The sequence below is a fragment of the Cryptomeria japonica genome, chromosome 4, assembly GCF_030272615.1.
Source record: "Cryptomeria japonica chromosome 4, Sugi_1.0, whole genome shotgun sequence".
Taxonomy (NCBI): Eukaryota; Viridiplantae; Streptophyta; class Pinopsida; order Cupressales; family Cupressaceae; genus Cryptomeria; species Cryptomeria japonica.
The window spans coordinates 542,715,396-542,787,484 of NC_081408.1; positions in this window are offsets into that span (position 1 = coordinate 542,715,396).

Consider the following 72,089-nt stretch of genomic DNA (forward strand, 5'->3'; position numbering starts at 1 on the left):
TATCTTCCGGTACCGGTGGGATGGAAACCTATTGGATTTTGTCTATTGGTGGTCCAGCCAACACAAAAAACCCATAAGATCTAGCTATTAGATGTGTTAGGGAATACTTGCCTCACAACTGTCCTATTGTCTAGTAGCCCTACCGGTTGAGTTCTCCAAACACAACTTAACAAAATTCAAATGGACAAGACAAACTAAAGGTATATTCAGATACCCTTTATCTAGTTACACAATTCCACAAAATCTTAGACTCTAAATACAAGTTGAAAGGTATGTACCCTTACTGTCCTTCCAGACCTAATTAAGCCAATTAGGCGTAATTTACAAAGAAAGTACCCCTTGTATTAGTCCCCCGACTAAACCAACACTTATGAAAGGTGGGGTAAGGTGTAAAACCACAAAATCCAAGGTTTCAAGACTTGATCCCATCTTCTTTATCTTCTGCAAGTGATTTCCACTTCTCCAGTTCCGACGGTCACATAGAGATGCCCACCTAGGGTCAATTCAATCTCTTTGGGCTTGAAGCCTCCTTGAAAAATAACACCAAAATATTATAATACAATGGTCCTTCTAACATTTTCTCCATAGGTTGTTAGGTCTTTCGGTGAAAATGTCAGATTAAGGGAATCTTTACAGTGAAACCCTAGGTGCTGGCAGGGTTTGTGACCAGTCTGGTTAGATTTGGATGGATCCCTACAACCTGATTGTTACAAAACCTCAAAATTAATTCAAATGAAAGGTAAGAGACTTCCCCAACTCATCCAATTAGTTACAAACATCCACCAATTTGTACTGGCCAGAAATGAACTTCAAAAACATAAAATTTTAGAAAACTCCAAGTATATTGTATTGCTCCAAACTCCAAAACATCATCAATTTTAATCAACTTCAACAGATACACCAACAACAACCTAGAATCGATCCAAGTGGGTATAACATAGCTTCCCTAACGGTTTCCAACCACTTTTCAAACTTTGGAACCATTGGAGGATTAGCTATCCCTTTTTACAACATTTTGCAATGACAACAAAAGTTGTCAACTTGCACTTTTTAAATTTGGCAACTCCAAGGTGTATTTGACCTATTCTAAGGATTGGCCTGATGTTTCTTAGACCAATATTTATTTTCTTGACTTATGCCTAGACTGTACTACTGACCCACATGGTCATTTATCCATGGTGGCTTATAAAATGCAACCATGACAATGCCTTACATCAATTGGGTCTTATTGACTCACAAAACTATCAACCTATTACAGATGATCATTTCCACCTCATGGGTGATATTAGGCTCTTTTAGACTTCATTTGTGTCTTCCTTTGTGTCTTTGGGTGCTCCTGCACCACCATGCTACAAAATTTGATAAGTGGGAGTACCTAGAAGAGGAAGTAAAATATGTTAAATTGGGCTAGGAAATTTGAAAAGTGGAGATGCTTAGAGAAGAATGTGGAGTCTCTCAAAATGAATCATTAGAATATCTTGAAAAACATGAAGGAAATTATTTTTTATAGTAAAGATTCAGTTAAAATACTACTACTACTCTTTAGGTTTTCTAGGTTGAGTTGGAGAAAAGGAAAATCATAAAATAGGTGGAAGTGTCTATTTCTTAAGCTAATCCTATCATTTTTGGCCTTCCTAATTGAATCCACAATACAAAAAGGAAGCCAAAGGTAAATATATCACTCAACCTAAAATTTATCTACTCGGATATGATGAGAAGAGTGGTATTCCTAAGGAGACTTTATTTGAGGAGAAATTGTAGTTCCTCAACCATGACTAGCAAGCCATTAATAATTATGAAAAAAATTCACATCAAATGCTATTAATATTGTAGTAGTTGTGTACTTACAAATTACTAATATGAATAACATGGTTGAGATAAATCCTAATGGATATAGTATTTATATCACCCAACAAATAAAAAATAATTAAACTCAAAATTTTGTCATGTAGCAATTAGTTGATAGAAAATGAAAAAGGATATGAACAACACCTAGATTTGACTAAGGTGTCTTACAAAATCTAAATTATCACTCTAACAATATTAGACTACAAACCAAGTTGAAATGCTCTCCACCTAAAATAAATACTTATCACACTACACCAAATTAAAACTAGAAATAAGCTACAACATTTAAACACTAATGTGATTCATGGATAAAATCGCTTCAAAGGGATAAGAGAGTTTTATCCTTCAAATTATTGCATACAAAATTTTCATCATTGGGTAAGAAGATGAATACAAATTTTCAAGCTTTAAGAAAAGGGCTTGATTTCAATAACAATAGGTGAACATCCGAAATTATTTTATATTTAATTATTTCCATAAATTTCTCTTGTTAGACCATAGGAAATAAAGAAATGGGATCCCAGTTAATTTAATTAGAAAAAATGGGACATGACAAATATCAACCTCAACAACACCCTATCATTGGTTTTTGTAAACTAGAGTTTTGGTTGTTCTTTATATATTTTTATGTATATATGGTTATGTTGTTGGGGGTGGTTGATTTTGTTGACAAGATATCCTCTTCCTCTCCTTTCCATTTATAAGTGAGACAGCTTGCAATTCTAAACTTGATAATTAGAGCTAGATGAACTCTACCTCCTCATAGAGTCATTATGGTGTCAATGTCATGTGATCAACTTAGTCTTCCACTTAAATAGTCATGTTTGTGCATTGGTTGTAAGCGCTATGGCTATTGTCGTGTTGCATCATGACAAACCTTAGAATGTATCAATAAAATTTTGACACATAAATGTTACAATTGAAATGCAAATAAATCATTAATATATTTAATTCTATCAATGTCGAGTGGAACCTTGAGCCATTATAAAAATTCTAAAACTTAAAAAATAAAATACCAATTGAGAAGTGAAGGGAATTTGATCACAAATTTTGGATAAAATTTCATCTAATTTCTCCTCTTTAATTATCATGTAATCATGGATAGGAAAACAGATCTAATATGTCCAAAGAATATACATCTGAAAATGACTTGTCTCGACATGATATTGGATAAAACAAATGACTTGTAAATAAACATAATAAACACCTACCGATATGAATGCACAAGAATCCAAAACTCATAAGATATTTTTCTCAAACAAAGATAAGCCCAAAACATCTTTAATGAATCTTTTTTAAAATACAAAGATGATTCTAAAAAAACAAAATAGAAATATCAATACAAAACAATATGGAAATCAACTAGCTAAATATTATAAAAAATGAGAATATTATATTCTAAAATACCAACTAATCAGATACAAAGCCTAATGAAAAGGCTTAACCTTATCAGTTACCCGGTTCTACAAAGAAGTGAAATCAAACTTTCATCTAATTTAGTATCTTGGACAGAATTTCACTCAAGAGACTCTACCAAACATTAGAAAAAAACTTCTAGAAATCTCAATACAAAACATTATAGAATTCAACCAAACAAATGTTATAATTAACGAGAATATTATATTCTAATAGACTAACTAATCAGATATAATTTGTAATGAAGCTAATACGAAAAAGATAAACACCTTATCACCTACCCAATTCTTCATAGAAACAAAAATAAACCAAAAAAAAAGCCCATTAGTTTGTTTATCTATTTTATTTTTTTTGATAGAGTTTCACACCAAGAGATTCCATCTAGCCTTTTGTCTTACAGTCTTTTGTTTGTTTGACTGATTTTGATTTCCTTTGTTGGTTCATATGAATCCAATGAAAGCCATCAGCATATGACTTGAAATGGAGCATGGCAAATGGAAGGTTTCTATCTGTGAAGTTAATTTCCTACCAATCTGTACTCTTATGATGGATCCACATCACTTAGATAATAACACATCATAGCCAAAGCTAAGAGACAAACATGTACCATAAAAGCATTCAGAAAGAAGAATCCTCCAAGCAGGAGACAGCTCTAAAAAGGTGATAGGAAGCATTGTGTACCATCCACAGTGGTTATAAATCCAAGGGATAAAAGCTTGTCACAACTAAACTGTAGTTCAGGTCTTTGAAATGGATTGCTTGGCTTAAAGTTGAAGAGCAAATCCAGGACATGGGTCCCCATGTTCTTACCAAACAAAACACATAAACAAAACTTCTTCTCTAATAAAGGAAGCCATGGATATGTCAGTTTAAAACTTGCAGGCAAGATCAAACCATTGAATACTGATGCTTCACCATCAACCCTAAAAGTTAAAAAGACAAAAATAATTGCTTCACTATCTGCCCAGCCCCCAAGGCAAATGGCATAGATATTGAAAATCTATGCTCTGAAATGCAACGTCTCTTTCACCATGCACATGGCGTATGTAGGTTTTTGGTTTTTAGTTTGATCTCTCTCTCATCTCAATCAGTCAGATGTGTGTAGAACTATTTGCTCAATAATTTGATCTGATACTTTTAATACTATTTCATATATGGACATGACGGCATAAGAATTTTAGATGTGGGTTTTTGTATTTCAATTTAGGTTTTCTTATAAGATCTGCGATGATGGAAGTTTCATAAGGATTTTGAATGTGGGTTTTTGTATTTCAATTTGGATTTTCCTATCAGATCTATGATAATAGACCTTTAATAGATCTTTGATAAGGATTTTGAATATTTCAATTTGGATTTTCTTATCAGATTTGTGACAATGGAGCTTTGATAGATTCAAAATAGCCTTGACTTTAATAAGATTGAAAACTATGCTTGTTATCATAATCATAGTCTTAAAGTTCTTGTGTAGTATTTGACATATCATAATCATAGCCTTAAAGTTCTTGTGTAGTATTTGACTTATGTTATTATTTGTAGCTTTGAATTGGAGGCTTTTTAGTCTTGAGAAATATGTTAACCTTAAATGAGGCAACATCTTAGATTTGATTATAGTCAGATGTTATTAGACCAAATATGTTTAAAGATATGCCAAGAAAAATGTAAAATGTTTGGGTATTCATAAATAGAAATGTAGATGTTGATATAATGTTCTTTGTGATGAGATTTATTATATTTTTATATGAATATCATATGGGTTCTTGATGGATCTAAAATGATCTAGGATTTCCTCTTTTTATATAATGTTTTAGTATTGAAATTTGCATATTTCCTATTTAAGTTGGTATGAATTGATTAGTTAAAGGTTAGTTGGCTTGGGCTCATAATTAATTTTGAATTTGGATTTTGTGTGTCAAGGTTGCTTTTGTGTGGTCTTAAGTAGTCTTTAATCAAGTTCTAGGATCAAAATTGTACGTGTGACTCAAGATTCAAAATAGGAAGATTGATGGTTTGGGTTTGGACCAATATGAAATGGGCATTTGAGTTTATATTAGGTTTGGGTTAATTTCTAACTCTTGCACACAATTGTCTTTTGAGCACTAAACTATTGTGCTAGGGATATAATTGTTAACATGAGTCTAAAACAAGTAGTAAAAATCAATAGTGCTAGTATCACTTTTCACTTCTATATTTTTCTAGACACTTTGACTTGCATGTGAGCTACTATGAACCATTTATTAAAGTAAACACACACCCATCGTGAAAGTAAATAATATCCACATGTACACATGATATGGATATAGATTATAACTTATTCATGCTTCATGTAATGATACAAATATCTTCAAAGCTACACATATAGATTCAATCAATAACATTTCATTAAAATATGATTTATTTTGTATTGTAGAATATATATGTGTGGTATCCAAGTTGGCATAACATAAATTTTCCCAATGACTCATAGATGTGAGAGAATTCCTAGAAGCTCTCAAGGAGAAGAGAGTAGAAAATATACCCTCAATCACAATGCTCTCATGCATGTGTGAGAACTTGTGGAGACCCCATTGTAATTAAAGTTTTGTGGAGGGAAATAAGGAGATTAGTTATATTCTAAGTGTCACCTCTGTTGTCGATGTGGTTGTTGTGGATAAGATGATGTCATTAAGTGGTTGTCATGGTTGTCATTGATGTCAACATATTGGTTGGCATTGATGTCTCTGTTGTCCTTGATACTGGTGATCCAGAATGTGTGTTCCCGGAACTTGTGGTACTTCGGAAGATGTGTTGGTGGTCTGGATATTTTAGGTTGTTGGAAATGTTGTTGATCATTGTTATTACTAGTGTGTATCTTGGTCCTAATCTTATTCTTGTTCCTTTGGGAAATGGTGTTTGGGTCTGGATTAAGTCAGAATTTGAGGATGTGCGGCGCCTTGTGGTGTAGCGTGTGTATCATGATTTTTAGATACGAAATTTGTAATGAGTGTAACGTGTTGATCGATGTGGTGTGGTCTACTACTCATTCCTTTCCACCACCGAAATGTTTAGTATTGACCTATTTTAGATCTCTGTCTTAGCCGACTTGGAAGATTATGCTTCTTGGAAGATAGTATATATGAGGATGATCTGATTGTGTTAGATACAGAAAAAGTGTGACATTGTTTTGGAGATATGCAAGACTGGAAGTGAGAGATCTGGCTATTGGTGATATGTGTGAGTATGTTGGTATTGAGGGACCAGAAGCAGTCCAATTTGCAATTGTGTTTCAGTGGTGGATTATTTCCTTCTTTCTCTCTTTCTTCGACAATGAGCCTTTTTCTGGGCAGTGAGCCCACCTACATTGAGCATTCTGGTCGTGAGCCACCCTTTGTAAAAATAACCTTAATTGGTGTCACCTTTACCAATGTTTTTATTGAGAACTAACACTCTATGTGGTTTTTTCCTTCTTGGGTTTTCCACTCATATCTGGTGTTCATTGTGTGATTGGTTGTATGTTTCTATTTTCATCCTATATCTGAGTTAATTAATTCTATTATTTTGGATCCAGAGGTGAAAAGAATAAAATTAATTGTTTTAAGTAATCAACTGATTCACCCCCCCTCTCAGTTTCTCGGATATTCAACAATTGGTATCAGAGCTTTGGTTCCTTGGAGAAGAGCTTAACCACTTTAGGTAGATCCTGATTTGATGGCACATAAATTGACTATTCCTATCTTTGAGGGATCCGACAAAAGTCTTTGAAAAGTGAATATGAGGAGCTATCTGATATCTTTGGGATGCAATACATGGAAAGCAGTGGAAACTAAATATGTTCAATTGGCCAATGGTCTTACCACTCATGATGAGATTCAAGCTTATGAAGAGAATGAAAAGGAAATGTGTGCTATATTTAGTTCTCTATCCAAGACTAAATTGACAAAGGTTATTTCATTAAATACTACTTATGAGGTCTGCGAAAAGTTGAGAGATCTGATAGTTAATGCTTCTGGTTTTGATTGTGTGTGATTTTTTTGCATCACAATAATTCATTTTAAGTTGAGAGATATTTATGAAGGGAATGACAAAGTGAAATTATAAAAGAAGCTAATAGCTAAGCACAGATATGAAAATATTAAAATATGAAAATGGAAGAAGGAGAGGACATAACTAGCTATTTTTAGAAGGTTGATAGTGTGGTAAATGAGATTAGAGAAATTGGCGAAACTTTGTTAGATGATGATATAATTGATAAGATCTTGATGTCCCTACCATAAATCTACAATGATAAGATATCAGCTATTGAAGAAACCTATGATCTAAATAAGTTCACTAGAGAGAAGTTGTATGGAACTCTATCAACGTTTGAGATAAGGAAATTTGGAAGAGACATGCCTAAGATTGAGTCTGCATTTAAATTATCTGAGGATGATCTCAAAGATGTAAGTATAAAGATATGTTAACTCTTAAATGTTTTAGATGTGGAAAGATTGGTCATATTGCTACTAGGTGTCTGGAAAAGAATTCAAGACAAAAATCTAGAGAACATAGAGGAAAATTAAATAAGAGAGCCTATTATGTCAAAGATGATGTTGTTTCAAATGATGAATTAGATTATGAAGATGGTGATTGCTTATTTTTGGTAGAAAGAGATGTTCCTAAAAACTGATATCCCTAGGACTGTTGCTACTACCTTACATGCTAGAAGAGATAGAAATGAATGGTTGATTGATAGTGGATGTTCAAATCAGATGACTAGTGACAAGAGTAAGTTTGTGAAACTTAATAAGTATGATGGTGGTACTGTTAGGTTCAGAGAATGATTAGACATCATAAATTGTGGGAATTGGTTCTATTTCTTTTGATGGAAAGAATAATACTCACAATGTTTATTCTATGAAGGGTTTGCATCATAATTTTCTAAGTGTTGGACATAGGCAAAAATGGTTACAATGTTGTCTTTCAAGATGATGGTTGTGAGATCCAGAAAGGATCCGAAATTGTTAGTGTAGTAGGAAAAAGGATTGGTGGAAACATATATCTACTAGAAGGAGCTACAAAGCATTGCTTGTTATCTCAGATCAATGATAGTTGGCTTTGGCACTAGAGAATGTGTCATATCAATTTTGACAACCTGGTGAAGATTATCTCATCAAGGGCAGTAAGAGATTTACTAAGCTAGTTACCAAACAAGATAAGAACATGTGCAAATTAATGTCAAGTTGGAAAAAAGACAAGAGAAACCTATAGAGGAAAGGATCATTCATCCACCAGATTGTTGGATTTAGTGCATATAGATCTATGTGGTTCGACTAAAACAAGAAGCATACAAGGTGAGAGGTGATTACTCTAGAATTTCATGGGTTGCATTTTTGAGAGAAAAGTCAAAAGCTTTAGAGAAATTCAAAATATTCAAGGCTGAAGTTGAAAATGAAGTTGATAGAAAAATTAAGTGTTTGAGGCCTGACAAAGGAGGAGAATTTACTTATGATGAGTTTAAATTTTTTTGTGAGAAACATGGTATTACAAGATAGCTATCTGCCCCAAGAACACCTCAACGGAATGGTGTAGTAGAAAGGATGAATGGGAAAATTCAGGAATCAACTAAAACAATGATCAAAAGAGCATAACTCTCAAAAATGTATTGGAGAGAAGAAATTCATACTGTGGTCTACACTCTTAACAAAATTCTATATCAGAAAAGACATGGGAAGACATCCTATGAGCTGTGGCATGGTAGAACTCCGACAATGAAATATTTCAAGGTATTTGGAAGCAAATGCTACATTCAGATAGATGATAATCTTGGAAAGTCTGACAATAGAGTTGATGAAGGCTTATTTCTAGAATATTCTACAAGGAGCAAGGCATATCGATGTTACAACAAAAGGCTAAACAAGATTGTTGAAAGTGCAAATGTGAAGATTGATGAAAATACTTCTAAAGCGTGACAAATTGGTAGGATATGAGTTCAATGAATTGGATGGAAGAAAAAGATAAGAGAAGATTAGAGAAGGAGAAGGAGAAAAGGAAGCTCAGGAAGCTTCGATATCAACATCTAAGACCCCAAGATATGTTCAGAAAAATCACTCAGTGGATCAGATTATTTGAGACAAGAACAAAGGAATCATCACAAGAAGCAAAGAAGCTCAAGAACAAGTTTTGTTATGCTTACTTTCAGAGACTAAACCAAAAAAAATAGAAGAAGCTTTCAATAATCAAAATTAGATGAAGGCAATGAAAGAAGAACTAGATTAGATTGAGAAGGATCAAACATGGGCATTAGTTGAGACACCGAAAAACAAGAATGCGATTAGAACTAAGTGGGTATTTCGAAAAAAGCTAGATGCAAATGGAAAGGTTGTGAGAAATAAAGAAAGGTTGGTTTGCAAAGGTTATACTCAGATTGAAGGCATTGATTTTGATGAGACATATGCCCCAATTTCTTAAAGGAAGCAATCAGGTAAAAAAAATTGGATTTTACAACTTTCAAGGATTTCAAGGTTTATCAAATGGATGTGAAATCAATATTCTTGAATGGAGAATTGAAAGAAGTCTATATTGAACAACCAAAAGGATTCAAGATGAAAGATGATCCAAACATTGTTTGTAGATTGAAGAAGGTCTTGTATGGACAGAAACAAGCTCCTAGAGCTTGGTATGGAAGGATAGATAAGTACTTGACTGATCAAGATTTTTAGAAGGGTTTGGCTAACAACAATTTATATTTCAAAACTGATTTAGGTAAAATCCTAATTGTTGTAGTGTATGTTAATGATATAATCTTTGGATCCAATGAAGGAATGTGTAGAAGATTTGCTAATGAGAGGCAAAAGGAATTTGAGATGTCCATGAATGGTGAGTTAAATTTCTTCCTTGATTTGCAAGTTAATTAGAATGATAAAGGAATTTTCATTTCTCAGTCTAAATAAATTAAGGAATTGTTGAAGAAGTTTGGGTTAGAGAACTCCATACTAGTGTGTACACCTATGACCACCGAATGCAAGTTAAAAAAAGATGACAAGTTCCCTAAAGCAGTTGCAAGTCAATACAAATCAATGATTGGAGGATTATTATATTGACTGTTACCAGGCCAGATATCATGTATGTATTTTGTTCGGTAGCTAGATTTTAGCAAGAACTGAATGAGTCTCATGTTGTGGAAATGAAAATAATCTTCAGATATCCAAAAGGAGCAAATTAATTTGGTTTATGGTACCCTAGAAGTTCTGATTTTACTCTAACAACTTATACTGATACGGATTGGGCCAAAAGTGTTGATGACAGGAAAAGTACAAGTGGTGGAGAATTATTTCTAGGCTCCCAGTTAGTGGCTTGGCCAAGTAAGAAGCAAGATTATATCTCTTTATCTATAGTTGAAGTAGAATACATTGCAACATCTTCATGTTGCACATAGACTTTATGGATTAAGTAGACTTTGAAGTATATTGGTGTAACATCCAGTGAACCTATCTCTATTATGTGTGATAACACTAGTGCAATAAGCATCTCTAAAAATCCAGTACAACATTCTAGAAAAAAAACATATATCCATTATGTATCACTTCTTGAGGGAAAAGGTGTTGGATAATGAGGTAAAGATTGAGTATGTACCTACAAAAGAGTAGATTGCAAATATCTTCACGAAGGTATTATGCAAGGATACTTTTGAGTATCTTTGACAAAATTTAGGGGTATTACGCCTTTTCCAATTTGAACTAATGTGCATTTGAAGGTGCATTGGTCCAGTGAGAAGATTGCATATTTTTATCTGGACGGATGCTTGGATGCTTCCTCTTAGGGGGAGCAGGAGTGAGTTTCTCAGGTGGAGTTATAACTATCTTTGTCGTTACAGTCAAAGGGGGAGAGATATTGAGAGTTTTAGATGTCTACTTTGATGTCCAGAGATTGTTTTGTGTTTGTTGTTGATGGATGTTTCCATCAATCACAAAGGAGGAGATTGTTGTAGATATGGTTGTTATGGATAAGATTATGTTGTTAAGTGGTTGTCATGGTTGTCATTGATGTCAACATATTGGTTGGCATTGATGTATATGTTGTTTTTGATAATGGTGATCCAAAATGTGTGTTCTCGAAACCTGTGGTGCTCTGGAAGATGTGTTGGTGATCTGGATATTTTAAGTTGTTGGATATGGTGTTGATAATTGGTATTAGCGTGTATCTTTGTCCTACTCTTATTCTTGTTTCTTTATGCAATGGTGATTGGAACCTGATTAAGATCAAAATTTGAGGATGTGTAGTGGCTTGTGGTGTAGCATGTGTATCATGATTTTTAGGTTTGGAATATGTAATGAGTGTAGCATGTTGATTGATGTGGTGTGGTCTACTACTTGTTCCTTTCCACCACAAGAATTTTTAGTATTGACCTATTTTAGATCTCTGTCTTGGCTGACTTGGAATATTATTCTTCCCAGAAGATAGTATATATATGAGGATGATCTGATTGTGTTAGATATAGTAAAAGTGTGACATGGTTTTGGAGATATCCGAGACTAGAAAGGAAAGATCTAACTATTGGTGATATGTGTGAGTGTTTTGGTATTGAGGGACTAGAAGCAGACTTGTTTGCAGATTGTGTTGAACACAAGATGCCATTGAGAGGGGGGGGGGGGGGTGAATCAGTGATTTCCAAATTTAACCCTTTTCTATCCTATGTGTGTATATCGGTTAACAGATCTAACATAAAGCATACATATTGGTTAGATGGAAAGATAACACAAATACAAACACACATAAATAGGGAGATCTCATACCACCTAATGTACGAGGAAAACCCAATATGGGAAAAACCTCGGTGAGAAATGCTGCTAGAGATTACTGCTCCAATCTAGCCTCACAATCAAAACCTCAGTTACAACATTTAGGGCACCAACCCAAGGAGTATCACTCCTGCTTTAGGGCACCAATCCAAGGATCACCAACCCATGATTCTAGGGCACCAACCCAAGGAGCACCAACCCTTGCACCAAGCTCCAGCTCAGTGATTACAAGATCATATTATATACAAAAGTAATCTCCTTGTTATAAAAGAACTTTGTAACTCTTATCCAAGTCTCTTCACCAGTTCTTCTCTCTCCAATTCTCTGTCGGTTCTATGCTCACCTTCTCACTGCTGCAACCTTGTCTCCTACTGCAACTCACTCTCTACTACAACCATATCGGTTCAACCTCTTCTTCTTCTCTACTAGTTCTACACTTTGCTAGTTCTATTTTCTCTTTGTCACACTACTGCTAGCCACCATGGTCTTCTCCACACAGTCAGATGTCTACTATCTGATTACTGTCAGTTCTCAATTTACCAGTTCTTCATTGCAATCTTCTCTACAAACTTTTGTGGCTCTTCTCTGCCGGTTCAGTCACCACTGGTGTACTCCTCTATCAGACTTAATGGTAGACTATCGATTGCCTCACTCTTGCCGGTTGAACTCTTCAAATCGGTTCTCTCTCACACACTCAGTCTCTTCTTTGATTGTCATTGAGCACTTGACTAATCAAATCTCTTCACTAGCATCACTCTCTTATGCAATAACATTATTTACATCTTTGGTTTGCATTCTTATATCTAGTCTTTCCCACCTAATTGTGAGTTTGAACTTTGGCGTGCTAGGGTTTTCACCATTTACTGAATCTGCATCAAATCCCTTCTCTGATCATCATGACATACCATATCCAATCAGATCTCATGTCCTTGATAGATGATTTGTATCCCATCAATGAGCATCGCTATTTTGTTTACCTTGTGATTCACGTCTTCTATATTTAACCTTTTGTAGCATGATTTTTGGCTTTGTATTTTGTCGGTCATGTGCATGATATAGTTTCCTTCATCCACTTCAATCTGCTAGATTAGTCTATCCTAAATCTCTGATGTTTTCTTGATGTCGAGATGCAATCTTCTGCCACCATTCCTTGATATTTGCAGTCACCATTAAATGTTGGACCAACCGCCAACAACCTCACCAACACACCACACTGACTTGTGTATGCATTCCACTTCACCTTCACATGGCACCTTTTTGGGCATCCACCTTGGCTAGGTCTTCTATGTCGGTCCAGACAAGATCACCGACCAACCACACAACTGAGTTCATCTACCGGTTCACAAACCTTGTTGGTTATATCCTAACCGGTTTGTCTTCAACCTTGCACTTTACTTCTCTTTCGTTGGAACCCCTAAACCAGTCAGCACACTTACCAACCTACCTCATGCACATCTTCAATAGATGGGAGCCTTTCACTTCTACACCTTGTCAGCTTTATAGGTGGACATACTTACTAGCAACCACCTTGATGACACCATGTCATCAATCTTCAACAAACTCCATCTTCAATCCGGTTGCATTCTCTGTCTGCAACTTATCTACCTTGCCTTCTTCATCATTTGACCGGTTCTCCTATCAACTGGTTTGTCAAAGTGACAAACATATCCTTCCTTCTCTATACCAACAACTAATCATGTCTACCCGGTTGATCTGGTGCATATCTTTGATCTCATGCACCTAAGGCAACTTAGTGTTTCACTGGTTGATCTGGTGTGAGCCTTCAATCACCTGTCTTTAATTCTTTTGTCTTATCTCAGAGAGATATGCTACATTCCATGCATATTGGGAGATAAGTCAATATTATCACTTACCGGTGGGAGAGGATCATTGTCATCTCATTCTGCTTTTGGCATTGCACTAACATGCCTTAGCTTACATTGATCATATACATCTTCAATCTGACACACATGATTTGATTGGGCACACTCACTGTTAGACTTCTCTTAATCTGGTGGGAGTCCTACAGATTGACATCCAACAACATATTGGTGGCCTACACATACTTCACCTCTAGTGTTGATGTAATTTCTGTAGCATTCTGTCTCTTCATCACAATAAACATCCCAACATCTTGCTCTCTTTCAGACATCTTTCTCTCTTACAAATGTCATCATTGTTCCTCTTCATCAATTCTGATGCCATGTTTTCATACCGGATTCATACATTACCTGTTTGTATCACTATTCCTTCTTCAACCATCAACATGTCACTTCACTAGTGGTCACTTTATCCATACTAGTTGACATCAATGACTCCATATCAACTATTCTCCCATACCATTTGTCCTACTATATCGATACCAAGCTATATTGGTTGACATCAATGACAATACAATGCCAACAGATTGTGTTGTAGATTGTGTTTCAGTGGTGGATTCTTTCTTTCTTTCTCTCTTTCTTTGACAGTGAGCCTTTTTCTGGGTAGTGAGCCCACCTATAGTGAGCATTCTTGCAGTGAACCACCCTTTGTAAAAATTACCTTAACTAGTGTTTTTATTGAGATCCAACATTCTTCATGGTTTTTCCATTCTTGGGTTTTCCACATCATATCTAGTGTCCATTGTGTGATTGGTTGTATTTTTCTTTTTTCATGTTATTTCCAAGTTAATTAATTCTATTAGTTTGTATCCAAGTGAAAAGAATAAAAGTAATTGTTTTAAGTAATCAACTGATTCACCCCCCCCCCCCCGCTCTCAGTTGCCCAGATATTCAACAACCTCCTTATTTGAAGAGAATAAATGATGTTATTTATTGTTGGATTAATGTGTTGTACACTCTGCATAATAGTTTTAATGTTTTATTATTATACTATGTGTGTCACACCTAGGGGAACCTAGATATCCATGCATCATGTAGTGATTCTATTTGGATTGTTCTAGGGGCCACTCGATGAGATTTATTGTAACATTATAATATTATATTGTAATTTATAATATTGAGTCTATATATTTAATAAAGTAAAAATTTAGTACCCAATATTAAATGAGGGGTCAATAGTATTGTGTTCACATGGTTTTATGGCGCATGGTTTTACTTTACCACTTGTTGTATTGTGTGTGAGATCGAGTCTATAAAAGAAAGCACATGTTTAGTTGTTAAGTTTGGCAGATCATTTGGGTTGTCATTATATTGAGTCCTTTGGAGGATTGCATTTTTGAAGCATGACATGGGATGTATGGGTTCATGCTTAGACACATGAGATGCATTGGACTTAAGAGTATTTATTGTAACTCTGTAAGTACTTTGTTAATCCTATGCAGATCTAGTCAATATTGAGAGGGGGGTGAATCGGTATTAAGACCAATTCAAACTTTAACTCACAATCAAACTTATATCAACTTATCTCAGATCTGCAACTACTTAACAAATATCTTAACTTTTGTAATCAGATCTAATAACCTCTTTATCAGATTTGCTTAACACATTAATCAAATAATTTACCAATACTTTCACCACCAAATTAATCATATAAACTTGATCAATTACCAACTCATTAACCTTATCAATAAGATCAAATACTTTCTCAAACAACTTTTATCCATACCGGTAACCTATGATAAACTTCTGATAAAACATCATAACCAATGTCTCAGAAATAATGCATGAAATGAAATATAAATAAGAACATCACATGAAAAACATTCCATACATGAACACCATAAGTTTTTGATGTGGAAACCCAAATAGGGAAAAAACCACGATGGGAGTTGGCACCCACAAATATTTGTACTCTTTTGAAGTACGCCCTGCTAGGAGCTTACCCTTGTTAGAAGCTTACAATATACCCAGTTAAGAGAAAGACCCTATTAGGAGTCACCCGGTTAGGGGATTTGCCTTGCAACTCGATTAGGAGCTTGATGATCTGTTAAGATCAACCTCGTGAGAGGATTTAACACTCTTTTGAGAGATTCCCTATTAGGGGACTAAAATGTTTAAGGCCTATTAGAACCTATCCGGTCAAGGGATTTAACCTGCTGCAACTATTAGGAAACAACAATAAGAAAATGATATGTTTTCTTGTGCTTCTCTCCTTGCTTGATTAGATCTAGTTAGAATCAACACTCTGCAAATCACAGGTAGATTTCATACTTCACTTGGATGGCTTAACACATTCTCTAAGACCACCGACACAATAAACATCAACTGTGTCAACCTAAATAGCCATCTCAACTAGGTCGGCCACACAACCTAATTACATCATGAATTTACAATAAGATCAAAAAATATCATCGTAGATCACTATCTAGATCATTACAACAAATTACAATGCAATATCAATTGTTGATTGATCATAACTCATCACGGAGATCTGATATGTATCCTCAAAACACTCTCCAAAGCATTTTGTTGATTCCCAGGAAAATCTTCTTTAAATCATGCTAAAACAACTATTAAATCTTTCACACAGGTTGTGTCATGTTGCCAACTTTAAGTAGACTCATTGTCGATCATCGTCATAACATAAATCATTATCGGTTTGATGATTTCTTCACCAGTCCTTAAACCCTACTAAAACCTTAGCAAAACTTCATCAAAAATTTCAAACACGCCTTCTGATAATCATCACAAGTTCTGGTTTTGGTCATATACACCTTTCCATGATACAAGTTCACTATCCAAAGCACAAATCACCAATCATCGCCAATCAACCGATCCAATCAAAACAATTCAGCTTTACGGTTAAAGTCCTATTTCACAAACTTTAGCTCACTGCCGGTAAACCCTATCTTCCAGTAAACCAAATCACTTAGATGATAAAAAAAAACATCAGGAACATTAGTTTATAGCAATGACAACACAAGTAAATGATCATGTCATCTATTCATAGAATCTCAATCTCTTCATCACAAATAGACTTCTATCCTTTACCGGTGCAGTCATCCAACTTCAACTGCATGACTTGATCTACATCAGTTATGCCAAATACCAACATACTTTTTATTTCTTTTTCAATTATTAATATGATGGAGTATGGATGCTTTTGGAGGTTGGGTTTTTCCCTCATGAGGGTTTTCTATGGGTATATGTTGTGTTATCTTGTGGCTTGTCTAATTGATCTGTGCATAATGGTGATTTTGTAAGCTTGTATGCAAAATTTTCTCATATGAATTATGTAGGAAATACATGAAATATAATTGGGTATTACTGTATTATTTCCTAATAGGTGGTATCAGATCTTACTTGGTTCAATTTTGATTTATAATGCTAACTTGAGTGGAAAAGGTACAAAGTTGAAGCCATGACTATGCATGAAAGATTTGAAACATTACAAGGTATGGAACACACTTGTAGGTTATTTTTATTACAGACCTAAGGGTTTTGGGTTTTCTATTATAATAGGTTGTTCACAAATTTGGGATTTGAATTTTTTTGTGTCAAATGGGCTTTTCGGATATACATTCAAATGAGGGTTTTTTGGAGGAGTTTGTAGAAATGATCCCCTAGGTGAAAACATACCTCACCATTGGAACTAAGTTGGTCGTGTGATGAATTTTGATATTAAATTTTCCCTACTTTGGCCAAATTTGAAAAAATGCATTTTTTTTATAGTTTGACAACCATATGACGATCAAATTTCATCTGTAGAAAAAGGGGCAATTTAAAATAAAACATATTTCTTGCCTTAGATTTTTTTATTATAATTGTTATTTAAAAAGAAAAAAGAAAAATTTGACTAATGTGAGGTTGATTTGAAAAAGGAAAAAAGAAATTAAAAGAAATTATGTTTTACATGGGGGGGGCAACATGACCCCACACCCCCCCATGAGTACCACAATACTATGGATATCTCGCAGTATTGCAGAGTACTTTGTAGGTTGTGGGTACCACCCACAGGTCTCACACAAGATAATAAAAACTAGCCCCACAAAAAAAAACCACCACATGAAAAAATTATAAACTGTCGAAAAAAATTTATTAAATAAAGTTTGATTTTATTAAATGTTGCATTATTATTAAATTATTTTGGCATTTGTTAATACAATTTGAAAATATTTTAAATCTGCATCATTTTTAAAATAAAAAAATTAAACTACATTTTATTTGGGTTTGGGTCCAAAGTATTGGAAAGAGACACTCCATTGTTGTTCAAATGTTGTCATTTATGGCAACTTGATTCAGATATTCAATCCATAGTTCATGATTCATTCATATCGGTAGATTGATTGAGGTTCGGTGAGAAGAATAGAGCATCCAACAAAGTGTATAGTATTTGGTTGGCGGTTCAGTTGTGTTGATTATTCAATGTTGTGGATCTCAAAGAAGCATTTTGGATGTGTAAATTACCTTATTCTTGGTTTGTGGCCTCTGGTGTTGAGAATTGAGTGAGTTGGAAGATCTGGTAATCAGTTTTTCTAGTAGAATAGTGTTCATTGGCAGTAATGTGTGAAGACTCATTGTGTGGATCTTGTGGATAGATTTTGGCTGTTTTTTGCGTGTTCGAGGTTAGTTATCATCTGACATTTGGGAAGTATGTGGACAACTTGTTTTGGTCCACATGGTTGTTTTAGATCGGATTGAGTCAGCTTAGGTAACACATTTCATGTTGCATGTTATGCATTTTTGGGCTGACATGATGAAGACCTAAATTGATGTTGCAGATATATTAGACTGATTGATTTGATCATTTTTTATATGGGTAGATATGTGTAAAGTGTGTATGAGTGATTGTGTGCACTTTCAAGTGCAAAATTGAAGGATTTCTACTCCAAAATACAACAGAATATCATAATAGAGCAGTGTTGTACAATAGAGTATTTTGTGCTTAACCAAAACTATTTCTGACATTTGTAGATCTTGTTTATTAGTTCAGACATTCCAATTATTATATGTAATCATTTTGTAAGGCAGTGAACCTTCTGGGGTTGTAGCCTTCATTGTAATTTGAGCAGTGAGCTCTAGGCAGTGTGCCTGAATGCATGTGCATTCCTCTCATGTAATATTATTATAATTCTAACAAGGTATATTAATATTGTGGGTCTCAATCCCAATGTGCTTATTTTTTAACCAGGTTTCCATGTAAAAATCCTAGTGTTATGGTGTTATTGTTGTTTTCTTTGTGTTTATGCACTTTAGTTTTATTCATTGCATCAAGTTGTTTAAAGGATAGATTAAGAATGTTAAAAATTGCAGAACACTGATTCACCCCCCCTCTTAGTGTTCTTTGATTCCAACAATTGGTAATAGAGCCTACTTCCTTAGAAGAAGCCTAATAGCTTGAGGAGGATATGAGAAAGTGAGTCAATGGATTCTGGTAGTCTAAAGAAACAACTTGTTGTAGCACTTGAAGATCTTGATCAAGCCCAAGCTGAGGTTCGACAAGTGAAAGTAAACCTCAAAGATGTTGAGAACTTCATTGAAACATTGAAGGATCAGTTTAACAAGTCAAGGGAGAAGAGAAAGGAGCTTGTTGATTAGATTAATTAGAAAGAAAGTCTAAGCATTGATGAAGAAGCCTTGAAGGAAAAGACAGAAGAATGTGACATACTTGCTAGAGGTAATACAATCCAGAAGAATGAGATGGAAGCCATTGTGATGAGATTGACAAAAAAGATTGAAGAAAGAAAGAAGAATGAGGAGAAGCTTGTTCAATCCCTGAAAGAAAAATCTAAAGAATGTTGCAAACTTGAGAGTGAGAATGGAAAACTAAAGTTTTACCTGCAAGCTTCCAGGCAACATAAGGAAGATCATTCTTATTAGATATGATCTTGATGTTGCAAATGAGTATAAGGAGAAGTTTCAGGTCAGCTCAGCCAAGCTAGATGAGATGCTTGCAAGCCAGAAGAATCCTAATGATACTCAAGGTCTTGGATTTGAGAAAGGTGAAAGCTCCAAATCAGCACAATAGAATAACAACTAAAGAAAGCCTCCAGTAAGACAACCTAGTGCTCATAAATTCAATGGTAACCATTTTGTTTGTAATAAATTTGGCCATATGGCTAGTCAGTGCAGAAACGAGATGATCAATAACAGTCCATCTTTTACCGGACAATGGTTCAAATGCAATAAGTATGGTCATAAGGTAAATGAATGCAAAAGTGTGATGAACAACCTTCAAAATAGGAGAAATGTCAGATGTTATGCATGTACTAGATTTGGACATGTTGCTAATCAATGCAAATCAAAAGGAAATTAGATGAACTTCCGGCCTAGACAAGGAAATGTTGTTTATTATGCTTGCAACAAATCTGGTCACATTGCAAAGTATTGTAGAAGTAGAAATGTGAATAGGAGAGGTCTGAAAGACAAGAACAAGAATGTGAAGCCAAATGAGAAGGGTAAAGAAAAACTTGAGGAGATCAGAGATCAAATGAAGAAGACTTGGCTTAAGAAGAGTGATTTTGAGGCAGGAAGTGGGTCCACACCTGATTCTGGTGTTGGAACATCATCCGGTAACTATGCAAAGGCATCCAACCTTAGGGGGAAGTTTTCATGAAAAGTTAACAAAACCCATATTGGAGATCTATTACTGATTCTGGAAGGTTGCAAATGTTTTATTTGATGATCATTGACTCAATGGAAGATTTTTTGAAAGATCTTGACCAGACCTAATGATCCACAAATGATCTTTTGAGTGAACTCTCTGTATGTAGGGTATTCAAAAGAGCTAGGGTTAAGAGCATTTATTATACCTAAAATTTAGGTATGTGAAGGATAAAAAGAAAATTGACCTTTCATTTCTCTCTTTTCATTCGAAGCGAGATAGTAGAAGAGCATAATTAAGCAAAATTTCCAAAGATTCGGACCGAGAAGAAGATTTGTCTTTTCAATCTTGCATCCAATTGAAAGGTATTTATCGGTTAACACTTTTTCAGTTTGAAGCTTAAAATTTAAGATATGGCATCTTTTGGTATTACAACCCCATTGGTAGTAGATGCAACTGATAGTGCAAGGCCTAATTTAAAGAAGCATCCATATAAGTCAATGGAAGATGACCCAAGTGACACATTTTCATCAGTCCCTTATGGAGTATTGCATGTGGAACATATTAGGGCTTACATCCACTGTAAGATTGAGGAGCTCGGGAGTTCTCAAATCATGAAACTATACACTCAGCACATGATTGATGGAATGGGAAGCCTGAAACCTAAATTTAAGTCGATAGAAGAGAAGGGTGTCGCACAGTTCATAAAATTAATGGTGTTTGATGAACCTAAGTGGGCCTGATACAATTTGAGAAGAATCCATGATTAATTCATGTGGCTTGATAAACCCCACAAGATTACCAAGGCTGCAATTTGGGCGATAACATTTTTTATCTCAATTGGTGAGGTGCCTGCCTTGAGGAATGTGAAGAACCAAACAGTAATAGATGCAACTGGTTCTTAATTTGACAAGAGGTCAATGACAATCAGTGATATTGTTGAATATGATGTCAAATTTGCATCAATGGTTATGATATACAAGATATATCACTCTAGCTAGGATAATTTAGTATCCGGTACGACTATCTATGAAGCCTATCAGATATTGAAGGAAGATAAGAATTATGATTTGTGTGAAGTTCTTCAGAGTGAGCTATTGAGGAATTTAAAGAAAATGAAGCAGGATAAGAAGCATGTGTTTAAATTTGAAACTTTGATCCTATGTCTCTACTTCTACTTTATGAATAAGATTCCAGGAGTTAGAAAAGTTCAGTGGGCCTCTGACAGGCCTGTGGCAGTACAAATAAATTATACTCTTCATGGCCTTGGAGATTCTACAGTTCAGAATGGGATTCTATGGGGATACTTCAAGACTTTGTAGAGCATGATGCAGAGCAGAGAGAGAATTCCTAAGGAGATAGTAGAAAAATATGAGGACACTATCTACTTTATGGTTGATACTGACCAATGTCTTATGGAAGCTATGGAGCCAAGAACATCATGGATCATGCCCATGGGATACGAAGTGGAAGGACATGTTCTTGATGCATATGCTCAACACTTATTGAGAAAACCAGTAGATAAGTCTAAAGAGAGGTTTGGAACTTACAATGAGAAGAGATTAGACTTACACTGTAAGCTCAAGAAGCCTGGGATTCAAAAGAAGATTAAGAAGGAGGTAGAGAAGCTAGCAGAAAGCATGGGGATTACCAAAAAGGTGGTCCAGAGAGCTAGAGAGGAGAATATTCTAAAAGAAGAAGACATGGTCAAGCCAAATAAAGCTAAAATGAAAGCCCCTGCCCCTAAGCTGAAGCAACCAAAGAGCTCTTCACCCTCCTCCAGTGCTCAGAAACCTGTTAGTTCACCTAAGCCTCAAACCAAACCATCCAATGAAGGAAAAAGGAAGAGAGAACAAGATAGGGTATCCATTGTTGTTGATGAAGAAGAGATAAAGTCATATGAAGCAATCAAGAAGGTTAAAGCCCAAGCTGCTAAGGCCACCAAGATCTCAAAGGAAAAACCATCTGTGGACCTAAATCTGGTAAGAAATCAAAATCTGAACTTGATGAGGCGTTAAACAAAGGAAAACTTGAAGTCAAGCCTCCCATGTCTTTGAATGAGATTGTTAATGAGGTTGTTAAGAACATGATTTTAAAGCCACTATCTGAGTGGTATGATAATTTTGATGAATCCGGGAAAAGAACATTAGAAGAAGAACTGTAGAATACCTAAATGTATGTAGTAAGGCTCTAATTGAATTAATGATAGTGATAATATGATGAATCAATAAGGATCCAGTCAAATACTGAGAGGGCGGGGGTGAATTAGTAGATAGAAAACAAACTAAAATTTTACCAAACTTAATCCCAACTCATAAACCAATCACTGAACTAACCGGTTTAGACATTGTACCAAAATTGCAATTGCACTGTCAAACTTTACTGGTAGACCAAAACACTAAAGATACAATGTAACAAATCTGAAACTAACATACCATTTAGCCAAAACATTAAAACACTTGACTAACATCAGTAATAGCTCATTTCACATCACTTTTGGTCATCTAAACATATCTAAGTGGCTTTACCAATTAATCATATCAACCATATCAAAACATTGCCATAAAATCATTCACCACTTGACACAGTGATTTTTCATGTGGAAACCCAAATGGGAAAAACCACGGCGGGGATGTATACGCACAAGTATTTTGAACTCTTCTAAAGTTCGCCCTGTTAGAAGCCAAGCCTTGTTAGAAGCTTATACAATAATGTCCTGTTAAGAACAGATCCGGTTAGGGACCACCCGGTTAAGGGATTGACTATAATACCCTACTAAAGGCAATACCCTGTGTAATGTCCCTTACTAGGACTAGGCACATTGTAGCCATAATTAATCTATTTCAATATACTCATGACTTAAACTACATTGACTAGGAGACAAAACCATCTTAACCTGAATTCAATCAATGATAACATAATCTTCTTCCTGATATTGAATTGATAATTCAATCAGATTTATAATCTCACATTTACTAGTTCATTCAAATCACTGTTTCTATATATATATATATATTACGCTATATGTTTTTTTTTTTCAAAGTAGTTCTTTATGAAATATTATTTGATTAATCAACCCTTTAATATAGAATAGATTCTATAGTATGAATTACTAACACTGCCCATTTCCTAAAACACTAATCATTGTCCCACTTAGTAACTGTAGTGGCAGACAGATCTGACAATGTGTCAGATCTGGTTTGCCATAATATGTGAAATTAAGTATGAATAACTTTATATTAATATTACTATTAAACATATTGTAGTTTCTGTTATTATTATTATGAATTATATTCTTCATACAAACTTTATCAAGCTACAATTAACACATCCCCATGCATACTAGCAAAAGCAAAGATGTTAGATTTTCAGATTTGTTACATTAACTCTATTGGTGTTTTACTAGTTTATACCTTACATCTTACTTGTGGGTCATTTATTTTTATAATTACAATGACAGCATAGAGAACTTACGATACTGAATATTTCATTGTCGATTCACCTGGACGTTATTGTATTTAACCATTAATGTATCGTAGATTATTAACATGTTTATTATCAGTATGTTGACTGGTTTATACCCGTGACACACTATGGCTGTATGATTCGATTTCTCTTTCTTATACAATAATTATCTTGTACCTTTGGCAGTAGAGACATACCTGGGGTTGTTCATTGATTATTAATTCTACTGTGCCTTTTATCATCATTGCTTATTAATCAGATTACATTAATTGTATTCCCATAATATTATCATTTAAAGGTAGTTTTTTATCAAACCATAGTTACTTTATTCTTATATCTGCTATGTGTCGATAATACCAAATAGTACCAAATACCAATTCATTAAAGATTATTTTGTGCTATTTTGTGATTCTCTGATTATTATTATATACATGTCACTGAAATCTGTATGTTCACTGTATATCTATTAACAGTAATATCCTTGATTAATCTACCTATGATCTATGTCTAACAGTTTATCGTACCAAATTGTACAGACTCTAGTATATTATATTCATTTTATTTTAATATCACAAATGCCTTTCCATACCAGTCTTATGGCAGAAGTACTTACCTGGAACGATTCCTTCCTTTTTTACCACTTGTCTGGAAGCTATTTCCATAAATTCCTTCTCCGTAGGTCAGTATAATATATCCTCATCGGTTTGAACGGGTATGTCTTCTGCCACGACCACTATCCTTGTAAGGGTGGTGACTCATGCCATAATATGACTGCTCATTGTTAGGGATCACCACTTATTAATAATTAACAAATTTTGTTATAAGTTCTTTCCTCCTAAAACCATTCGTCTCTAACATTGCTCTAAATAGATATTAATATGTAATATCATTATTTATACAATGTTTATTATAATAATATGAATTTATTCTATTTGAATATTTCAAGAAGATTATTATTAATAAATATTAATTAATAATAATATTTAATAAATAAATAAGTATTTAATAGCTTCAAATAATTATTTGTTATTAGATATTATATTAATTAATAATAATAATTGCTTCAACTATGTTATATATAATGATTAAGGAGGGAACATGACAGTCCGCCCTTCCTGAATTTGCTTGTCCTCAAGCAAATGTTTATTTTAATTTCCTCAACTAAGTCATCTACCAACATGAGTTAAACAACACAAAGTGTATACATGGGAAACACGAAGCATACACATGGAAGGCACAATTCATACACATGGAAAACACGAAGCATACATATATGCAAACACGGAGTATACATGTGAATACACACATTGTGAAATTTCTTTCTTGTTATGAGTAGAAACACAAATCAACACTAGCTTGATGCAAAAACATAAACACTCCATCTAGTTTGTGATCTCAGGTAGAGTATTTAAGAATTGCAAATGGAGTGAAAATAATGAGTCTGATTAGCCATATCGACAAAGAGGATAGATAGCACAATGTTTGGATACTTGCCTCAAGCATTAATTAAATGGACTATGCTTAACTCCCTATTCGCCATTAATGAAAGAGAAAATATTTAGACACAACGAGACGCCCGTAGTGCTTATTAGGCCCAAGAGCGGTACACTCTCCCTTGGCCCAACTGATGGCAGACTTTTAGTCATCCACAGCGGGTTGCCTACCTGACAGAGGCCTAGTTTCTGCTAACCTTATTGCTCTATCTCTCTCCCACACTAGTGGTGAATGTGAAGTATACATCTATTATTAGTAAATTTCTTTAAGATTATATTGTTATCAATGAGATAATTCCATACTCATTCCCTAGTGAGACCAAGGAGAAGTGGGTGCAATAGGATGCCCGTAGTGCTTATCAGGCCCAAGAGCGGTACACTCCCCCTTCGCCCAACTTATGGCAGATTTTCGGTCATCCACAGTGGGTTGCCTACTTGACAGAGGCCTAGTTCCTGCTATCCCATGACCCTATTCCCTTGTATCTTACTAGGTTTGGGTATGCAACTTATCCATTCATCATTACTTAATAATTAATCCATGGTTTCTTTATGGGACTAATCCTTGTGATCTTAAAATCAAATTAATAATGCAATTCAATACTGACTTGTAATTTCAATAAATATTTGTGTATGCATTAGCCTTCTCCGTATTCACTTGCTCAGTGAGATCAAAAGGATTTAGATGCAATGAGATGACCATAGCACTTATCAGGCCCAAGAGTGGTTTACTCCCCCTTGTCCTCACTAATGGTAGACCTACAGTCATCATACCGGGTGATGTACCTGACAGAGGCCTAACATCTGCTGACCTCATTGCTCTACCCCATTTCCTCACTAATGGTCCATATGGAATTTATGATTAATTTATTCTCAATTTAAATGACAACTTATTTGTTATTATATATATATATATATATATATATATATATATATATATATATATATATATATATATATATATATATATATATATATATATATAGTATTTTAAATGCCACATGGATATGCCTAGTTATCCACTATTCTAATTTGAATTACTCTGAAGTCATACCCATTCAATACCTATTTGGCTGATAATAATATATTTTAAATTCATCTTACGAGATGGAACCCTCATTGCTTATCGGTCATGGTATTTGCCTCTGTTTATTGACTAGAGTAATTCGTTGATTCAATCTTACCCTACAGGATGGCAAGATCATAGCTCTGATACCATTTGTAATGTCCCTTACTAGGACTAGGCACATTGTAACCATAATTAATCTATTTCAATATACTCATGACTTAAACTACATTGACTAGGAGACAAAACCATCTTAACCTGAATTTAATCAGTGATAACATAATCTTCTTTCTGATATTGAATTGATAATTCAATCAGATTTATAATCTCACATTTACTAGTTCATTCAAATCACTGTTTCTATATATATATATATATATATATATATATATATATATATATATATATATATATATATATATATATATATATATATATATATATATATATATATATATATATATATATATATATATAAGTTTAAACAATATTACGCTATATGTTTTTTTTTTCAAAGTAGTTCTTTATGAAATATTATTTGATTAATCAACCCTTTAATATAGAACAAATTCTATAGTATGAATTACTAACACTGCCCATTTCCTAAAACACTAATCATTATCCCACTTAGTAACTATAGTGGCAGACAGATCTGACAATGTGTCAGATCTGGTCTACCATAATATGTGAAATTAAGTATGAAAAACTTTATATTTATATTACTATTAAACATATTGTAGTTTCTGTTATTATTATTATGAATTATATTCTTCATACAAACTTTATCAAGCTACAATTAACACATCCCCATGCATACTAGCAAAAGCAAAGATGTTACATTTTCAAATTTGTTACATTAACTCTATTCGTGTTTTACAAATTTATACCTTACATCTTACTTGTGGGTCATTTATTATTATAATTACAATGACAACATAGAGAACTTACGATACTGAAAATTTCATTGTCAATTCACCTGGACGTTATTGTATTTAACCATTAATGTATCGTAGATTATTAACATGTTTATTATCAGTATGTTGACTGGTTTATACCTGTGACACACTATGGCTGTATGCTTTGATTTCTCTTTCTTATACAATAATTATCTTGTGCCTTTAGTAGTAGAGACATACTTGGGGCTGTTCACTGATTATTAATTCTAATGTGCCTTTTATCATCATTGCTTATTAATCAGATTACATTAATTGTATTCCCATAATATTATCATTTAAAGGTAGTTTTTTATCAAACCATAGTTACTTTATTCTTATATATGCTATGTGTCGGTAATACCAAATAGTACCAAATACCAATTCATTAAAGATTATTTTGTGCTATTTTGTGATTCTCTTATTATTATTATATACACATCATTGTAATCTGTATGTTCGTTGTATATCTATTAACAGTAATATCCATGATTAATCTGCCTATGATCTCTGTCTAACAGTTTATCATACCAAATTGTACAGACTCTAGTATATTATATTCGTTTTATTTTAATATCACAAATGCCTTTCCATACCATTCTTATGGCAAAAGTACTTACCTGGAATGATTCCTTCCCTTTTTACCACTTGTCTGGAAGCTATTTTCGTAAATTCCTTCTCCATAGGTCAATATAATATATCCCCATTGGTTTGAATGGGTATGTCTTCTGCCATGGCCACTATCCTTGTAAGGGTGGTGACTCATGCCATAATATGACCACTCGTTGTTAGGGATTGCCACTTATTAATAATTAACAAAATTTGTTATAAGTTCTTTCCTCCTAAAACCATTCATCTCTAACATTGCTCTAAATTGATATTAATATGTAATATCATTGTTTATACAATGTTTATTATAATAATATGAATTTATTCTATTTGAATATTTCAAGAAGATTATTATTAATAAATATTAATTAATAATAATATTTAATAAATAAATAAGTATTTAATAGCTTCAAATAATTATTTGATATTAGATATTATATTAATTAATAATCATAATTGCTTCAACTAGGTTATATATAATGATTAAGGAGGGAACATGACACCCTGTTACGAGTAACCTCGATAGAGGATTTCAAATCCAAGCTAATGGATTACCTGGTTAGAGGATTTAGACAACACCAAGCCTGTTAAAGCTTACCCGGTTAAGGGATTTAACTCTTGTAATGGTTAGAGAACAACATGGTCTTTGATGATCTGGTAATAGCACTATCTTGCTTATTCAGATCCCTTTATGCTCCTATCTTCCTTTAAAACATTCTGCAAACACTCCTTCTAGTTCGACAATCAATTACACTACCACACTTAACCAAATTGCCAACACAATTACAAAACAACTCATCGACCTTATAAGCAAATATAATAGGTCAGTAACACATCACAAAACCTACAAATCTCATCAAGATTACAAACATATCAGTTCAATCATGACCATTATACTACATAGCAATCAACTACACATTGTTCTAGACAACTTGAATCGCTCCTGGATCACCGCACATCGAATCTTGTTACTCATCACGTAGTTATCACTTCATGCTATGTGTTTTCTCATTCCCAAGATAAACAATTATCTTCACACACCAAAACCACTTTGAAACTCATCACACGCATCATGCATACATGGCATCTTCATCTCTAATCACCATTCGATCATATATGAACATAGCCGATTCACCAAGCTCCATCGGTTAGGGTTTAACATATCAACTAGTAAGGGTTACCGGTTGATCACTCTGCTTCAAATACCAATACCGTTTTCCATCACTGCTTTACCACCGGTTGCAATACAACTCCATTACCGGTTACTATTGACATCAATGATAAAACTATAGTTCATCAATGCAATCTTCATTCAATACCAATAATCTCCCCCTTTGGCATTGATGGCAATACAAATATCAATACCCTTTGATTGTGATGATTGAGAGTAATGCACATACACATGTATAGGAATCCTAGTTTACATTTTTCCTTGTACTCTCCTTCAACTATATCTCCATGTCTTCAGCTAGTAAGTGGCTATCAATCATATATAATTTTTCTCCCTATCAATCATACAGTTCTTCTTCCCCTTTGACAACAATGCCAAAGTGAATACCAATAACAACTAGTTAGCCATTCCATGCTTCACTAATCTGCAACAACAATCTGCAACTTGTTGCACCCCCTGTGGAGTAACTCCACTCTACACCAATCCTGCTTCAAGATTTTTAGTAAGCTCCTGGACTAATGTCTTCCACATCTTCTTAATTGACCTCATGTAGGGGTACAACCCTTAACTTACCTCTAAGATACTAAAAAGTAGCCTTAGGTAAAGGTTTAGTAAAGATATCCGCTAGTTGTTCCTTAGTAGATACATGCTCCAATGACACATCCTTACTTTGCACTTTCTCTCTCAAGAAATGATACTTCAACTCAATATGCTTTGTTCTATCTTGCAACATTGGGCTCTTAGAAATGTTTATTGCACTGGTGTTATAACAAAAAATCCTTACCGGTTCTAAAATCTTCAACTTGAAACCTTCCAAAATATGTTTCATCCAGATTGCTTGCGAACAATTCATATATGTTGCAACATATTCAGCTTCTGTAGTTGATTGTGATATACAACTTTGTTTCTTGCTGCTCCAAGATACTAGCCTTCCTCCAAGATATCTAAAAATTGTGCATATGGATACCATAATCCATAATCAATTGTGCCTTTCAGATATCTGAAAATTCTTTTGGTCGCTACCATGTGTGTCTCCTTAAGGCTCTTCTGAAATCTGGCAACTAATCCTATTGCATGAGCAATGTCTGGTCTATTGTAGACAACATAATGTAGTTTACCTATCATTGAGCTATACTCCTTTTCATCCACTGATGCAGAATCATCCTCCTTAGACAGTTTACAACCTGTAACCATTGGTATTCCAACTGGTTTACAGTTTCCCATTCCAAAAGTCTTCAATACTTCTTTCACATATTTGGACTGTGTGATGAAAATACCATCCTTCATCTATTGGATTTGTAGACCTATGAAGAATTTTATTTCACCTACTAGTGACATCTCAAACTCATTCTTCATTTCACAGGCAAAGTTATGACACATATCATCATTTCCTCCAAAAATGATATCATCCACAAATGCCTCACTTACCAATATCTTATCTCCTTCTGACTTGAGATATATGTTACTGTCTTCACTAGTTCTCTGAAAAACCTATCTTCACCAAGTGAGAGTGCAATCTTTCATACCATTCTCTAGGTGCTTGCTTTAGTCCATATAATGCCTTATGTAATTTGCACACCATGTTCTTTTCTACAGTTAAAACATAACCATCTAGTTGTTCAATGTAGACTTTCTCTTCCAATATTCCATTTAGGAATGTTGACTTCACATCCATCTGATATACTTTGAATCCTCTGTATGTTGCAAATGCAAGTAGAGTCCTAACTCCTTCCAATCTTGCAACTAGTGCAAATGTCTCACCATAGTCTTCACCTTCTTCTTGTGCATATCTTTTGCATACCAGTCTAGCTTTATTTCTGACTAGTACTCCATCTTCATTCAGTTTATTCTTGAATACCCATTTTGTTCTTATAACATTCTTGTTCCCCAATCTGGGTACCAATGACCAAGTATTGTTCTTCTCTATCTGGTCAAGTTCGTCTTCCGTTGCCTTGATCAAGTTTTCATCTGCAAATGCTTTTTTTGTAGTTCTAATCTCAATGGTGGAAATCATACAAGAGTTCTCTCTAAGCCCTGTTCTTGTTTGCACACCTTCATTCATGTCTCCAATGATCTGATTAGGGCTATGATTGAGTCTATCTTACCTTAGAATGACATGATATTGATTTCCAAGTTCTTCTTCTTGTTCACTTTCTTCTTCCTCTGCTAGACCTTCTTGTTCCAGTTGAACTAGGGCTTCTGTGGTTTGTTCACCAAACTCTGGCTTCACCGATTCTGGTTCCAAAAATAGTGTGTAAGGTTTTTCTTCTTTCTTCTCCTCATTGGTTTCTCCTGATTTCTCAAGAAACTCATCAACTCGGGCATTTATACTTCCAATGATCTTCTTGGTCCGATTGTTGAAACACTTGTAATCTTTGCTCTTGGTAGAGTAACCAAGAAATATGCCTTCATCACTCTTGGCATCAAGCTTACCAACATAGTCACCTCTCTTGATAAAACATCTACTACCAAAAATCTTAAAGTAACTAACATTAGGTGATCTACCATACCAGTACTCATAAGGAGTTTTATCCTTACCTCTTTCAACTAGTATCTAGTTCATTGAGTACACAAATGTATTGGCAACTTCTCTCCAGAATGTGTTAGCTACACCTCCTTGTATTAGCATAGTTCTAGTAGCTTCAACAACTGACCAGTTGTTCCTCTCTGCAATACCATTCTACTATGGTGTCCTAGGTGCAGAAAGTTGCCTCTTAATTTCATTGTCTCCACAATAACTGGTGAATTCCTCTGAAGTAAATTCACCACCTTGATCAGTTCTTAAGCCCTTGATTTTCTTTCCAATTTCATTCTCAACTAAGGCTCTGAATGCCTTAAACTCGCTAAAATATTTTGTCTTATCTTTCAAGAATGTGACCCACATCATCCTTGAGCAATCATCAATAAAAATCATGAAATATCGATCACCTTGAATACTCCTAGTCCTCATTGGTCTACAAAGGTCGGTATGAACCAAGTCTAGCAAATGTTCTGCTGAGAAATATTTGCTCTTTAAAGTTGAGGATGTCATCTTCCCTAACTGACATTCCTTGCACAAAGCATTCACCAATTTGTCCAACTATGGAAAACCTCTTACTGATTTGGACTTACTGACTTTTACAATGTCATCAAAATTTATATGACAAAATCTCTGATGCCAAAGCCAACTATCTTCTACTTTTGTAATTAAATAATTGTTGACTTTATAACTTAAATGAAACAAGTTACCTCTAGTCTGTTTGCCGATTGCAATCAATTCACCTTTGCTTCCATAAATCTTGCAGACTCCATTCTTGAATTCCAGTGGGTAACCTTTTTCATTTAGTTGAGATACACTCAAAAGATTGTATTTCAGTCCTTCAACCTAGTAGACATCATCTGCACTGCTCTTCTCATTCAAAGAAATGGATCCCTTTCCTTTTACCATGCAGCGTGAGTCATTTCTAAATCTCACAACACCTTCGTTCAACTCTCTCAAAGTAAGAAACTTACTCTGATCACCGGTCATGTGGTGTGAACAACCACTATCTATAATCCAATCATTAGAAATATCCATGCAAGAGACTAATGCCTTCAGATCTGATGTCTCTTCTTTAATAGCAATAAAGAAAATGTCCTCATTTGCATCTTCTTCGGATTCCAATCTTGGAACACTTCCATCAAAACCATTTAATTCAAAGATAGTTAATTTACCAATGATGGAGTCAAGAGTTACCTTTGATTTATCAATAGACTTGAGTTCATGAATGGTTGCAACACGGATAACATAGACCAGTAGAAGGGTTATCAACACCTTGCTATCCAATGTGGTATCCTCCACTGTACCACCAGCACTTTTGATCTCACCTACTATCTCCTTGATCCTCTGACCATACTATTGAATGTTTTCACCTTCAACCATCCGCATATCATCAAATTTACCTCTTACACTCTCTTCTTTGGCAATCTTAACATGCTCATCACCACTATAAATATCCTCAAGTTTCTTCCACACTTCAAAAGCAGTCTCTAATCCATGGACATCAATATACTCTAAATTGGACAAGGAACTGATAATGGCCTCTAATGCTTGATTGTTCTCCTGTTGCTCCTTCTTTTGATCATCTAACAAAATCCCACTAGGAAAGCTATATTTAGTAACAACATGCTCCCAATATTAACTTCCTAAGCTCTTGATATAGATCTTCATCCTATGACTCTAGATTCTGTAGTTTTCCCTATTGAACTTCACACCTTCTTTCTTCATCATGTTCTCCTAGATCTTTTCCTCAAGCTATTATGCTTAAACACAAGAGGACCTGAAATGCTCTGATACCAATTGATAATATGATAAATCAATAAGGATCTGGTCAACTACTGAGAGCGGGGAGGGTGAATCAGTAGATAGAAAACAAACTAAACTTTCACCAAACTTAGTCCCAGCTCATAAACCAATCACTGAACTAACTGGTTTAGACACTGTACCAAAACTGCAACTGCACAATCAAACTTTATCGATTGACCAAAACATCAAAGATACAATGTAATAGATCTGAAACTCACATACCATTTAACCAAAACATTAAAACACTTGACTAACATCAGTAATAGCTCATTTTAGATCACTTCCAGTCATCTAAACATATCTAAGTGGCTTTACCAGTTAATCATATCAACCATATCAAAACATATCCACAAAATCATTCACCACTTGACACAATGATTTTTCACATAGAAACCCAAATGGGAAAAACCACGGTGGGGATGTATACCCACAAGTATTTTGAACTCTTCTGAAGTTCACCCTGTTATAAGCTTATACAATAATGTCCTCTTAAGAACAAATCCGGTTACGGACCACTCGGTTAAGAAATTGACTATAATACCCTATTAAAGGAAATATCATGTTAGGAGTAACGTCGATAGAGGATTTTAAATCCAAGCTAATGGATTACCTGGTTAGAGGATTTAGACAACACCAAGCCTGTTAAAGCTTACTCGGTTAAGGGATCTAACTATTGTAATGGTTAGAGAACAACAAGGTCTTTGCTAATTTGGTAATAGCACTATCTTGCTTAGTTAAATCCTTTTATGCTCCTATCTGCCTTCAAAACATTCTGCAGACACTCCTTCTAGTTCAACAATCAATCACACTACCACACTTAACCAAATTGCCAACACAATTACAAAACCACTCATCGACCTTATAAGAAAATACAATAGGTCAGTAACACATCAAAAAACCTACAAATCTCATCGAGATTACAAACATATTGGTTCAATCATGACTATTTTATTACATAGAAATAAACTACACATTATTCTAGATAACTTGAACCGCTCTTGGATCACCGCACATCGAATCCTGTAACTCATCACGTGGTTATCACTTCATGCTATGCATTTGATCATTCCCAAGATAAACAGTTATATTCATGCACCAAAACCACTTTAAAACTCATCACACGCATCATGCATATGTGGCATCTTCATCTCTGATCACCATTCGATCATAGATCAACATAGTCGATTCACCAAGCTCCATCAGTTAGGGTTTGGCATATCAACTAGTAAGGGTTACTAGTTGATCACTTTGCTTCAAATACCAATACTGGTTTCCATCACTACTTTACCACCACTTGCATTATTGCATCACTACCAGTTGCAATACAAATCCATTACTGGTTACTATTGACATCATTGACAAAACTATAGTTCATCAATGCAATCTTTATGCAATGCCAACAGATAGTCATACCCAAGAGCCTGTATGACATTTTGGATGCTAGGAGACAAACTGCAAATAAGGAAGATGAGAGATTAAAAGAATATGTATTAGTTAATCTATACTCAATAATCTCTAAGGAAGAGATAGACAAATTACTTCAATTAGAAAAGATTGAGTTCAGAAGTAAAGATAGAGTAAATAAAATCATGTTAGGAAAAATTGATGAAGTTGCAAAGGAAATCGAGAAGATTTTGACAAAAAAATTGTTAGATAATAAGTATGAAGTCAATCAACAAGGTGACTCTAATATGAAAGCCGAGCAAAAAATGGATGATACTTCTATCCCAAATGTTTATACTATTGAGCCAGAAGAAGTCAGAGTTGAATATGCAGTTGACAAGGGTGGAGAGGATGCAAGGAAAGCTGATGAGGATAAGGACAAGAGTGATAACCCTTTGGTTCTTGGAAAAGAGGTAGACACAGAGAAGGATGCAAAAAAGGAACATGTGGAGGTCAAGGTTGAAGTTGAAGCTGAGGCAAGACACATTGAGAAATCAGTAAAGGGGAAGCAGACTCTTGTAGAGGATCCATAATTCACTCAAGGTCCCATCAACATTGCTTCTTTGAACCCTGTCCAGGCACTCAAATTGGTTGTGTTTGCTTAAGCCAAAGCTAGTGAGGACTTTCTTAGATCCCACACATAGGATAGTGAGTTGCCTACTATGGCATTTGGTGTTCTGGAGAAACTCATGCCTTCATTTTAGGACTCATTAGACACTCCATCCGGGCAATTAAATTTTTTAATCAACTTTGTGGACAGTCACTTTAAATATTTTAAAAAATAAGCTGAAGAGAAGGTCTGGAATGATTTTAATGCAAGAAGGCTCCTGACATTAATGATGATGATTGCATATGACAAAGTTACTTTGGATGCGTGTGTAAAAAGTATACAAGATAGTTAAACCAAGGGTGGTAAGATTTATAAATCATTCTTATCTCTATCTAAATTCACCCAGGATATTGAGAAAAAGGCTAAAGAATATGAGGATCAACTTGTGCAGATGTCTTAGTCATTTGATCCCTTATCGGTCTCCATGAACAGTCATGAAGACCAAGTAATACCCTTACTTGAGAAAATTGGGAGTTTGAATCAAGAAAAAGGGAAAATAATTGGCAGAGTTTGTGAACTTAGGAGTCACAATACTCCCTAGTTGGATGTCATGCTCAGTGCTCTTCAAGATTCCCAAAGTTCCATGAAATCCAAGGAGCCGACAAATATCAGATCAACAGAGGCACTTGCATACCTTTTCAATGAGCTTTTAACAATTTTGGAATGCCTTAAGAAGGGTTGGAATAGCCACCTAAATTCTTTGAAGAATTCTTACATAGACATTTTCAATTTTTTGTGAGTATGAGAAGACTATATGTACATATGTAAATAGCATTTTCTGCTTAAATTTTTTATTTTCGGAACTATACCTTTACCATTCTGAAGCAGTCATTGATGAGGAGGGACCTCAAGGAGATCAGTCCAAATTGGCCAGTAGGAGTTAACACAACAAAAACACAGATATGATGGAGGCAATGCAGAACAGATAATTTTATTGAATGAAAAGTTAATTACATCTAGCTAGTAACAACCAGTTTACAACATACCGGCACACAAGCATGGTAGAATAGGTCTCACTAGGACCTTGAATTGAAAGATCTATCTTCTAGGTACAATCTATCTATCTGATACTTCCTTATTCTCTAAGTTGATTGATTCCATTCAAAAGCATGATTACAATTATATATATATATATATATATATATATATATATATATATATATATATATATATCGATCCAAAGGATTAGGTTGGCCCAAAAGGATCAAAACCCTAACGTGCAGAAATGAATGAGGTCAGCCTCCAAAAAATCCAAAGGATGAAACGTAGAAGGTTGGCCACATGCCAAGAAAAATCAAGATCAATGCCCAAGGCTCTGCAAGCATCGAAATAGGTTTCGATAGATCACCAGAATAGGTCTCAAGAAACCGGTAACAAAGGAAACTAGTAACAAGAAACTATCAAGGAAACCAGTAGCAATATCTTGCCAAAAAGTGATCCAAATGAGATGTGGTTAGAAAGCAAGCAAGGTGATCAAGTCTTCAAGAAGAATCCAACTCCATAGGAAACCAGTGTGCCAAAACTGGGACACACAGAAAGGAAAAATGAAACTGCAAACAAAAAACAAATAGAAATGAAAAATGTGTTTGGTTGATGCAAGATTATTGTAAACTAGGGATGCCCTTGCATCAGACATTTGGGGTTAATACGAAAAAAGTGAGCCTCTCAATTTGTTGAGTCAGAGGAAAACCAAGGCGGTCTACCTCTGCCTGAGAAATCTAAGATGAATCTTCCACTGGTATGTTCTTCCACTTCAAAAGGTATTCTTTGTACTGATTGCTTCGCATACTACGCCCAATCCTACTATCCAAAATCTCTTCAATCTGATCTGGTTCCTTCTGGGGCAATTGTTTCTCTAAGTGCACAATACTATCCTCACTGAATTCTAGTTCATGGTACTCATAAAGATCTGTAATGTTGAATAAAGGTGAAATAATTAGACTATCTGGTAGCTCGACCTCATATCCATTTCCAGAACTGAACTTTCTCAAGATCTTATAGGGTCCAAACTTCTTCATCTACAAGTTATTATAAGTTCCAACCAGGAATCTCTCTTTTCTCAAATAGACCATCACTTCATTACCAACTTCAAATTCCTTATGTCTCCTCTTCTCATCTTCCTTCTCCTTGTATTTTCTATTCATGTCTTCCAAATGTTGTTTAACCTGAATGTGCAATGTTGCCATGTGATCTACAAATTCTTCTGCTTCTTAACTCTTCTAGTCTTCAATGTTAATGTCTCTCAATTATGCTATTCTTGTAGGATGCACTCCGGTAACAATCTCAAGAGGTGTTTTTCTGGTACTTCTATTCACTGAATTGTTATAGGAAAACTCTACTTGTGCAAGGATCAAATCCCAAATTCTGATTTTATCTCCTACTAAACATCTCAACAAGTTTCCCAAACTCTGGTTAACTACTTCTGTCTATCCATCAATCTGTGGATGAAAAGTAGAAATAAACTTCAAATCTATCTTCATCTTCTTCCAAAGTGTTCTCCAAAGATAGCCAACAAACTTCGTGTCTTTGTCTAAAACTATGCTCTTAGGTAATCCATGCAATCTTACCACTTCCTTGAAAAATAGGTCTGCTATATGCAATGCATCTAATGTCTTCTTGCAAGGTATGTAATGAGCCATCTTTGAAAATCTATCCATTACCACAAATATAGAATCATTCCCTCTTAGTGTCTTAGGTAAGCCAAGTATAAAATCCACACTTATATTAGATTGAGGGTGCATAAGGTCGAGAGCATGTAGGATATCTAGGGAATCTCAACTGGTTAGGTGAGGCTTTATCATGGAGTTCCCCCCCGTTGACCCGAGATGTTGTAGAGAATTTGGACTGGTTGGACTGAGTACTATCCTGAGGATAGTTCGGACACAAAAATCATTCATGTAGGGTTTGGAAGGATGATCAGAACAAGAGCAGCAAATCCCACATTCTGACTACTACCTTTTGCAACTTGACAAACTCTACAACTCTACACATATCTCTTAACATCCTTAGGAATCTGGGGCCAAAAGTACTGCTCACTCACCAATGCAACTGTTTTATCAATGCCAAAGTGTCCAGCTAAACCTCCACTATGCTTCTCTTTTACCAAGTTCTCTCTCATGGAACTTTTAGGTATGCACAAATGAACTTCCTTAAATAGCATCCCATCCTGAATGAAGTAATCCAACTATTTGCTTCTATCAACCATAACCGATTCTCTACATGCTTTCCAAGGTTCTACAAAATCTAGGTCTTCATCATACAAGGTCTTCAAATCTTCAAAACCTAATATTGTCACTCTCATCTCTGTCAGCAAATTCCATCTCCTACTCAATGCATTAGCAACTTTGTCAGATTTCCCACTTCTATGTTTCAATACAAAGGTGTAACTCTACAAGAACTCTACCCATCTCATATGTCTTTGATTCAACTTACTCTGACTTCTCAAATATTTCAAAGCTTGATGATCTGTATACAACACAAACTCCTTAGGAAACAAGTAATGTCTCCATTTCTTCAAGGCTTGAATTATGGCATAAATTTCTTGATCATATACTAAATATCTCTTCTAGGCATCATTCGATTTCTCACTGAAATATGTTATTGCTCTCCCTTCTTGACTCAAAATTGGTCCTATTTCTATTCCACTTGAAATACCTTATTGAAATCCGGTAAAGCCAACATAGGTTGTTCAGTCACTTTCTATTTCAACAACTCAAATTTTGTTTGCTCTGGTGGTCTACTTGAATTCCTTCTTATCTCCCCTCATGGTCTCAGTCATAGGATTACAAACTAAACTAAAATTTTTGATAAACTTTTGGTAAAAACTAGCCAATCCGTGAAATGATCTTACCTCTCCAATGCTTTTTGGTGTAGGCCACTCAACAATGGCTTTCACTTTCTTAGGGTCCATCTTCAAACCATCCTCAAATATCACAAATCCTAAATAGACTAACTCATCCTTCATGAAAGTACACTTCTTGATATTGATCAGTAACTTTTCTTCTCTCAACCTCTACAAAACTTGTCTTAACTGCAACAAATGTTCCTCTTTCATTTTACTGATAATTAGAATGTCATCCAAGTACACAATAACAAAATTACCCAATAATTTCTTCAAAAACTCATTCATCGGCCTCATGAAAGTACTCGATGCATTACTCAGTCCAAAAGGCATCACCAACCATTCATATAATTCTTCATTTGTCTTAAATGTTGTCTTCCATTCATCACCTTCTTTGATCCTAGTCTGATGATATCCACTCTTCAAATCTATCTTTGTAAAGTTCTTTTCTCCACTCAAACAATCCATTATGTCATCCATCCTAGGCAAGGGAAATCGATATTTTACTGTGATCTTGTTTATTTCTCTTGAATGGGTACACATCCTCCATTCTCCATTCTTCTTAAGTTCTAATACTACTAGTAATGCAAAAGGGCTCAGACTTTCCTTGATCAAACATTTCTTCAATAGCTCCTTCACTTGTCTATTTAGTTCTTCATTCTCTATCAGTGTTAACCGATGTGCAGTTTGTTAGGTAAACTAGCTTCGGGAACTAATTTCATGCAATGACTAATACTTCTAATAGGCGGCAATCCATCAGGTACATTATCTGAAATGATGTCCTCATATTCTGTTAGTAAATCTCTTATCTATGTCAGGTGTTCTCCTTCTGGTTCCGGTCTCTCTGCTTCTTAGTAAATAAGGCAAAACACACATTCTCATGTCTCAGTCCATTCATGAACTTCCTTCCATCTACAAGATAGATTCTGGTATTTGTACAGACTTGATTCTTCAAAGGTTCCTCCAAAGGCAACAAGGTTGGCTTCATCCCATTGGCCATAATAGTGTATGTATTCTTCCTCCTATCATGTATTGCTTGTCTATCAAACTGCCAGGGTCTTCCCAACAAAAGATGACAAATGTCCATAGGCATAATATCACACAAAACTTCATCATGATAATTCCCAATTTTCAATTTTACTAAACACGATTCACTTACTAACAACTTATGTTCATCCTAAATCCATGCTACCTGGCAAGGCTTAGGGTGGTTCAATCTCTCCAATTTCAACTTATTCACAATCTCTTCTGAAACAAGATTATCTAAACTACCACTATCAATAACCACTTTAGAACACTTACCAAATACCTTACATCTAGTCTTGAATAGGTTCTTCCTCTGCAAGGGTTCTTTATCTTCTTCGGTATGACATAGAGCTCTCCTCATCATCAACAGTTCTCCATCTTCCAATTTATTGTCTGATATGGTGGGGTTATCCTCCACTACTGTCGCTCTTCTGGTAGTCTCTGACTTCTTACATTCAAATGCATAGTGTCCTTCTCCTCCAAATTTAAAACAGTTTCCTCTGAATGTCCTTTTGTCTTGTCTTCCAAAGTTCTCATTCTGGTAACCATCTGATTCTCTCCTTCGGTAGAATTTTCTATCATCCTTCCTATATTAATTAACTTCTTTTCTTACTTCCTTGTCCTTGTTCTAATTTTTATTGGTTCCTCTTCCTCTGGTGTATCCTCTTCCTCCGGTAAACCTTCCACCTCTACCTCTCTGTCTCTACTCATGCCTCTTATTCAACTTTTCTTCAGCTTTTATTGCATACTGGTAAGCCTCTTCAACACTCTCTAATTTGATCATACTAAGTTCATATTGTATAGACATCTGCAATCTGTTCAAATATCTTGTAATTTGTTCAATTTCATCATCAACATGTCCATATCTGATGTTCAACTTATAAAATGCTTCGGTGTACTCTTTCACACTAGATTCCTTCTGTCTGAGAATCTACAATTTTTAGAACAGATCTACTTGATAATTTGTTGGGACAAGCTTTGATTTTAACTTAGCAATCATCCTATCCCACATTTTAATCTTTTCTTTACCTCTTCTTTGCCTATCAACTTGCAAGTGTTCCTACCAAAGAGATGCATGACCCTTCAACCGGGTACAAGCATATTTCACCTTCCTCTCTTCTGAAGTGTTTTCAAAATCAAAATACTTCTCCATCTCTGAGATCCAATCCATGAATTCATCTGAATATAATTTCCCATCATATTCCAGTGGGGTAAAATGAGGTTTAGCGTTCACCCTACTTAAAACCCTTAAAAACCTTTCCTCCTTTGGATCAACTGCTGGCAGGTTTACTTGTTTGTCGGGGCTTCTTCTCCCTCATCTTTGCTCACATCCTCAACATGTTGGCCTCTTCTCTGGGATGTCTCCACGGCTTCTAACCAAGCTGCTATTCCACACAACATATCTATTACAACATGGTTTGCATTTCCGTGCGCTCCACCATTCCTAGTTCCTCTTTGCGCCATTGATCCACGCTAGTCCTCTGCAATTGCAAGTCAGATTCACAATCCACCACCCTACAACAAGATTCAAGACATGCAACCTCCGGAATGAACTTTGCTCTGATACCACTTGAAGCAGTCATCAGTGAGGAGGGACCTTCAGGAAATCAGTCCAAACCGGCCAGCAAGAGTTAACACAACGGAAACACATAGATATGATGGAGGCAATGTAGAACAAATAATTTTTTTACATGAAAAGTTAATTACATCTAGTCGGTAACAACTGGGTTACAACATACCAGTACATAGGCTTGGTAGAATAGGTCTCACTGGGACCTTGAATCAAAAGATCTATCTTCTAGGTACAATCTATCTATCTGATACTTCCTTATTCTCTGAGTTGATTGATTCCATTCAAAAGCATGATTACAAATATATATATTGATCCAAAGGATTAGGTCGGCCCAAAAGGATCAAAACCCTAACGTGCAAAAATGAATGAGGTCAGCCTCTAGAAAATCCAAAGGATGAAATGCAGAGGGTCAGCCACATGCCAAGCAACATTGAGATCAACGCCCAAGGCTCCGCAAGCATCAGAATAGGTTCCAATAGATCACCAGAATAGGTCTCAGGCAACTGGTAACAAAGGAAACAGGTAACAAGAAACTATCAAGGAAACCAGTAATGATATCTTGCCAGAAAGTGATCCAAATGAGATGCAGTTAGAAAGCAAGCAGAGTGATCAAGTCTCCAAGAAGAATCCAACTCCACAGGAAACCGATGTGCCAAAACCAGGACACACTGAAAGGAAAACTAAAACTGCAAACCGAAAAAAAACACGAAAGAAAATAGTTTTGGTTGATGCAAGATTGCTGTAAACCGGGGATGCTCTTACATCACATTGATGTCAAAAGGGGAGTGTATAGCAGTGATTTTGTTGATCTTATAGGGATTTCTTGATTCTTGGAGTCCAATTGATAAATTATTATTGTGGTGTACATTATTTTGGTTTTTGTTCAACAATTAGTCATTTTTCACTTGTGTTTCCATCAATGTCAAAGGGGGAGATTGTTGGCAAGAGACACTGCATTGTTGTTCAGATGTTGTCATTCATGGAAACTTGAGTTAGATATTCAATTCTCGATTCATGATTCATTCATATCGATAGATTGATTGAGGTTCGGTGAGATTTGATGAGAAGAACAAAGCATACGACAAAGTGTACAATATTTGGTTGGTGGTTCAGCTGTGTTGATTATTTTTTGTTGCAAATCTCAAGGAAGCATACTAGATGTGTAAATTACCTTATTCTAGGTTTATGGCCTTTGGTGTTGAGAATTGAGTGAGTTGGAAGATCTGGTAGATAGTTTTTCTAGTAGAACAATGTTCATTGTCAATAACATGTGAAGAATCATTATGTGGATCTTGCAAATAGATTTTGGTTGTTGTTTGTGTGTTTGAGGTTAGTGAGCCGACATTTGGGAAGCATGTGGATAAATTATTTTGGTCCACATGGTTGTTTTGGATTGGATTGAGTTGACTTGGGTAACATATTTCATGTTGTGTGTTATGTGTTTTTGGGCCGACATGATGAAGACCTAAATTGATGTTGAGGATATATTAGACAGATTGATTTGATCATTTTTGATATGGGTAGATATGTGTGAAGTGTGTATGAGTGATTGTGCACTGTTTCAAGTGCAAAATTGAAGGATTTGTGCTCCAGAATACAATAGAATATCATAACAGAGTAGTGTTGTGGAACAAAGTATTTTGTGCTTAACCAGAACTATTTCTAGCATTTGTAGATGATGTTTATCAGTTCAGACATTTCAATTATTGTATGTAAACATTTTGTAAGATAGTGAGCCTTCTGGGGTTGTACCCCTTGTTGTATTTTCAGCGGTGAGCTCTAGGTAGTGTGTCTAAATGCATGTGCATTCCCCTCATGTAATATTATTATACTTCTAACAAGGTATATTAATATTGTGGGTCTCAATCCCACCGCTGTTTTTCCCTTAACCAGGTGTCCACGTAAAAATCCTGGTACTATGGTGTTATTGTTGTTTGCTTTGTATTTCTGCACTTTACTTTCATTCATTTACATCAAGTGGTTTAAAGGACAGATTAAGAATGTTAAAAATTGCAGAACACCTGATTCACCCCCCCCCCCACCCTCTCAGTGTTCCTTGATTCCAACTCAAAGGACCTCAAATAGTTTTTTTTTTTAAACTTTAGAAAATGAAATTAAGCCAAAGTGGAGAAATTTTTTAAATTCACCTATTTTTGTAGCCTTAGCCTAATTAACTATTTTTTTTCAATGGAGCATAACTTTCACTCGAGGAGTCTTTATTTTGACTTTTAATACTTTTTGTAAAGATGGTTTCGAGCATTAGAAAATAACATAGGTTTGGTTCCTTGATTTTGTTATTTTAACATGTTTTTGTGGCCTAGAAGTTAGATGTCCTCCTTTTCATAGTTTTGGTCATAACTTTTTCATGTGGAATCAAATTTTTGATTTCGAATAGGCATTAGAGAGCATGTTTTATTGTTTGATCACTTGCAGGTGCCTAAGATTCGAGGTGTGATTGTCTGTGCATCTAGATGAGTCAAGAGGTGAAACCTTGAGGGACTACATATTTTTAAGAGATATTTATGATGCTACAAATCATTATTAGATTTGGTCCTTCCTAGTATAGGTTTATAGGTGTCTTTCAAAGTTGGACTTTGATGGTGATAGGTATATAGTTTTCCTTTGATTTAAAGACATGGTTGGACATGGCTTGAGACTTAGAGTCTCATATGGATGATAGTTAAGTGCAGGTATAATGTTAGTGATGATTATGGTGTCATGGTTAGGGAAGTATACGTCTTTCATTGACATGACATCATCATGTTTGTGGTAGTTTGGTGGTGATTTGGTTTGGTGTTGGTAGGTTTTTTCTATCTTCTTGATGTTTATTTGGTTCCTTGACTATGGTACTTGGTTGTCGACATGTTTAGAAAATTAGATGGGATGTTGATTTAGTATTTGAGTCATTTGGCCTACACGATTATTCTCTTTGACATCTAAAAACTTCTAGGTTATTAATGTGATGCTAAGTTTTCATGTTTCATTGTTTAGATCTTTGAGTTATCTAGGTTGTGTACTAGCTACCCATTCACTTACAATGGGATGACTTGTCATGGACTATCTATATCCACATGATTGATTCAATGTTTATATAGACTTTGATAGTTGGCCTTGTCTATGGTCAAATATTAGTGCATTAATATGTTTGCTTTGAGATGAGAAAATGGATGGTGTTTATATTACTTGTATAGTTGGTGTTAGTGTAGTGCTCCTCCCTGATTCATCTTTTGTGATAGGATGTGTTGGATACTTGTGGGTTTGTTTGTACTCCTTGTTTCTTTTTTCGCTTGATATATTGATATTCCTTTTGAAATTAGTGGATTCATTATGATTACTATGACAACGTTGGTTCTATACTCCAAATTAATGATCAAAGTTAAGTTTAGGATCAGTTTCACGATTATTCACTATTTAAGAAATGTGGTTCATGTTTATTGCTTATGATCATTTATCTTGTGCTAACCCTAATTTGATGTCTACATTAGATTGAATGATGCTGATGTAATTTATTAAGCTATGTATTTGCTATGATGTCTTTCTCTTGTGAATGTGAAAGGGGTTATGTCACATTACTCATAATTGAGCAGGGTGTGATGTTGCATTTCTCTTTCACTTGCTTGTGTATCTTATGTTCATATATATATATATATATATATATATATATATATATATATATGTGTGTGTGTGTGTGTGTGTGTGTGTGTGTATACATATATATATGTGTATATATATATATATACATATATATGTATACATATATATGTATATATATACACATATATATATATGTATATATATGTATATGTGTATACGTATATATATATGTATATGTATATGTATATGTGTATATATACATATATGTATATGTGTGTGTGTGTGTGTGTATCCTAAAATTGCATCCCTTACAATTTTGACCACATTTGGGGCCCTCACCTGAGCAGTCTCATCCTCATGCTTGATTGGGACCTATTTGTGCCTCAAACATACAACCAAGATTCATTTTTCCATCTTGCACCTTGCATAGCCCCTTGTTCCTATCCCAATTTGGGGGTACCTTGGTCCTCCCTAATTGGGACCCATTTTGGCCCCTAGGCCATATCCCAAATTTGAGTGGGAAAACAATTCCTCATGACGACCCATGTTGGAAAATTATAGGAAAGTATATAAGGAGGTCTTCCCTTCTCATTTTGATATAGCATCATAACAAGCATAAGGAGAATATAGGTGAGCAAGGTGGAGAAGGAGACTACATCAAGAATTCTCCATCAAGCATTCTTTAAGGCTGCATATTCTTCATTGGAGCAACATTACTGATAACTCAATGATGAACGGATAGTACCAAACCAGTACTGAGAGGGGGGGGTGAATTAGTACAGACAAAAACACAATCCTAAACCGGTTTGTCAACAGACATTGTGCTTAGGCAGACAAACAGTAACACCGGTCTTAAACAGAGTACAACCGACAAAACCAAGAATAACTAAGACAAGCGTAAGCCGGTTGACACTTATCTTTTCATACAATCTAATACTTCATTTCCATTTCACCCTAGTGCATGAACATGTAATCTATCATCAAAGATATATAAATAGCTAGATCAACATGATTTACCTTCAGACACACATCACTTAAACCATCACATGAATAACACCACACATGACACATAGATTTTTCACGTGGAAACCCAACTGGGGAAAACCACAGTGGGGATGAATACCCACAAGCTTTTTTTGAACTCTTTAGAAGTCCGCTCTGTTAGGAGCCTTGTTTAGTTAAAGACTAATACAGTAGGTTCTGTTAGGAACCGATCCTGTTAGGGATCACCTAGTTAAGGGATGGCTAGAATACCCGATTAAGGGTTAAACCCTGTTAAAGGTTACCTTGTTAGAGGATTTCCAAAACTCAATGGTTTTGAGTCACCCTGTTAAAGGATTTACAGTAAGCCGGTTAAAGCTACCCTGTTAACGGATTTCCCAACTGTTGAAGTGGTTAGATATTAACAGGTATTACAATGATCTGGTAACAGCACTCAATGCGAATGCAAATCCGCATTAGCTCCTCTTCACCTTCTACACTTACACTTTGCAAGTATCACTTCTCTCCTCTGGTCTGGCAAGAATCACATATCCCTTCACTTGGATACACACACACAAATTTTGCCAACAACCTTAGAAAGAAACATAACATCAACCTTATAGGAAACAGATAGGTCGGTAGCATAAACCCTAAACCCTAAACCTATTAGGTTAAGCAATTCAAATGGTTCAATCTTGACTGTTGAGCACATTGCATTAAATGCAACAATCTTGAACCAATCTCAAGACGTTCTCCATCATTCATTTTCTACCGATTTCATGGCGGCTGATAACCCATCATGCGTTATCACCGTTTATAGACTTCGCACATTCCCAAGGTAGATAGGAACAATCTCCTTCATGCAAGATCCTTCACGCACACAAGGCTGATGTGGCAACATGATCTGTTCTTCGTTACAATGCTAACTCATCACACAAAGTCACCGATTGAGTCACACAAGCTTGAAGCACTCCAACTGGAAACCCTGAAGTTGATACTACCAACCAGTAGTCATACAAAGCTTCCATGTACTAGTTCCCATAACCATATGCTGGTTCACCTTGAACAAAAACACTGCTTCACTTTGGCACATATACCTGTTCACAATGTTATACCGGTTCTCTCTTCTTCAGCATATTGACATCAATAAAAACATACAATGTCATCATGTCCTCATACCGGTTCACATAATGCCAACAATCTCCCCCTTTGACATTGATGGCAATATACAAAGATATCTCTCTGTTTCACATCTTCTCCCCCAATTTCTGTAGATATCTTCTCTGCTTCACTTCTTCTCCCCCTTTGACAACAATGCCAAAGTGGAGGCACAAGCTTCCCTATTCCATTATGTTGCTCCCCCTGCGGAGTAGCATCCTTCAACACATCAATCTTGATGAAAATTTTGACTATGCAATACTTGACTGATATGGAGCATATACCTTTAGTTTACCTCCTGAAGGGGCAGCACCCCTAATTCACCTCTTAAGTACATAAATGTAGCCTTTGGGAGAGGCTTGGTGAATATGTCTGCTAACTGCTCCTTACTGGAAACATGTACCAGTACAATCTCTTTGTTCTAAACCTTTTCCCTCAAGAAATGATACTTAAGCTCAAAGTGCTTGGTTCTAGAATGTAAAACTGGATTCTTGGAGATGTTAATTGCACTAGTATTGTCACAAAATATACTTACTGGTTCAGATACAAGAACTTTGAAGCCATTTAATACATGCTTCATCCAAATTGTGTGAGTGCAGTTCATAAAAGCTGCAACATACTCTGCTTTCGCTATAGACTGAGAGATACAACTCTGCTTTTTACTCATCCATGAGACCAGTCTACCACTGAGAAAGAATGCACCACCAGTTGTTCTCTTTCAGTTGTCCACATTACCCACCCAATCAGCATCTGTGAATACTTTCAAGTTGAAATCCATGCTATATGGATACCACAATCCATAATCAATAGTTCCCTTTAGATACCTAAGAATCTACTTGACTGCAACCAAGTGGGATTCTCTTGGACTTTTCTGGAACCTTGCAGTAATGCCAACTACATGTGCAATATCTGTTCTACTATGCACTACATAATGCAACTTACCAATCATTGATCGGTATTCCTTCTCATCAACCACTGTTGAGTCATCCTCCTTAGATAGTTAACCGGTCACCATCAATGTACCATCCAGTTTGCTATCTTCCATGCCAAAAGTCTTCAACACTTATTTAACATACTTGGACTGAGTGATAAAGATTCCATCTTTCATCTACTGAATCTGTAGTCCAATGAAGAACTTAATCTCCCCTATGAGTGACATCTCAAACTCTTTCTTCATCGCATCTGCAAACTCATGACTCATCTTGTCATCTCCACCAAAGATAATGTCATCAACAAATACCTCACAGATTAGGATCTGATCTCCTTCAAACTTCAAGTAGATATTGCTATCTTCGCTTGTTCTCTCAAATCCAATCTTCACAAGATGGGAGTGCGAGCATTCATACCATGCTCTAGGGGCCTACTTTAGACCATATAAGGCTTTGTGTAGCCTACACACCATGTCACTATCTTCAGATAGGGAAAACCCATCTAGTTGCTCTATATACACCTCCTCTTCAAGTACACCATTTAGGAATGAAGATTTTACATCCATTTAATATACTTTGAATCCTTTAAAAGATGCATATGCAAGAAGCATACGAACTCCTTCCAATCTGGATATAGGAGCAAAGGTTTCTCTATAGTCTTCTCCTTCTTCTTGGGCATATCTTTTACACACCAGTCTGGCTTTGTTTCTAATCACTATGCCATCCTCATTTAGCTTATTTCTGAAAACCCATTTGGTACCAATAACATTTTTATGATCTGGTCTGGGTACCAAAGACCATGTACCATTTCTCTCTATCTGGTCAAGTTCCTCTTCCATTGCCTTGAACCAATCTTCATCTTTATGTGCCTCTTTGAATGATTTAGGCTCAAATTCAGAGATCATACATGAGTTTTCTCTGACCTTTCTTCTTATAAGGATTCCTGCATCCTTATCTCCTATGATCTGCTTAGGATCATGATTCGGCATGACATACCAAGGAATGGTCTTGATAGATTCCTCTTTCTTTTCTTCTTCATCCTCATCTCCATCAGTATCAGCATCTACATCTACCGGTGTAGGAACACTATTACTAGTACTTGGTTGACTAGCAACCGGTTCCTAGAAGGTTACAACTGATTCATTTATTGCTTTCTCACTACCAGTCTCCTCAGTTTTCTCAGAGGTTTCATCAACTCTTACATTGATGCTTTCCATAATTCTCCGAGTCCTCTTATTGAAACACTTGAGAGCTTTGCTCTTGGTGGAATACCTTAGGAATATTCCCTCATCACATTTTGCATCAAATTTGCTTTGATGTTCGCTCCTCTTGATGTAACATTTTCTATCAAACACTCTAAAGTAGCTAACCACAGGTGTCTTACTGGTCCAATACTCATAAGGATTTTTATCCTTACCTTTCTTGATGAGTACCTGGTTCATTGTGTAGACTGCAGTGCTCATCGCTTCTCTCCAAAAGGCGTGAGCAACCTTTCCTTGAATCAACATTGTTCTTGCTACTTCAACCACAGTTTGATTATTCCTCTCTGCTAGGCCATTTTGTTGTGGAGCCTAGGGGGCAGACAGTTGCCTCTTGATGCCATGTTCTTCATAGTACTTGTTGAATTCATCGAAAGTGAATTCCCCTCCTTGATCAGTTCTCAGGCACTTGATCCTTTTACCACTTTCCTTCTCCACTAATACTCTAAAAGCTTTGAATTTTACAAAAGCTTCAAACTTATCTTTCAAGAATGTGACCCACATCATACTTGAGCAGTCATCAGTGAGAATCATGAAGTACCTATCACCTTGCACACTCCTAGTTTTCATAGGACCACACAAATCAGTATGCACAAGATCAAGCAAATTGTCAGCAGTGAAAGGTTTACCTTTAAAGGTTGAGGAAGACATTTTCCCTAGTTGACACTCTCTGCACAAGGTGTTTTCTAGTTTTCTTAGCATTGGCAACCCTCTAACTGCCTTGATCTTATTGGCCTTCACAATCTTATCAAAGTTTACATGGCAGAGTCTCATATGCCATATCCAACTATCATCAAATTTAGCCATAAGACATGTACTTATATTTGCATTCAGCTGAAATAGATTACCTTTTCTCTGCATGTCAGTTGCAACCAATTCACCATTCTTTCCTTTGATTCTGCACACTCCATTCTTTAATTCTAGAGTGAGACCACTATCATTCAACTGGGCAACACTTAGAAGGTTGTGTCTTAGACCATCAACCCAATACACATTGTCAGCACTACTCTTTCCATTCAGAGAGATGGACCCTCTGCCTTTAACCATACATGGTGCATTATTACCAAAGCAAGCCACACCACCATCATACTCTTCCAAGGATAGAAACTTGCTCCGATCACCAGTCATATGGTGAGAATAGCCACTGTCAATAATCCACTCATTGGAATTATCAAAGCGGGAGACAAGAGCCTTCTTGTCTGACACATCTTCCTTGACAACAACAAGCACAATATCTTCATTTTATTCATCTTTTGACTCCTCATCTGTGACACCTTCATCAACTACCACAAAACAATTTCTCTGGTTTCCTCCTTTGAACTTCTTGAACCTTTCTGGTTTGTCCTTGTTGTCACCATTAGGACAGTTTACAACAATATGTCCTATCCAGTTACAAGAAAAGCATTTCAAAGGGAGCTTACCTCTGTATTTACCGGTTCCTTTAGGAAGTTTCCTGGCAAAAAGAGATTCAAATGCCATCAAAATCTCCTCATCATCCATTTCTCTACTCTATCTTGGTTCACCACTAGTACTAGCTTATTTTCCTTTTGTGGATGGTACAGCAGAAGCTTTAAAAGTTGATTCAATCTTTTGAACACTGCCATCAAAACTATTTAGCTCATAGGCTGTCAACTTTGCAATGATGGAGTCTAGGGATACCTTAGTCTTGTCTATTGATCTCAACTCCTAAATAGTAGCAACCCTTATTGCATAGACCAATAATAAGGATCTCAGGACTTTGCTTACCACAATGGGATCTTTCATTTTACCGCCTGCACTCTTGATATCTCTGACAATAGTTTTGATCTTATTCCATATTGTTGAATGGTCTCACCTTCCCATCTGCATGTCTTCAAACTTCCCTCTAAGGCTTTCTTTCTTAGCTTGTTTTACATGCTCATCACCGCCATAGATATTTTCAAGAGTATCCCATACTGCTTTGGGATTTACTTTATCTTGGACATCATTAAACTCAATGTCAGATAAACTGCTAATTAGGGATTCCATGACTTGCCCATTCTCCTGCATCTCTCTCTTTTGGTCATCGGTGAGAGTACCAGTAGGGGCAACATAAGCATTCTCAACATAGCTCCAGTGTTGAGTACCCATGCTTTTGATGTATATTTTCATTCTGTCTTTCTATATACTGAAATTATCTATGTTGAACTTTGGACCTTCCCTCTTCATCATTGGACTGGGATCTTTTCCTCAAGCGGTTAAGCTTATAACATAGAGGACTTGGAGGACGCTCTAATACCAATTGATAACTCAATGATGAACGGATAGTACCAAACTAGTACTGAGAGGGGGGGTGAATCAGTATAGACAAAAACACAATCCTAAACTGTTTTGTCAGTAGACACTGTGCTTAGGCAGACAAACAGTAACACCGGTCTTAAACAGAGTACAACCGGCAAAACCCAGAATAACTGAGACAAGTGTAAGTTGGTTGACACTTATCTTTTCATACAATCTAATACTTCATTTCCATTTCACCCTAGTGCATGAATAGGTAATCTATCATCAAAGATATATAAACAGCTAGATCAACATGATTTACCTTCAAACACACATCACTTAAACCATCACATGAATAACACCACACATGACACACAAATTTTTCACGTGGAAACCCAACTAGGAAAACCACAGTGGGGATGAATACCCACAAGCTATTTTTGAACTCTTTAGAAGTCCTCTCTGTTAGGAGCCTTGTTCGGTTAAAGACTGATACAATAGGTTTTGTTAGGAACCGATCCTGTTAGGGATCACCTGGTTAAGGAATGGCTAGAATACCTGGTTAAGGGTTAAACCCTGTTAAAGGTTACCTTGTTAGAGGATTTCAAGAACTCAATGGTTTTGAGTCACCCTGTTAAAGGATTTGCAGTAAGCCAGTTAAAGCTACCCTGTTAAGGGATTTCCTAACTGTTGAAGTGGTTAGAGATCAACAGGTATTACAATGATCTGGTAATAGCACTTAATGCCAATGCAGATCCGTTTTAGCTCCTCTTCACCTTCTGCACTTACACTCTACAGGTATCACTTCTCTCCTCTAGTCTAGCAAGAATCACGTATCCCTTCACTTGGATACACACACACACACAACTTTTTCCAACAACCTCAGAAAGAAACACAACATCGACCTTATAGGAAACAGATAGGTCAGTAGCATAAACCCTAAACCCTAAACCTATTAGGTTAAGCAATTCAAACGGTTCAATCCAAACCGTTGAGCACATTGCATTAAATGCAACAGTCTTGAACCAATCTCAAGACGTTCTCCATCGTTCATTTTCCACTAATTTCATGGTGGCTAATAACCCATTATGCATTATCACTATTTACAGACTTCGCACATTCCCGAGGTAGATAGGAACAATCTCCTTCATGCAAGATCCTTCACGTGTACAAGGCTGACATGGCAACACGATCTATTCTTCGTTACAATGCTAACTCATCACACAAAGTCACCAATTGAGTCACATAGGCTTGAAGAACTCCAACTGGAAACCCTGAAGTTGAGACTACCAACCGGTAGTCATACAAAGCTTCCATGTACCGGTTCCCATAACCACATACCGGTTCACCTTGAACAAACACACCGCTTCACTTTGACACATATACCAGTTCACAATGTTATACCGGTTCTCACATATACCGGTTCTTGGTAACATACCGGTTCTCTCTTCTTCAGCATATTGACATCAATGACAACATACAATGTCATAATGTCCTCATATCGGTTCACATAATGCCAACAATTACTTCATACATTTGCAAGCATGTGTGTGTTAGGGTTTTGTCATGTTCATGCCATTTCATACAACAAATGTGATTATATTCGAGAAGTAAAACATCATTATCAACCATCGTAGATTTAAGGTATACCTTTCCATTATTTACTTTAGTATTTGCAATATTTCATTCAAGGTTGATTCCTCAACTAGGGTTTAACTTAGGCAAACCCCTATTCCCAACACATTTCCCTTTCCTTCTGTGTGTAGGAAATAGGCGTGCGGTTGTACTTCTAGAAATAAGCTCCAGACACAAAGACGGGAAACCCTTTTCAGCAATCAAAATTTTTTGAAGACCAAGAGGGGGCGTCCTGGTCCCCACACATAGTCCTTGCTATTTTTGGCAGTTTTCATAAGATAGTTCCAAATCAGCTCACATTACTCAGATCCAGGTGCACGGCGAAATCCCAAACTCATAACTCACCGTTTCTACATATTTTGTCTCCAATTTCAACATTCTACTTATTTTAACAATTCAACTTACAAAAGAGAAAAACCCAAATTAATCCAATCCACTCAATATTTAGTCCTTTTCTCATTTAGAATTAGATCTAGTGGATTCATCTCCTCTTTTGAATGTAAATTCCTCCAAGTGAAAATTGACTTAAATGATTTCTCCCTTCCATGTGGAAAATTTGCTAAGCTCAAATTTTTCACTTTACAATTTGGTGAACCTAACTTCTTACACCATTAATTTTTATTTTTATTTTCAAATATGAGTGTATGAAATTTAAAATTCAAGTTTTCATTTACAAGTGTGATTTTATTGCAAATTTTAAAAATTTAGAGGTTAATTTTATAAAACCCTAATTTTTAATTTCAAAATTGAGCTTGTGAATTGCTTAATTTGGGTTAATTATTTTAGATCTAAGTGTTCTTCAATTTCAAAATTCAAAATTTCATCTACAAGACAAATTTCACAATTAGTTTTTAAAATTAATTGGTTAATTTCAAAAACCCTAAATTTTAAAAAAATTTAAAATTGAGCTTGTGGGTTGTTTAAATTTTGAATTTCCCTCTTCAAATTTGGTTGCTAATTTCAATTCAAATTCAAAATTGCAATCTTGGATCAAATTTCAATTTCAAATTTAAATTTTAAAATTACGTGGTTAATTAGACAAACCCTAATTTTTAAATTTAAAATAATCTTATGCATTTTCCAATTTTTCAATTTCCAAATTTCATCTTAGATCTAATTTTAATTTAAAAATTAAGTGGTTCTTTTTACAAAGCCCTAATTTTAAATTTAAATCTCTTGTGGACAATTTTAAAATTAAGTGGTTAATTAAAAGAGCCATAATTTTTAAATTTAAATTAATTCTGAAATTTCAACATTTCAATTTTTAATTTTAAAATTAAGAGGTTATTTTCACAAGGCCCTAATTTTAAAATACAATCTCTTTTGGATAATTTTAATTTTAAATTAAGAGGTTATTTTCACATAATCCTAATTTTAAATTTCAATTTCCTTAGAGGTTGCATTATTACATTTTATTATTTCAATCAATTGGCTTATTTAATTGAATAATCATTTTTCTAAAATTTTGCATTATTCAAATTCAAAATCTCAAATTTCAACTTTCAAATTTCAAAATTCAAACTTCAAATTTTAAATTCTCATTTTATTTAATTTTTCAAAATTTAAATTTAAAAAAAAAAATCAAATCAAGTTTGTGAATCTCATCAATTTGAATAAATTAGGAGGTTTTATTTATAAAATCCTAATTTATTTCAATTTTCATCATGGAAATCAGTGGGCTTGATTTATTTGCTATTTCACATATGATTACATTGTTTTTTATGTAGATTTATTACAATCATGTGTTGGATAATGGCTCCCACTTTTTGGTACATCCTGATTTTTGCTGAAATCATACATTTTTTAGAAAATATAATGATTTAAGCTTTACGAGGTCCCATTTGAAGTAATTAATTGAAGAGAGTTAGATCAAAGGCTCTTAGATCAAAATTTCTTGGATAGAACCTCTCTACTTCTAAATCATATTTTCAATGGAGTCTCATTTGCATCTATCAAATGCTGATAAAAAACCAATTTTACATTAGCTTTTGGGGGGTCAAATAAATTCATTTAGAAGGTTTTGTTTTTTAAATCATTTAGTCCTTATTATAAGCTTTCCAAATAGTATATTTTTTAATATATTTTTGTTTTCTTTCTTATGAATGTAGGTTTTTCACCAAACATGAACTTTATTCAATGCATTGGGAAAAGTAGTAAACTAATTCAAAAAAATATGAAAAATATCTATGCCCTAGGTATTGATATCTTCTTTCTAACAAAACAATAAAATTGAATTTTGATATATATAGACCAAGTTATGTGTTCAAACGTACATCTATATCTAAATTAAAATTAGTCGGACTTCAAAACTAAATAAAATGAAAAATATTCAACATATCACTATCAAACCAACTGCATGCCCTAGGTATTGATGTCACAAACCAAAATTCAAAAGAATTAAGTTTTTATCATTTATAGAAAAAAAGTTATGCATTTCAGGATGCACATCACTTTAAAAAAATACTGTTTGCTATGAAAAACTACTTTTCGAGGGAGATGGAAAAATCAATAAAATTTTATAAAAAAAATTTTGAAAAAAATATATTTATAATCTACAAACAAGATGTTACAAATCACTAGTTTACATCATCTTCAAATTCTTAATGGTTTAAAAGTTATAGGTGCCGGAAAGTGAAGGTTTTTTTCAAAATGTTCAGCTAAGTGTCAAAGTTGGTCAAAAAAAGGGAACCAGTATTGTGAGTTCACCCAGCCTGTTTTATTTATAAAATCCTAAGTTATTTCAATTTTCATCTTGGTAATCAATGGGATTGATTTATTTTCTATTTCACATATGATTGCATTGTTTTTTACGTACATTTATTACAATCGTGTGTTGGATACTGGCTTCTCTCACTTCATGTTGCTTCTTTTCATTCATAGCACTTGGACATATTGCATTTTTAGGATTTCTAAGTTGATTCCCTTTCATCAAGTTGATCTCAAATCTTTCATTTATCATGTACGTTGTGTTATGGTGATTTTTTTGGGCAAATGCATTTCACATGTAGATCACCTAAAAGCTTTTGTAGATCCTAATCCTAGAGATGACACTGAGAAACCTAATACTTATACCTCCCCTAGGGTATCCAATGTGAATGAAGAAAGAGCTAATACTCCTATCAATGATCTCTCTAATGCAGAGAAAGCATTGAAAATCAATATGGCCATTGTTGGCAACAACAATGAAGGAAGACTGAGAGGGAGGGGGGGTGAATCAGTCTTCACCTAATCAACAAACTTAATCACAAATACAGATCTGATAAACTACAAAATAACAAAGATAAGCAAATTGAAAGCACCACACACAACACCAAGATTTTGACATGGAATACCCAATTAATGGAATAACCATGGTGGGAACCTACCCACAATAATGTGATACTCTGTAGTAGTATGTATTACAATGGGGAATGCACATGCATTCAAGCACCCTGCCTAGAGCTCACTTCTCAAATATAATGACCCAGAAGGCTACAACCCTCAGGGAAGTCTCACTGACTTACAACAAGATTCAGACTACAATCTGGAAGGAATGAATTGAAAGAATAACATCTTCTGTAGTACCCCTTACTCGATCAAACTTTTAGACTCATGTTTGACTTATGTTGACTCTTTTAGTAGATACATTATTGTGATATTTTGCTTAGACATTATGCAATATGGTGATATGCTTTATTTTGATTTGCAGTATATGTTTCATGCAGTATTTCCTTATGGATGTTTAATGTGATTTTTATTGGATTACTATCATGGACTGACACATTTAATTTATACATGCAATGTGTTACATTCATTTTTTGTATTTGTAAGTGTATGGGGTGCAAGGGGATGATTTTCTCTCACTCACCCCGATGAGACAGGGAACACCATGATTCTCCTTCATCAGTGTGTGTGTCGTGTATTTTATATATATGTCTATATGCACGTGTGGTTCTTTGATGTAGGACATTGCAGGTACAAGTACTGGGTAGGTACGGGGTATCAACTCCACCTGGTTTCATAGGTCTGAGCATACCTTATTTGTTCAATGGGAGTGGAGGAGATAGTTGTTAGACCCTAAAATTGACCCACAGTTACACTCATGTGAGTGTCGTCAGTCGGTCGTCATTTCCCATTTGACCTTTGTGTGAGTCATGGTTCTTTGGCATTTTTGTTGTGAGTCGTCGTGTGGTTATTTCTCGTTTTACATGCCCCCTGTTAGTTAGAAAAGTTGGTTTGAATGAATATTGTTATTTCTTATTGGTGTATTTAAATTAAATTAATATGCCTTTATGATTATTGATTTAACTAAATAAATTGAGTTATTAAATTTAAATGGCTAAAGTGCATGTTATATTTAAGAAAAGTAATTGTATTTATTTGAGAAAGGAAATAAAGTTAAAAAGTATGCTTTTAGAACTCTTAATTTATATGTTGAGTTATTTTAAATTTTAGGAAAAAGAAATGAGAAAAAGAACATATCTCCATTGACCTTTTGGAGGAGATTTGATTTTACCTTTTTGGGGAAATTTTTTATTGGTTGAATAAAACTTTTAACCTAAAAGTTTTAGGTTAAAATATTTTCATATATTACCTGAGAGTTCATGGGAAGGGAGGTGGAAAATTTTGGAAGCCAGGTTTTGAAAACAAAATTGGAAATTGGATTGAGGATTGAGGATTTGGTGCAGGTTGAAGCTCATCTCCAATTTTCTTCCAAGAGTGCATTTAAGGTTGGGTAGATTTTGTTCTTTCCTTTTGTTGCCAAAATTTGAAATGTTTTAAATTTCTTCCTCTGTGTGTGTTTGGAAATTCGTGGAATTCTTTTGGAATTTTTATATTTAGTTTGAGTTATGGGAACAGAGTGTTTTACATTTGAGTTTATCTCTTCCCAACTTAATTTGTTATTTTTGAAGAAACTGGTTTTTAGAACTAGAAAAATTATTTTTATGTTTGTGCTTTCAAGTTGAATAATTTGTGTTAAATCCCTTCATTTCTAGTTTATAAGTAATAGATTTACTTTCTATTTGTTTGGGAATTTTCAAGTGTTTAAGAACAAAGGTTATGCTGGCAAAATTTTTACAAATTGGCCTCCATGTGTGTGTTCTTGATTTTTTTTCATTTGTCCAAGAACAATGGAAATTTGGATTAAATCCTCTCTATTTTGGTTAAATTTGTTATGAATTTTGCCCAAATTCATTTGAATTGGGTCTTATTGGTATCTATTTGTAAACATAAATTTTTATTAAGAATTTTTCTTTCAAAAAAAAAAGTATGTTTACTCTGTTTTTACAGAGTGCATTTTGGTGCAGGAAATTTTACCAGTAATTTTATTAAATTTAAAAAATAGATATATATTTATGGACCCACGTGTTGGCATTGCACACTCTAATGGTAGTTAAATTTGATTGAAGATCTTGTCATTGATGGCAACCTTACAATCTTATGGCACCGGCAGGCACCGACACCGACAGACTCTACACCGGCAGATAGTTCACCGGCAGCGACAATAATGTTTACCGACACCCTAGCTGACAAGATTTTGATTATTGTATTTTGTATTTAATTGTAATATCTTTTTGTAAGCCGACATGGCATGTTGTAATAAGACTCATATATAAGTATTAGATCTTGTAGATCATTTGAGAGAGATGCAAGATGAGGATAGATATGATGGATATGTAGAGTGAATATTAAGGCAGATTTTGTAGAAGGGCTTATGGTTATTATATGAGCTTAAACTGGTATTGAACCTGGCATAGCAGATATTGTTTTGTAGTAGTACATTATATTGGATTCTCATAGTCCATTTTGTAATTTAGTGAGACTTCCTTTTGTAATTGAGTAGTGAGCTCTAGGCAGTTGGCCTTCCTACATGTGCAGGCCCCTCTTGTAAGTAATATCCATTCATTGGTCAGTGAGTGAATATTGTGGGTCACAAATCCCACCGAGGTTTTTCCCACACCAGGTTTCCTCGTTAAACATCTTGTGTTATGGTGTACTTTCTATGTTGTCTTTACTATTCTTATTTACTGCATTAATTCTTGTTTACCGCTACATTGTTTTGGAATGCAAAATACTTAATAAAGTCAAATATTCTGTAAATCGGTTAGATATTGATTCACCCCCCCCCCCCTCTCAGTATCTTTGGGACTATCATCAATCCTAACAATTGGTATCAATGCCCGGTCCTTTATTTTCAAAAGCCTAACAACTTGAGGAAGATTCTGACACCGGTATAGATGGAAAACTTGAGAAAGCAATTGGAAACAGCTCTTGTAGACTTTGATGCAGAAAAGTTGAAGAATATCAAACTTGAAGATGATCTAAGGACTACACAGGAATTCATTCAAGGACTTCAGGAGAATCTCACTATTGCTAGAAACAAATGAAGAGAACTTCATGAGAAGATACATGATGATGATGATGAAAAGGAAACTCTTAATGACCTTGTAAGCAAGATGAGGCAAGAAAACATGACCTTGAGGAATGAGATACAAAATATGACTATGAGATTTTGTAAAGACATTGAAGACAGAAAGAAGAATGAAGATGACTTGACTAGAAGACTCAATGATGTTGGAAATGAAAATCTAAGACTCAGTCATGAAAATGATATGTTGAAGATAGATCTAATTCACATGGAACATGACAAAACTAAACTTATGAGACATAAGGAATTTTTGGAAAATGAGTTGGGTACAACAAATCAACATAAAGAGAAAGTCAAGAAAAGTTCAGGAGAACTTGATGGTATGCTGAAAAGTCAGAAACCAAATGGAGACACTAATGGACTTGGATTTGAAGTTGGTGAAAACTCTGCTACTGCAAACAATCATAATCATAGCAAACCAGTAAGACAACCTAATGCCTACAAATTTAATGGGAAATGTTTTAACTATAACAAGCATGGTCATAGAGCAAATCAGTGTAGATCTAGAAACTATCTAAACACTAATGCACCCACCGATCAATGTTCCAAATGCAATAAAATTGGCCATAATTCATAAAATTGCAGAATGAATGTAAGATGTTATGTTTGTGGAAGATTTGGACACTTATCTAATCAATGCAGAACACAAATTGACATAGGATATGGAAAGCCTATTCAAAAAAATAATGTGACTTGTTATGCTTGTAATAAGATTGGACATATTGCAAAATTTTGTAGAAGCAAGACTTCACTGACAAATAATAAAGGACCCTGTTGGAAAGACAAAGAGAAGGTTGATGAGGTAAAACAAGAATTTTCAAGACAATGGATTAGAAAGAGAGATCAAAATGTTGATGAGACTATTCCTTCACCGATAGAACAGAGTATTACTCCACCGACAGGAGATTCTTCATCCAACTGAAAAGTAATCCTTGGGGGTATTTCAGAAAATTGAAAATTATGCAAGTTTACCCTCAGTTGATGGTGAGAAGATGAACTTCTACTTTACCGGCAGATGTGTTAAGTTACACTTAACCGATAGGCATTTATTGTGGTTGTTGAAGGAAAAGACATTATAAATCAATGTTTTTCCCTCTTTTTCATTCATCAAGCATTCAAACTTCCAGAGAGTGTGAAAAACCCGAGGGAAGGCATCCATAGCGAGAAGTGAAGCAATTTATTTCAAGCATACAAACCTATCAGGCAGATTAAGGTATTTATCAATGGCTTCCTCTGCTCTAGAATTCATTGCAAACCCTACTGTTATAGAAGTAATTAAACACCCTAGGCCCGTTTTCAAGATTATCCCTGTAGTAGCGAAACAAGATGATACCCTAGGTGCTTTTTCAAAAATCCCTAAAGGAGTTGCATATGCAGAAGACCCTAGAATTTACATGCATTACCACATTGAGGAATTGGGTTCTGAGGAAATCATGAAAATGTACAAAAATGTTATCTGTGATGAAAATGGAATTGTGAAACCCGAACATAAGGTTATTAAGACCCTAGGTTTTGTGGAAATCCTTAACATCCTGAAATTTCCTAAGGAATTTGTAAGGATTGTGCTTAGCAGAGTTCATGGTAAATTCTTTTGGCTAGACTCTGTTTGTAAAATCACTAGAGAAGCAGTTAGGGCAGTGACTAGCTTACCATCCACCGGTAGCAGGCCAGATAAAACTAAGAAAGTTTCAAATAACACAGTGATGACTTTAATAGGTGCAACCTATGACAACAGATCCCTGAGAGTTAATGATGTAAAGGATGAGAATGTTAGATTCATTAGCATGATATTAGGATAAAAAACCACACATGCTAACCGAATGAACTCAGTTTCTAGTCTATGTATTAAAAGTGCATATGATATGGTCAACAGTGATGCTAAGATAGATATATGTGAATGGTTGAAAGATGAGTTGATTGACAATATGAAGAAAATAAAAGGAGATAATAAAGGTACTTTCTATTTTGGCAATCTTCTTGTATGCCTAATGCTATATCTTACAAAAGAGGTTCCCGGTATAGGCAAGAAAGACTTTGGTTATTACATACCGGTAGGAAAACAACTATTAGATATATTCACCGGTATGGGGACAAATAAGGATAACAACATTACTGAGTATTTCCAAGCATTTAAAGAAAAAATGAAAAAAAGAGAAAGGTTACCACAAAGCATTGTAGACAAGTATCAAAAAGAAATTTGTTTTGTAATTAAGAAGGATGAGATCTGAATGGAGGCAGTTCTTTCTAGAATTGTTTGGGTGACAGAAATGGGATATGAGGCTGATGTGAACATAATTGAAACATATGCCAAAGCCCTACATGAAGCCCCTAGAGAATCAGAAGAAAAGGTTTTTGGTAGTGCAAAAATAATAGAGAGTGGTGTGCAGGCACTTAAACAAAGGAAGAGAAGAGAAAAATACATAAGGATTGCATCTAAGTAGGTTAAAGAAATAAAGGAAAACATAATGAATATCACTAGTATCAAGGAAATTGATCTAGACGGATTACAAACGGAGGCTCATCTCTCACCGGTTGGTACATCCTCTGACAGTTAAATTCTTGTTGAGTTTAGAAGAGTTGATAGGAAGAGAAAACGCTCGCCGGTACCCTCTCCTCCTCCCAAGAAAACCAGGACAACAAGACAGAAACAACAAGCAGTGAGGCCACCAGCTAAGAAGATGACACCTAGAAAGAGAAAGGAAAAATAGGTCATTCCTCCACTTGACAACCTACTAAATGAGATAACAGATGATGGAAACTTATCTAATGTTAGTAGATTATATGATACATTTACCAATGAGGAGAAGGAAAGTGTTGAAAATAGCATCATCTTACACCTTGATATTTATAAGAAAGTTTTAATAGAGGTTGTAGATGATTTGCCTAGTGATCTATATAGGTGGTTAGATGCTAAAAGGTTAGCTATTATAGAACTTGACAAGAAAATAAAGATTGAGAAACTGCTAGTTGTACATCCGGTAAAATTAGTTGAGGAAATTGATGGATTGATCAATGAAGCTAACAGAACAGTCTTTTCAAGCAGACACCGACATGTAAGTCTAATGTTTGGCAGGGTTAATGAAATCTCAGAAGAGATAGCTAACAAATGGCATATTTTCTTTGTTGAGAAAGAGAAACAAGAAGAACTGAACAGACCTAAAACATCCAAGGTATACCAAAAGGATCGAGACAAAGGAAAAGGCAAGGTAGGTGGACTACCTAATATAAAAGTGATAGATAATCTACCACCACCTTGTGTTACTCCACTGATACTAACTGACAATACACCAGCTACTAAGAATGTGGAAACACCACATGAGGATACAAACCCTGAATCTAAAATCTTGTATACTATGAACATAGATACTCAGGAGGCAAATATTGTAGTTGACATAGAAAGCACAGAGAAAAAGAAAATGGTGTTGTTGTTGAGCAACCGGCTGATAATGTTGAGATTGGATCATAGGGAGAACACATTGAGATTGGGGTTAGTGAAATGGTTACTGACAATATTGTCAATGCAAGCACTAAAAAACCAATAGAGATAGAGTTACCGACTACTGAGAATACAGAGAAACCAATTGAGATACTAGTAGTGGACAATGCAGAGGTACTGACAGAGAAACTGGCAGTGGATACCACTGAAAAACCATCAGAAAAACCGACTGACAACACTATGAAACAGGCAGAGAAACAAGCAGAGAAATAGGTTGAGAATCAAGTACATATAGAGACACTGCCACCGGCATCTACTGAGAAGCCTAAACCTTTGCTATTAGAAATGCAGACACAAATTGACCCCCCAAAGGTCGAGACAAGCAAAGTGATTGCTCCCACTGAAAGCACTAAAATTGTTAAGGTAAGTGGATAGTCATCCAGTACTTCTATGATAGAATTCAGACCAATAAATGTGACTGATGTACTTTTAGATTCTATTAAGAAAATTATAGATTATAATGAATTAGCTTATAAGGCTATAGATAACACAATACCCATTCTTAAATTGATTGCACCCAAGTGTAATGTAGATGATAAGGATTCTTTGAGTCAGTTAGACACATTGCCTAAATACATAACCGACAACATACTAACTATGGACCAAATAAATGAAGAGACATTTAAGGAGAAAATGGACAAGGAAAAAGGGGAATTATTTGGACAAACAATAAAGAAGTGCATGGAACATATTGATACCCTCTTACCGGCACTGAACAAAACAATTACGGAGTTCAAGGAACTGTAGAGAGATACCTATAAGACAAATCTTTTGATAGTGGATATTGATAAGGAAATCAGCAAAGTGCAAAAGGAAATTGATGACATAGCTAATAATATCATTGGCTCATCGAACCAATATCAGTTATTGAGAAAGAAATTGCTAGATTAGAGGAGAAACTGGAGAAGTTAGAGAAGGAAAAGGAAAGAATAAAGGGCAAAGCAAAAGAGCTTAAATGTAGAATCAGTCCAAAATTGGATAACCACATCTCTTTACGGAAAGAGATCTCTGAGGCACTTATTCAAGGGTTGAAGACACCGGAAGAGAAAATGCATCATCTCACCAGTACTATTTAGAGATCAGAAGCAGCATTGAAGGATATAAATAGGTTTACTCATAGTTTGAACTTGGTGTTAGTAGACTTATTCCAAATTGTAACCAACCAGTTACAAGGTTCTAGCTGAAAACTGCACTCATTTGACAGATTTTTGACAACCTTTGTCATTGATGTCAAAGGGGGAGTAGTAGAACTAAGAAAAATGACTTGCAGAAGAGATCATCTTCTCAAGGAGAGCACACAATTTTGGTAAGATTTTTGGACTTCAATTTTGGGGACACTTTTTGGATTCTTCTCATGAGTGTTGCCATCAATGCCAAAGGGGGAGATTGTTGGTATTGCACACTCTAATGGTAGTTAAAGGTGATTGAATGTTTTGTCATTGATGGCAACCTTACAATCTTATGGCATTGACAGGCACCGGCACTGACATACTCTACACTGGCAGCGACAATAATGTTTACCGGCACCCTAGCCGACAAGATTTTGATTATTATATTTTGTATTTAATTGTAATATCTTTTTGTAAGCCAACATGGCATGTTGTAATAAGACTCATATATAAGTATGAGATCTTATGGATCATTTGAGAGAGATACATGATGAGGATAGATATGATGGATATGTAGAGCGAATATTAAGGCAGATTTTGTAGAAGGGTTTATGGTTATTATATAAGCTTAAACCGGTATTGAACCTGGCATAGAAGATGATGTTTTGTAGCAGTACATTATATTGGATTTTCATAATCTATTTTGTAAGTCAGTGAGACTTCCTTTTGTAATTGAGTAGTGAGCTCTAGGCAGTTGGCCTTCCTGTATGTGTAGGCCCCTCTTGTAAGTAATATCCATTCATTAGTCAATGAGTGAATATTGTGGGTCACAAATCCCACCGAGGTTTTTCCCACACCGAGTTTCCTTGTTAAACATCTTGTATTATGGTGTGCTTTCTATGTTGTCTTTACTATTCTTATTTACTGCATTAATTCTTATTTACCGCTACATTGTTTTGGAATGCAAAATACTTAATAAAGCCAAATATTCTGTAAACCAGTTAGATACTAATTCACCCCCCCCCCCTCTCAGTATCTTTGGGACTATCATCAATCCTAACACCATGTGGGAGGGGACCCACCTTCCCCAAGCACGTGGGATGGTAGATGCTACTACCATTAGTAGCCACTACTACCATATGGTAGCAATGCTACCATTGGTAGCTTCTGCTACCACATGGTAGTAGCTGCTACCATTGGTAGCAGCCCACGTTTTCTTCAAACCCACATGCTAATAAATGTGCTTCGTTGTGCTTTTTGACAACGTTTAAAAAGAATAAACATTTTCGCCCAAATTTTAATAGTATTCAGATTTTTATATCATAATAATATGTGTGTGTGTGTGTTATTTTAAATGTAAACTTTCCTTTATGATTATTGTCAATAAATTAGCTTTATCTATTATTTAAGTTAATTTTGTTGATATGATATATATACATAATATAATATGTGTATATAAGTATTTATATATTTGATAAATATATATTTATATACATATATGTATATTATTTTTATTTATTTTTTGATAAAAGTGGATATACCACTAAATTATATTAATATATTTTTAGTTTTTTACAAGGTGTCTGGTTCAATGAACACTGAAGGGAAAGAACCAGTAAGAAAACCCTTCAATATTGCTTAATAAACACAAAGCTTACCTACCCATTACAAATAGTCATCTGGGCACATTCCACCAAAACCCCATCCCATATTACATAATCTTTTCATTAGACACAAAATAAGTTGCCATGAGAGGCATACAAGCATAATATATCATTCAAATCATAGAGAAGAGAAACAACCACCAAAAAACTGAAAGATCGGCACAAAAAGTCATCCACGAATCACCCCTGTCTACAAAGAACAAGTCTCCAAGCCACTTATTAGCATGAGACAAAGAACAAGAAAAGAAACCACTACAAGTGAGCCTGCCAAGATAATAACCATGAGCAAACAAAGAATAATCCATATAAGAAGGAGGAGAAGCTGGAAACCCGATGGAACCAAAATGAGGCCAAGCCAAAGAATAACCCATAAAAATAGCCAAGTAAGAAAAAGAGAGATAAGAAACCACCGCATATACCATACCACCTGCAATTTCCAAGACCCCAAAGATAACCACCATCTTCCAAGCCTTAACAAATTCATTCGAATGAAACAGATCATCTTAACATATGAGAAGAACCACCAGAATAAAGGAGAGAAAATCATGGAAAAAGAAAAATCAAAGCCCGTATATAAACCAAGCCAAGTGAGAGAGACCATCATGAATGCAACCTTGGCGAAGCACGATACAACACAGAAAGTGCAGAAACCAAACATACCCAAGCATAATTACCAAACCCACTGGCCGAAGGAGTAAACAAAGCACATCCAGACATAATTACTCAATCAAGCAACTAGGCTGCAAACCATGATAAAAATAACTGCCAAAGAAACTTAAATAATTAACCGAGACGAAATCACTAAGAAGTTGTTGCAAACAAACTTACCCAAGCACTTCCCACCATGATTACCAAATCAAGAAACCAACTGCAAATCATGATAAAGAAGAAATGCCAACTCATAATAATGAACAGCTGAATAAGAGCGTGTACATGTATCAAACCTGTGATTAACCAAATAAACCCAATCTGCCAGATGGGATAACACTACATGGATGAAGATCAAACACCCTCCATGCTCGAAAAAGAAGTTGCCATCCTCCTTAATGTAATGAGGATAAAGAACACTTACCACCATGATAACCAAATCAAAACATCCAACCTGCAAATCAAAATGCCCACTAACAGTAATAACCAACTGTGTGAGGGCATCAAAACCTTAGAATGATCAACTAAGTACAGTCTGATAGACAAGATACAAACCGCAACGATGAAGCTCCATCACCCTCCTTACTCATAGAGGAAATACTTACCATGTATGCCATCAGCAAAAATGTTGCCATAAGGCCAGACAACACCCCCCCTAATGCAATACATGAAAGAATATCCATAATGAATAGGGAATGTGATGAAAGCAACAGACCGCAAACAATCAAAAAGGAAACCACCCATCAAAGATCAGATTACACATGCCATACTGTGTTAGATTCAATGATAGTCCCAAAGACACTGAGAGGGGGGAGTGAATCAGTGTCTAACCGATTAACAGAATATTTAAATTTATTTATAACTTTGCGACCCAAAACAATGTACCGATAAATAAGAATTAATGTAGTAAACATAAATAGTAGAGACAACATAGAACACACCATAGAACAAGGTATTTAACAAGGAAACCCAGTGTGGGAAAAACCTCAGTGGGATTTGTGACCCACAATATTTACTCACTGGCCAATGAATAAATACTACTTACAATAAGGGGCCTGTACATGCAGGGAGGCCAACAACCTAGAGCTCACTACTCAAAAAAGAGTAACACTAACTACAAAAGTGGATTATCAAATCCAATGCAATGTACTGCTTAAAACAACATCTCTAATACCAGGTTCAGTACTGGTTTAAGCTCAGTCAATAACCAAAACCTTCGCTATCAACTATATCACCTTATACAATAAAATTGTTTTCTCACACACATATCATACAACTCCTATCTCTCTCTCATATCAAAATGACCTATAAGATCTCATACATATATGAGTCTTTTACAATATACCATGTCGACTTACAAAAGATAATTACATTATAAAATAATTCATATAAACAAAACTTTATACCATGTCAACTAGAGTGTCAGTATGCTTGTTGTCGATGTAATCTGAATGTCGATGAAGTGCAAGTCGGTGCCGGTGTCTGTCGGTGTATGAAGTTTGTGATGTTGGGCATGTAGAAACCAATTGTTGATGAGTTGTCAGTTGGTTTCCATCAATGACAACATCAACTATTCTCATAAGAGTGTAGAATGCCAACAATCTCCCCCTTTGGCATTGATGGCAACACTCATGAGAAAAATCAAAACTGAAATCCAAAAAGATGTGCTCCCCCTGAGCAAGTGATCTCCTCTGTACATGCATTTTTCTCACCACTACCCCCCCTTTGACATCAATGACAAAGGATGTCATAAATAATCAAAAGAGTACAAAAATGCTACCTCAAGGTTTGTAACCAGTTGGTTACAATCTGAAAGATGTCCGCCAAAATCATATCCAGACTCTACATAAATTTGTTGTTGTCATCTAAAGTTGCCTCTATCTGTTGGATCATACCGGTGAGATAGTGCATTTGCTACTCTTGTGATTGCTCTCTTTGTACTGTTACCTTAGATAATTTAGCTCTCTAAGTAATCAGATTATCCATCCTTAGACCAATTTTTTCCTTTAATTCTCATGCATTAGACCTTATTCTTGCCTTCTCTTTCTCAAGTTTTTCTAACTTTTCCTCAAAAAATGCCATTTCCTGCTCAAAAACTGATATAAGTCCGGATGAACCTATAATATTGTCTGCGATGTCATCAATTTCTTTCTATGTCTTCTTGATCTCCTCATCAATGTCCTCAGTCAAATAGTGAGGTTTACATGCTTCCCTATATAGCTCCTTATACACCAAAATTGTAGAATTGAGTACTGGTAAAAGTGTGTCCACATGATCGGTACATTTCTTTATGGTGTTTTCAAAGAATGTGTTTTTCTCTTTTTCAACTCTCTCCTTTATGATATCCTCATTCACTTTATCTATAGTTATTACATTATCATAAATGAATTTGGACAATGTGTCCAATTTCCCTAAAGAATCCTTAATGTGATCTATCTGACATGTAGGTGCAATCATTTTCAAGATAGGTAAAGTGTTATCAATTTCCTTAAAATCCAATTTATTGCAATTAGTTATCCTCTTAATAGAATCCAAAAGTACCTCTGTTATGTTAGTGGGTCTGAATTCACCTATAGATGTACTCGGTTCAGCTGTAGATTTCATCTCAATGGATGTCTGACCAATCACCTTAACAATATCCTCTTTGCTTCGATCAGATGTATCTATTTTACTTTTATTTTCCTCTAGTGGATCTGTCTGTGTTTGCAGCTCAACCTTTAATGGTTTCTCAAATTGTTTCAATGTCTCAACATGAACCTCTGCCTTAGTTTGTTTCTCTGAAAGTTCTACTACTGGTTTCTCATATTCTAGTGGCCCTATGCTAGTACCATTGTCCTTTGTGGGTTTTTTAGTCTCTGTCGGTTGCTTTGTTTGATTTGGTATCTCACTTTTCTGAGAGTCAACAGTTTGTGTCAGTTTCTTTGAAATCTTGCTATTATCAATATTATCTGTCTTAACCTCTGAAGTTTCCTTGTCTACAACAATGTTTACCTCTTGAGTATCCACATTCATTGTAAAGAGTATCTCAGACTCTGGATTAGTATTGTCAAGAGTTATACCTTCAGTATCAATAACTGGTGGATCTTCTGTGTGTACCCGTGGTGTATCCAAAGGTGGTGGTGGAATATTATCTGTAACCTTTATGTTTGGAATACCACCAACTTTGTCTTTACCCTTGTCCTTGTCTTTCTGATATACTTTGAATGTCTTCTTAGGTCTACTCCTTTCCTCTTGTTTTTCTTTTTCTACAAAGAATATATCCCATTTGTCTGCAATCTCATCTGCAATTTATTTTACCCTCCCAGCCATTAGGCTCACTTGTCGGTGTCCACTAACAAATACTGATCAGTTAGCTTCAGAAAAAAGTTCATCTATTTCTTCTATAGAGTTTACCAAATGTGCAGCTAAGAGTGCTTCAACTTTCAACTTTTTACCCAATTCCATCATAGATGTCCTTTTGGCTTCTAGTCTCATGTATAGATCATTTGGAATCTCATCAATCACTTCTATCAACACTTTCTTGTAAATATCTAAGTGCAAAATAATACTTTCTTCAATTGTGCTCTTGTTAGAATCACTGGAATAATTATACCATTTATTCACATTAGATAGATTACCTTCCTTTGTTATCTCATTCAGTAAATCATCTAGTGAGGGGGTAACTTGTGTCTGTTTCTTCTTTGGTTCCCTAACTACTTGTTGCTTCTTCCTTAGTGTCTTGGTTTTCTTAGGTGAAAGAGAGGGTACCAGTGAGGGTTTTCTCTTCCTTTCTACTCTTTTAAACTCAACAGCCTTACCACTGTCAGTATCAAAGGATGTTACAACTGGTGAAACATGTGCTTCAGGTTGTAGTCCTTCAAGCTCACTAGCTAATATACCACTGATGTTCATGACATTTTATTTGATTTCCTTTACCTTCTTGGAGGCATCTCTAATAAATTTTTCTCTTCTCTTTGTCCTTTTTTGCATAGATATATTGCTCTCTATGGTTTTTGCATTTCCAAAGAATTTCTCAGAAGGCTCTCTTGGTGCATCAAGTAGAGCTTTAGCATAAGTTTCTAGAATAGATAGGTCTACCTCATAACCCATCTGAGTAACCCAAATAGTTCTAGGGCTTACTACTTCCATCCAAGTTTCATCTCTCTTAATCACAAAACATATTTCCTTGTCATATTTGTGAACTATGCTCTATGGTAGTGTCTCCCTTGCTCTCATCTTAGATTGGAATGTTTTGAAATATTTTGTGATGTTCTTAATACAGTGAGTGCCCATACCAGTGAAAGCATCCTGTATCTATCTTCCTAACGGGATGTCATAACCAAAATCCTCTGACCTATGTCAAGTACCTCCTTGGTAAAGTACAACATTAGGCATACTAGAAGGTTTCCAAAATGGAAAGTACCTTTCTTGTCTCCCTTAATCTTTTTCAAATTGTCAATTAATTCATTCTTAAGCCATTCACACACATCAATCTTAACATTATTGTTCACCATTTCATATGCACTGTGAATACATAGACTAGAAACAAAATTTAGTCTATTTGCATGAGTTGCTTTGTAACCTAGTACCATACTCACATACCTCACATTGATATCCTTAACATCATTCACTCTAAGTGACCTATTATCAGATGTGTCTCTGGTTAAATCCATAACTCCTCTGTTAGGTATCTTGTTGGTTTTATCAGGACTACTACTGGTTGAAGGTAAACCAGTAACTACCTTAATTGCATCCTTGGTTATCTTGCAAACTAACTCTAACCACATGAATTCACCATGGGCTCTGCTTAATACAATTCTAACAACTTCCTTTGTAAATTCGAGAATGTTCAGAATCTCTACAAAACCTAAATCTTGCATAATCTTATGTTTGGGTTTGATCACACCATTTCCATTGGTAATAACCTCATTGAATATCT